Source organism: Phragmites australis, chromosome 6 (assembly GCF_958298935.1).
Source record: "Phragmites australis chromosome 6, lpPhrAust1.1, whole genome shotgun sequence".
NCBI classification, from domain to species: Eukaryota; Viridiplantae; Streptophyta; class Magnoliopsida; order Poales; family Poaceae; genus Phragmites; species Phragmites australis.
This window is the reverse complement of record NC_084926.1, coordinates 36,226,624-36,298,198: the sequence shown is the minus strand read 5'-3', so window position 1 is coordinate 36,298,198 and position 71,575 is coordinate 36,226,624. Positions and strand designations below refer to the sequence as shown.

Here is a 71,575-nt window from a genome sequence, read left to right as displayed (position 1 = left end):
AGGCACAAGGAACAGAGGTAGCCACGATGGAGATGGTGATCACCGCTCCACTACGATCGCATCTATCCCTCGGGAGCAGTTTCAGGAGAGCAAAATGAGACGGGGAGTTTATGGGAGATGAGTTTCTTTTTATAGAAGAATTTTCACTGTCGGTTTGGATTATAAACCAGCAGTGGTAACTGTTGATTCATCTTCATCAATTATTCTAGGCACATCTTTTTATACACATCTTTTTAAAAACCGACAATGATAAATATTATCACTGTGGTTATTAAAGGCACGCCTTTTAAAGAACTGGCTATGATAAATATTATCACTGCTGGATTGAAATGAGAACCGTTAGAGATAAAAATTATCATTGTCGGTTATTAAAGGCACATATTTTTATGCTCGTCTTTTAAAGAATCAGTAGTGGTAACAGTATTATCACTACCGGTTTGTAATAAGAACCGGCGGTGATAACTACTGCCACTGTCGGTTATTGTCGGTTTGGCTTTTGGTGCGTGTCTGGAGCTTAAGAACCAGCAGTGATACATTATTACTGCCGGTTATTACTAAACGACAATGAAAGGGTGGCAAGGATAACCCTTTCTATGGTAGTGTGTGTCCAGGTTGGGGGTAGGGGTAGATATACACCCACGGGAGTCCGCGGGTGCCCAAAAAATCACCCCAACCTAGCTCACCTAACCCTAACCCTAGCTGCCTCCCCTCTCGCCATCCACACCCAGTCCACACCGCCGCAGCTCCCACCGCCTGCGCTACTCCCACCCACAGGCCCCCGTCGGATTTTAGGTCCCCTCTGGGTTCAGGGCCGCATGTGATTTTTCACCTGTTAGGTGTTGCAGGGCGGGTCGCTTTTGATTCGGATTTCGGTTCAGGTATGTTCTTACTGCACCCGGCCCCATCCCACCCGTTGTCACTAGAGGAGATGGTGCAAAAACTTCAGGAGCATCTGCAATGGAATCGATCGCAACCTGCTGAAACAATGCGAAATCAAGGACTGGGAAGATCTCATATTTTAGAGATAAACTATTTGCGAGCCAGCAGTTCATTAAATTGGACAAAGATAAACATATACAGAGATACATAAACCTGTGTTGTTGGCACGTTCAGAGCTCTGCAACTTGGCCAGAAAATGTTGCAAGCACACGAGAGCACGGCACTGCTACATTGCAAGAATGAAGATAAGGGGATACCAAGACCTGGGCTCCACGGTTGCAACAAAACGAGGCATTCTTTTTGCAGATAAATGACACAAAAATGATGCGGTGCATGCGTCTGGGGACCGTGCCTGCCTTGCTTCATTCCCTTCCATCCATCTGCATCGGTCCCTTATCCCAAGATCGTCGTGTGTCGACAAGAACGGCAGTTCGGGCATCACAATCACAACGATGTCAGAGCGAAACTGCAGGATTGCAGTGCGTTAGGAATGGTTGGGATGCACAGGTACAGCAAAGGGTTCCTGTCGGACACTGAACTTACTTCAGAGTGGAAGGCGTCATCGACAAATTCAGTTTATATTTTGGTTTCTAGAACTTGAATGGAACTGGCCAGAGATGATGTAGTGCACTAGTGAATTCGTAAATTTACCCCAAAATAAAATGAGCACAGTGCATATGTACAAGAATGATCGAGAAGTCATAACTAACCACCTCTTATGAGGAATACAAAAATGACACGGTTAACAAGTTGCTGTCAACACCTCACCACTTTAATTTTCAGCATCACCACAGATGTCAGCCTATAACAGAGTGACACTCATCCTCTCCACTGTCTAAATCAGGAAATGCACCAGCAGAGTAGTTCATAGAAGGTACATTCTACAAAAGGAAACTCGAGGCTGACCTCCAAGAGTGACCAGACTTTTTTTTCCAACAGTGCTAATAGTAATATGACATAACTGAGTGAGTGCAATACATCATGCATCTTGCAGAGATCATGATACTATTGAGAAAACGGCATAGCTCGTTCCTTTCTTCTCCATCATCGAAGATACCAGATGGTCATAATTCATACTTATCAATGGTTGCAGTCATCCTGTTTTCAAGTGTTGGTCAGTCAAAATTCCTGCACAGTTCTAGTAGGCAGATTGCAAATTTGTAATAGCCACCAGACTTACATTGACTAAAGAAATGATGTGATTATTATGCGTGATGATGGGAAGATTGCATGATAACTACATGTGTAGTACAGGACGCACCATTGTGGACCAAGGATGTAGCATTTCCATGACTAGCTAATTGGAGTCCTTGCATGACAGCCACAACTTGCTTACTGAAAATATAGCATATAAAAAAGTTATGTGACACAGCATTCCCATCCATTCCACTTCAGTAACAAGCTGACAATTATTGGACTTCCTATCCTTCTCCAATGTCTAATCCTCCAAGACACCCACTGCCTGATCACACCCATTTTCCTGGTGCAGTAGTTCCAGTGCCTTTCCTAACAGTCCTGCACAACTACTCATCAGTCATTGGCTCGTTGCTCAGTGACCTCACACTTGCACTCATTATCTCAGTCCAATCCAGCTGATGCATAACCCACTATAAGCACTACTTCCATAAGGTTTTTTCAGATGAGCAATACAAAAGGTCCACCAATTGATTCTTTAGTCCCACATCATAAAAATTAGCAGCAACAGTCCTATTTTTACTAGAATTACAGGAATATTTGGAGGAGTGCAGGACAAACATAATTTTCCCTAATGTATGTAATGTAAATCGTGCACTATTTTAGCTGGATAATAATTAAAAGGTCCTAGGAACTAATAAGGAATGGGCCCTCTAGACTTAAGCAGGCACAAAGAATGTAACTTAATTGAATCCTTCATTCTAGACAGATTCAACGGTATATCTTCAGATATGACAGCTGGTTGATGAAGAATTTCTATTCCAAGTTTGAAAACGAAAGAACTATTAGGGGCATCCACATCATACATGAAGGAAAGGAGAGTTCTAGCATCCGCGGAAACTGAGGCAGTGGCTGTTTTGACAATTTTTCGCAATAGCACTAATCCCATTGAAATAACACTAACAGATGCGACAAATGACACCAATGGTGCTCATTGTCCTAATGTAGTAGTGGGCGGAGCTCCCACTAGGGCAACCAAAGCCATTGCCTATGTTCTACCCTTAATTCTCCTGTAGCTCCCATGGGCCACCGGAATTTGATCGGCCTATATATCTTGAGCCAGGCATAGCTCCGCGCCTGTGTAGTGCCACCTTGTTGCGAAAGTACAGGATGTTAGAGTAAATCCTTGTGTAGTTAGTTTAATCTCTTGTTTTTTCTCGGTACGGTAGCAGATGTCACTTGCTGACATCATCAGTACTGTAGCATAGAAACTACACGCATCTTCGGTTACTGTAGCACCGACCTACTGTAGCAGCAGTAGGTCAGTTGGTTTGCTATAAATAGGGCAGCACCCCCTCCCCTAATAGACACCAATTCAGGAGAGCTTCCGCTCAGTAGAAGCAGTAGAGGCTGTAGCAGCTATAACCTTTGTTTTTGGTGTTTGAATAAACATCGAAAGCTGTTTTGTTTATCAGCGGAAAAGAAAAGACTCCTTCTAAGAAATTCCTATGTCCAGTGTGTGCTCGTGTGTGTTCTTACAACCCACCTCTCGCGGGATCGATTCCAACAATTGGTATCAAGAGCCAGGGTTAATCAATTCCAGCAATGTCGGCTCCTACGAGTGGTGTGACTCTGAGTCCCTGGAGGCAGTTCAACCGCTGCAACTCCCCATCGCCGCCGCCACGACGATTGCGACACCGAGACATCGGTGGTCACGATGTGGTCGTCCAGTGTGTGGTCAAGGACGTACCCGATCCTCACACGGAGCAACTACACCGATTGGAGCCTGCTCATGAAGGTCATGCTGCAGGCTCACGGCCTCTAGGACGCAGTGGAGTTAGGCGATGCAGCATCCCAGGAAGATCACATGGTGCTGGAGGCCATCTTCCATGTCGTGCCCCAGGAGATGATCGGCACGCTCGCTGTAAAAACGAGCGCCAAGCAGGCTTGGGACGCCATCACATCGATGCGCGTCAGTGACAATCGCGTCCACAAGGCCTCGGCGTAACAACTGCAGAAGGAATTCAAGGCAATTTCATTCGTGACGAGGAGACGATCGACGATTTCGCGATGCGTCTCTCCAGCCTCATCACCAACCTCGTTACACTCGGAGACACGATGGAAGAACAGAAGGTGGTAGAAAAATATCTGTGAGTAGTCCCCAGGAGATTTTCGTAGATTGCTCTATCCATCAAGACTCTTCTCAATCTCTCGTCGCTCACACTGGAGGAAGTGACTGGGAGGCAAAAGGCGGTGGATGATCGTTTCAAACCGGAAGAATCCCTTGCCATTGGCGGTAAGCTCCTCCTCACCGAGGAGCAATGGCTCACGCGCATGAAGGAGCAAAAGCATGGCCAAGGGTCCTCGGGCAGCGCCAATGCCTGTTATCATGCGCTAGCACCGTGAAAGAAAGGGGGAGGCGACAACTTCAATGGCAAGGAGGCCGCACGCAATCTCTCCCACTACAAGTGCCGCAATTATGGGCTCTATGGCCACTGGACCAAGGACTGTCGATCTCCCAAGAAGGAGCAGACTTATTTGGCCCAAGGCGAGGAAGAAGATGATTATGCGCTCCTGATGACGCAGGTGTGCGCTCTCAATGATGCACAGGAGCCACTGCCAAGCCAAGTCCACCTCGAAGAGCCACGCGTGCAAGTCCACCTTGGTGCCACCAATGATAGCGACCACCTGGAGGGCTGGTACTTCGACACTAGCGCCACTAACCACATGACGGGTCACCACGATATCTTCACAAAGCTCGATCGAGGTGTAGTGGGCTCCGTCCATTTCAGAGATGGCTCAGTGGTCGATATCCGCAGTTGTGGCACCATCCTGTTCATTGGGAAGAACGGAGAGCACAAGGCGCTCTCCGGCATCTACTTCATCCCACGGCTGAAGAACAGCATCATCAGCGTGGGCCAGCTGGACGAGGATGGCTCCAAGGTGCTGATCGAAGACAATATCTTGCGGATCTGGGACCGCCAGCACCACTTCCTCGCCAAAATTCTTCGCGGGTGCAACTGATTGTACATCCAGCGCCTCGACATTGCCCATCCCATCTGTCTCGCGGCGCGCCACAATGAGAATGCCTGGCGATGGCAATCACGCTATGGCCACATAAGCTTTGACGTACTCCGGTGGCTGGAGCGCCATGAGATGGTGCGAGGCCTGCCGCAGCTGGAGCACGTCGAGCAGCTGTGCGACACGTGCGTCACCACAAAGCACCGTCGAGCTCCGTTCCCATCACAGGCCAAGTATCGGGTGAAAGAGCGCCTCGACCTCGACCTCGTCCATGGAGATCTGTGCGATCCCATCATGCCAGAAACACCAAATGGACATTGTTTCTTCCTGCTGATGGTTGACGACGCTAGCCAGCATATGTGGCTGACGCTCCTGGTTGCGAAAAGTGATGCAGCGGTGGCGATCAAGGCGATCCAGGCGGAGGTGGAGGTGGAGAGTGGTCGGAAGCTTTGCGTCCTCCGCACCGACAATGGCGGTGAATTCACGTCCATTGAATTCACGCGCCACTGCACAGATTGTGGCGTCCAGCGACACTTCTCCGAATCGTACAACCCACAACAGAATGGCGTAGTGGAGAGGTGTAATCAGTCGATCGTCATGACGGCGCGCGCGCTCCTGAAACAGAGGGGCATGCTAGCAGAGTTTTGGGGAGAGGCGGTGAGCACCACCATCTTCCTGCTCAATCGTGCACCAACAAAGAGCCTGGATGGCATGACACCATTCGAGGCGTGGCACGACCGGAAGCTGGCGGTGAACTTCTTGCGCACCTTCGACTGTATGGCGTACGTCAAGGAGGCTCTACCGCATCTGCGGAAACTTGATGACATGAACATGCCATGTGTCTTCATCAGCTACGAGCATGGCACGAAGGCATACCGCTTCTACAACTTGAGCACCAAGCGTGTCCGCGTGTCGAGAGATGTGATCTTCGATGAGGACACCGGATGGAGCGGGAGGCGGATGCAGCTAGGAGTGTGGCTCAGTCGAGTGACTTCACTGTGGAGTTTATGGTAAGTCAAGTCCATCTCCCAGCGGTGGACGGACCCACCTCAACTGGAGGAGGAACACCAGTGGCAGAACCACCTGCACCAAGTCCAGCGGCGGCCGATGTGTTGCCCAGAACACCGAGTGGTGAATCATTCGGGGAGGCGAACTTCTTCACACCATCGTCAAATGATAGCACCAGGCTCGACGCACACCACAACGACAGCCTAATACACTACCGCATCTTCGACAAGCTGCTTGGCAACATGAGAGATCTAGCAGGATATGCTACCCGTATCCTGGACGACGCCGAGCTACACCTGGCAAGCGCGGGAGAGTCGAGCTCCTTTGTCGAGGTGGAACGTGACCCGGCATGGCGATCAGCGATGCTGGAAGAGATGAAGTCTCTCGTGGAGAACGGGACATGGTCGTTGGTAGAGCTGCCACGTGGACACAGCCCAATCAGGCTCAAATGGGTGTTCAAGCTCAAGAAAGATGAAGCTGGGGCTGTGATCAAGCACAAAGCCCACCTCATTGCCAAAAGGCTATGTGCAGTAGCCGAGCATGGACTTCAATAAGGTATTGGCACTTGTTGCCTATCTGGAGTCTGTGCGCCTGCTGCTGGCACTAGCTGCTCAAGAGGAATTGTCGATCCATCACATGGATGTGAAATCTGCATTTCTGAATGGCGAATTGGAGGAGGAAGTATATGTTGCACAACCACCGGGGTTCATCATCGCCGGAGAAGAGCACATGGTCATGCGGCTGTGGAAGGCGCTCTACGGCCTGTGACAAGCACCACGCGTATGGAACGCGAAGCTTGACAGTACCTTGAGGTCTCTCAACTTCGAGCAAAGAGTGCACAAACATGCGACGTACCAGCGCGGCCATGGCAACACGCTGCTGGTCCTTGGGGTCTATGTGGATGATCTAATCATCACGAGATCGGCAAAAGAGGAGATTGATCGATTCAAGGTGAAGATGAAGACAATTCAGGATGAGCGACCTCGGTTTGCTCTCCTTCTACCTTAGGATTGAGGTCCAGCAGAGCATCGGTGGCGGCGGTATAACGTTGTGCCAAGCGCACTATGCTGCTCAAATCCTAGAGATGGCGGGGATGAAAAATTGCAATCTCGCTCACACCCCGATGGAGGAATGGCTAAAGCTCAGCCGCGAGAGCACGACAGCAGAAGTGGACGCAACAGAGTACAGAAAACTTGTCGGAAGCCTCCGCTACCTCATCCACACACAGCCGGATCTCGCCTTCAGCGTCAGGTTCGTGAGCCACTTCATGGAGTGGCCAACTCAGGAGCATATGACGGCCGTGAAGAGGATCCTACGCTATGTTGCCAGGACGATCAACTACGGTTGCCGCTACAGGAAAGCAGAGGAGGGACAGCTGGTCGGCTACAGCAACAGTGACCTCGCCGGTGACATTGATACGCAGAAGAGCACCTATGGTGCTCTGTTCTTCTACGATGACAACTTGGTGAGTTGGCATTCCCTCAAATAGAGGGTGGTGGCCCTGTCGTCCTGTGAAGCAGAGTATGTCGTTGTCACCACTGCAACTACACAAGGTGTGTGGCTAGCTCGATTGCTCGGTGACTTCAAGGGGAAGCCTAATGACACCGTCAAGCTTAATGTTGACAACCAATCAGCTCTAGCACTGAGCAAAAACCCTGTACTCCATGAGCGCAGCAAGCACATCGATGTGCACTACCACTTCATCAGGGAGTGCTTGGACAACAGGAGTGTCAGTGCAGACTTCATTGGCACCAATGACCAGCTCGCAGACCTCTTAAAAAAGGCATTAGGGCGAGTTTGATTCCAAGAGCTTAGAGCTAGGACTGGAATGGTACAAATTAAACTTAAAGCAAACACACAAGGCTTAGGGGGGTGTTGTTAGAGTAAATTCTTGTGTAGTTAGTTTAATCTCTTGTTTCTTTCTCAGTACTGTAGCAAAATAACTGTAGCAGAGGTCATTGCTAACATCATCGATACTGTAGCATAGGCCACTGCTTACACCATCACTTATTGTAGCACCGACCTACTGTAGCAACAGTAGGTCAGTTGGTTTGCTATAAATAGGGGTAGCGCCCCCTCCCCTAATAGACACCAATTCAGGAGAGCTTCAGCTCAGTAGAAGCAGTAGAGGCTGTAGCAACTATAGCCTTTGTTTTGAGTGTTTGAATAAACATCGAAAGCTGTTTTGTTTATCAGCAAAAAAGAAAAGACTCCTTCTGAGAAATTCATGTGTCCAGTGTGTGCTCGTGTGTGTGCTCTTACAACCCACCTCTCGCAGGATCAATTCCAACACATGAGGCTTTCACACAGCAGTGATCACTGCCCTCTTCCAATGGTGGAAGGATAACAGGCCGCTGCACCTTATTTATTTTTTGCTTGCCATTTGGCTTCTGAGGTCACCATTCAAGCCCGGAAAGAATATATGTCGCATATGTGACCTACTGACGCTCGTCGCACATAGTTTCTTCTGAGGCAGCCACCGCCTTCCACCAGCGGATGCGTTGACGCTCCTCATGTGTCTCTCCCCCTCCCCCCACCTGCTTCTCCCTTCTGGCCAACCCATCCTCTGTCGTGTAGGAGAAACCTTCCCCTGTGCTCTCCACGTCACCGTAGTGCCAGCCTTAACACCGTTCGCACTCTGGATCGGCATTGCCCTGAGTTCAGCTCCCCGCCTAGCTACTCCTCCTTTCGGATGAGTAGTTAGGGCAGCAGTTTTCAGTTTCATCAGATTCTTCAGTTTCGCCAGGCTTTAGTTCGCATCAGGTGTGGGAAGGTATCAGGAACCGTCCAAATAGTATTCTAATTAATCATCAGGAGGATCATTTGCTTAATCACAACCTCAAAGATTAACCAAAATACATTTCAGTAGTCCCGGCACGTGTTTTGTGCCTAACATCGGAACACATGTCTTTCCAACATATAACATTACAACAAAGCTTAAGAGAGAGCGAGTAATTAACATTATATTACAAGTTATTAAGCATTCAACCATTTAAAATAATTTACACAAAAGATTAGATCAACTACGCAGCAGAAACAAAACTATAGACAGCAAAAGAAGAGTGGAGCCACATGCCCTTAAGCTTTGCCCTAAAAGCTTCGCCACTCAAGAGTAGTTGCCTACTCAGGCCCGCCACCGACATCGATGGATGTGAAGTAGCTAAACACCCTCTCTCTCACCAGCAGAACCTGAAAAGGCAGCGTGAGTACGAAGGTACTCGCAAGACTTAATCCATATAGGGCACATATAAACAGCCCGACTCCAAGGATTATGTATTGAGCTATTAGCAAGAAAATGCCACAAGGTTATGTAAATTCATATGTGTAAGCAAACTAGAGACATATGTGTGAGCACCTATACTTAACCAAACAAACATTTCCAAACCTGTAAACAACATGAACGTAAATGTAAATGAAACCATCTCATGTAATCAACAACCATCGACAACCATGCCCAACAAAACCATACCAACCATCCCACATTTGTGACTCTACGACCGATGCAAATGGACATGAGCATGCTCATGATCGAGAGCGTGATAATTCGAATTATTTTTACACCTTGCAGGGGGGGTACAACTTTGCTCATACGACACGAGGACCATACGGCTTGAGTGACCACACAGGCCCACCCAAAGGGGTACCCGTGACAACCTTTCTCATACCTGGAACCACCCACATGTAATGCCCCTATGGCACCAGGGTTACCGCGAGCATGTCCCAGACACCTCTGGCTCCCCGTCACCTTGCTTCTTCTTTTCTTTTTCTCTTACGCGTCATAGGGCCGCAATGCAAGTGTCGGCACGGCCTATGATATTTAGCTTACCTTATCATTAGATCAGCATGTGGTTAGTACGGAAAGTGCTAGAGCCAACTGCACTGACAGACGGTGCTTAAACGATGCAAGCGGTCTATGGTGCCCGGACTCCTCTCCCGAACTACCCCGAGAAACTCCTTCGGAGCATAAGACACCCCTAACACCGTCCACATCTCGCCCCAACCTCACCACTCATCCAACCATCAATATCATAAATAATATTTGTGAACAATAAGTAAGCCCTAAACTCACGAACAACAGATGAACCATTGCTAAACTTCTACTGAGGACCTATACATTGCTAAGCATTCCGAACGACTCTTAAGTTAGATATCAATAATGTTATCAAGGCTACAAGGATATGGATAATCAACAACTCAAGATAGAGGTATTGAATCAACATAGGTTCTACCCATAGACGTCTGACATTGACTCACTATACATGCAAACTTACATAAAGCATAACTTATCAATTTAGACTCCACAATTCAATCAACGGGTGCAATATGCTTAGACGCTTGCCTTGTTGCTCTGGGGTTTACCTGATACTTCCCGCACAACACTCACAAAACTCCGGGAGCTTGACATCGCCTTCACTCGCTTGGATTGTCAGTGCAACGCTCTCTAAACGAAATAAGAATGCATTGCATAAAAAATAAATGATGGAAAAGTATGCACATGATGCAAGCTTGAATAATACTAGAGTGTCGTTGTCGGTGACATGGGAACCAGGGGTCCCCGAGTCCCGAGGCCAGAACAGCAGAGTGCCATGTGGCGCCCTCCCTCGGGGGTTATCTCCCCGAGGTCCAAGAGGATCAAGTTCCGGGAGAGGGTGCTCGGGGCTATGAACAGTGGTCCCCGAGTACCCGAGTTCCCCGATGGCCCGAGAAGACCAAGTACCGGGAAGAGGGTGCTCGGGGTCATGCACAGTGGTCCCTGAGCACCCAAGTTCCCCGATAACAAGAAAAGCCAAGTTCCTGGAGAGAGTGCTCGGGGCTGCGAACAGTGGCCCCCGAGCACCCGAGTCCCCCGAGGACCCAAGGGAAGTCAGTTTTGGGAGAGAGTGCTTGGGGCCGTGAACAGTGGCCCCCGAGCACTCGGTTCCCCGAGGATCCGAACAGTCAGTTCCAGGAGAGAGTGCTCGGGGCTGTGAACAGTGGCCCCCGAGCACTCGATTCCCCTAGGGCCAAGAGAGGGCATATCCGGGAGAGAGTGCTCGGGGCTGCGAACAGTAGCCCCCGAGCACTCACAGTTCCCCCAGGGCCTGAGAAGTCCTTCGCCGGTGGTCCCCACAAAGGCTCAGCGGTGAGGTGTCAACTGGTGTGAGGCCCGATGCGGCATTTAAGAGGGCGCGTAGCCTTTCACTTCCAATCACTCTCCCCACGCCTACCGTCAGTCCCTGCCACATCCTAGCAGAGAGGCGTAGGGGCATTTAATGCACAGGTCCCATCGCGTGTCATCCGGTGTGCCTCGGGATAACATCGTAAGGCTCGAGGCACACCGCCTGCCGCCCTGCTGTGTCAGGCCTGCTCTAACCGGGCGGGCACGCGGGGCTACTCGGAGGCTGCCCGGTGGGCCCTCCCAGCAGCACTCGCCGAAAAGCTGAATGATGACGAACAAGACCGGACGGGGGCGCGTTTTCAACTCTCCCTGTCACCTTGTGCAGTAGCCCATGATGGTTGCTTTCCATTTATGGTGCCTTGGAACTCGCGCCATCCTTTCTGGGCACGTTACCACCCCAGCGGGTATATAAGCGGGGCGGGCTCCCCGGAGAAGAGGCGATCCAGACCGAAATACTGAACACACCGGGCAAGTCTCGAAGAACACAAGACACAAAAGACAGAGGCTTGGATCAACCGAAGAACAGGGAGCTCGAAGCTCTAGACTTAGACAAATATTCTTGTAATATAGCAGATCCTCAAAAAGACATCCTCAGAGCATTTATAGCATACACACAGGAGTAGGGTGTTACGCTCAGTGCGGCCCGAACCTGTCTAAAAACCCCCTGAGCATTTACTCCTTCCTGCATCCGATCATTCTACTCCACCTGCATCTCATTTACTCCCATTTATTTCACCTACGAAGCGGGTTCAGAATCATCCCCCTGGCCGAATCTCAAAGGGGGTCCCTCCGGATCCCAGCTTGAGGAGTTCACCCTCCAACAGTCGTGCTTCGAAAACATTTGCAAAAGATCTCTAAGTGATTAGGGTTTTGAAGTTTGAACCCCAGGATAAGCTAACCTAAGTCTATCTAGCTTTCAGAGGTTGGCAGTCAGACCAAAATTGAATTGGCGGTCAGACTGCCGGTGTGCAGAAGGTTTTGGTCTCTGACAGCTAGAACACAGGCATGCTGGCGGTCAGACCGGCCCTGTATAGGGTTTTTAATTCGGATTCTTCGGCCCTAACTAGTGGTCAGACCTATCAACGGTCAGACCGCTAGACCTTGCTGGTAGCGCCTTTGTGGGGTCGCAGGCGAGGACTCCGGTGAAACCTTCGACGATGAAGGGTACCAAAGTGCTCTATGGGACTAGTGGAGTGCTTCTAAAGTGATTTGGACAACATTCATCGAGCTAAACTCAAAATATCCCATGGATTGGATCTAGTCTAGGTTGAACTTGGGTCTAAACGACATGAGGGTCGAATCGAGCTCGGGAACAATAGGAAAACGGTAGGGGATGCCTCACCTTAGTGTATGGCAGCTTCCTAGCGAATCAATCCACTTCGGAGAAGCTCCGGTTTGGAGATTGGGCTCCAGGGTGGCGTGCGGGCTTAAGGTTGGATGAGCGTAACTCCGGCGAGGGAGAAGAGAGTAGGAGCTCGGGGAACTCCTCCTAAAGCTTGGGGAGGTTCCCACCGTCGATCTTCAGTCATCATGGACGTCGAGGTGGAGCTCTCCTTCTCTCTCTAAGGTGTAGTGGGGAAGAGAGTGAGAAAGTGAGTGTAAGAAAGAGAGCAAGAGGGAGTGATCAATTCACTTAAGTCGAGCCTCTGCACTCTGGTGGTCAGACCGCCAGTGCTCTCGGTCAGACCACGAAAAGTCCACGTGGCTGCACGCCTAGCAGTCAAACCGCGGGTAAGCCCGGTCAGACCACGAGGATGGATTTTGCTGAATTTTCCTAAGTGTCCCCTTATCTTCACTCTCCACCTTTTTCTTAGTATTTGGGGTTTCTCTAAAGTGCTATAAACCATCTCTAAAGTACTTGAAACACATTTCAACTCAACTCAATAAACAAATACGTATAATTACACGCAATGATGATCATGCATGCTTAATTACATAATTAGTATTTTGGGACGTGACAGAAGGTAGCTCTGAAGCAGTATCGTGGAATCTACAATGTTCATTTTAAAAATCTGATGGCTGTGAGAAGGTGCAAAACTTCAAAGGAGAAAACTCTGCTGTCGGGATTCACTGTTTTTGGAATTCAATGTTTGTAATTTCATATTCGTTCTGCGATCGTTGTAAACTTTAAAATGGAGTGGTTGGAGAAGAAGTAATCCAGACGAATATCCTCTAATTATTCTTCCAGTACCTTCTAGGTTAGTTCTTGCGCATCTCATCGCCGCCATGGCGATTTCATCCTATTGATCGTTCATACATTACTTGTTCTTGTGAGTTCCACTAAATTGTCAAGATCCTGCATATTGGATTCTTGATAAGGGTATTACATCTTAGCTCATCCTCAAAACTAGGTCTAGATCTTGTTGCTATCGCAGGTTTGAGTGATTGCTTGCGATTTGCTTGTAAAATCCCGACAACAGTGATAGATTTTCAGCCTGAGAGGCAACAGCAGAGAATCGGATTCAGACTCAAGTTGCACAGCTCGTCTACGTGTAAAATCCCACGATCGATCTCCGATTCTAGGCTGCAGAAGGGTTTAATTGAGGCATAAGATGAAGGTTAATCTTGAGCTGACCTTGGTGACTGGTGGATGGTAAGACTCGCGCCCAGAAACTACAAGTGGAGACAGGTTCCAGTGAGGAAGGAGTCATGACTCACAAGATCCAACAGATCAAGGGGGACATCGCTGAACTCAAGTCATTGAAGGGAGAGATGCACATGATTAAAGAGGAGTTGTCTAAGATAAAGCAAATCTTGCTGTCTTTGGGGTCAAACACTACAGTTCAGGCAAGCTTGAACCAATCAGAGTGAGCATGGACACCACTACTTTACTTCCAATAGGCATCGAAGCTACCACGAATGCTCAGGTAAATTCAAAAACTGCCCTAGTTTCCTCAGCAACATGTTACAACATGCAGTAGCACACCTATTGGGAACTCGAGCCTGAGAGATAGACCTATAAACCTGACTAATGGACATGACCCGATATACACATACACCAATGAACCCACTGTGCTAATTCTCCCTAAACACATAGCTAGACCTAGAGGATTGAATAGAAGTGGTCATGATCAGTATTTCAACCCATATGGAATTGATCCCAATGACATGATAGGGAGTGGGGCTCTAGTCAGGAGTACAGATGAAGGTCCTAGTAACAAAACCCCAAATCAGGTGTTCCCACAGACATTAGACAGAAGTTTCCATTTGTGTGCTAAAAGGGGTGGTCAACCATATGCATAAGCCATCATAAGAGGGCCAAAGCTAGAACTGCAATTATTTGGTGGAGAGCAGCCATTGAGCTGGTTAAGGCATTGTGAGAAGTTTTTTTAAATCACTGGTACTCCTCATATGCAATGAGTAAATTTAGCTACAACACACTTTGTGGGAAGGGCAAAACTGTGGTTTCGAAGTCTGAGAAGACCATGGTAGTATATTAACTGGACACAGTTGTGCAGAATGGTACTGGATAAGTTTTCTGAGATGGGCACTCATGAAGTTATATCCAAGTTCCAAAATCTTCAGCATATGGGAATTGTGAATCAATACATTGACAAATTCGAAGAATGTATGGCATGCCATAAAAGAGATCACCCATATCTTCAAGAATCATTCTTCCTGAGATGTTACATTGGAAGACTGAAACCTTCAATCAAATATCAAGTCACTTGCTATCAACCTAGAAGTTTGTTGGAGGCCTTTTGGTACTCAGAGCATCTGGAGCAATCCATGACTGCTAGGAGGTTTTTTCCTACCAACCAGCCAAATACTGTTGTGAAGAACCATAGCAAGCTAACTATTCCTAAAGATAGAAACAACTAATCTGTTGGCAAGGATAAGAATAAGTGTTGATTCTGTCAAGAATCATGGTCTCCACAACACAATTGCAAAGTGAGGAAGAAACGGATGGCCCTGGCTCTAGATGAAGGAAATGACAAAGCTGTCAGAGATAAATTAATGGCACTTGCACTAGAGGATGAAAAGGGGGGTGAATTGGAAAATTCTGATGGTAACTCTCCTGAAGCTGGTTATATCACTGCCCCTAGCAGTCCTCAGGGGGATCAACAAGAAGAAGACTGTGAATAGCTAATGCACATTTCTTTGAATGATGTAAATGGAACCTCAGATTTCATGACTTTTTATTTTATAATGATGTTTGGAGATAAGAAGATTGTAGCATTAGTAGATAGTGGAAGTACCAACTCATTTATGGGTTATGGGTATGCTTTGAGGAATGACTTTAAACTAAACTATATAGCAGCCAAGAAGGTAACAGTAGCAAGAGGGGGAGAGCTAGTGACTGATGCAATAGTGTCCGACTTATCTTATTTAGTACATGGTGAGAAGTTTTGCAATACATTTAGACTTCTCAAGCTTAGGAGTTATGACATAATCCTATGAGGGGATTGGATATATGAGCATAGTCCCATTAGACTTGATCTTCAAAAGAAGAAAAAAATTGCTTACCATCACCAAAAATGGACAATGCATTACCTTCCCAAATTTCATTATTCCTAGTAACAAGTGCTTTGTCAATGCAAAGAAATTACACAAGATGTGCAGAAAGGGAGTAATGGGGTATATAATTCAAGTGAAATATATTCAGGACCTAGAAGGAGAAAGTGACATGGTTATACCTAAGAAAGTAGAAGAAATGATGAAACACTACCAAGACTCATTTGAAGTATCCAAAATATTACCTCCAAAGAGAAGTTGTGACCATGCTATACACTTGAAGCCTAGGGTTGATCCACCAAACCTAATACCTTACCAAGTACCACACCAACAAAGATAGGCCATGGAAGATATTATCAAACATATGCTTTCTACTTAAGAGATCAGGCCAAGCATCAGCCCGTATTCGTCTCCTGCAGTTATGGTGAGGAAAAAATATGGATCATGGAGAATGTGCATTGATTATAGGCATTTGAATTCACTCACAGTTAAGAATATATTTTCTATGACAGTAATTGATAATATTTTAAATGAGTTGCATGGTGCCAATATATTCTCAAAGATTGATCTTAGGTCTGGGTTTAATCAAATTAGAATTGTTGAGGAAGACATACCCAAGACTGCATTTAGGAGTCATCTAGGTCACTATGAGTATATTGTCATGCCATTTGACCTCACTAATGCACTTGCAACTTTCCAATCTCTCATGAATCAAGTGTTCTCTGAGCAGATAAGCAAATGTACTAGTGTTCTTTGATGACATTCTAGTTTACAGCAAAAGCTTAAAATAGCATATCTCTCACTTGAAGACTATCCTAGATATATTAAGAGAGATTGTTTATCAAGTTAAGTAAGTGCTCTTTTGGACAGCGTCAGATTGAATACCTTGGATGCATAATTGACCAGAATGGGGTGTCCACAGATCCAAACAAAATTGGTGATGTCCTATATTGGCCTAAGACTAGAAAATGTATCTTAGCTAAGGGGCTTCCTTGGACTCACTAGATACTACAAAAGATTTGTCCAAGATTATGGTAAAATTTGTAGGCCACTATTTGATCTCTTGAAGAAGGATGCATTCAAGTGGCAAGACATCCACACTAGTACATTTGAGAACTTGAAGAAATCATGACCTACTGTCCAGTGCTTGCTTTGCCTGATTTCTCTCAACCATTTGTGCTAGAAACCGATGCAAGTGGCACAGGGTTAGGAGTTGTGCTAATGTAGGTAGGGAGACCAATTGCTTACCATAGCAAGGCACTTAGCAGTAGAGCTATGGCACAGCCAATCTATGAAAAGGAAGCTATGGCCATTATTGAAGCTTTGAAGAAATGGAGACACTATCTCTTGGGAGGCACTGTTATTATAAGGACTGGTCAAGAAAGTTTAAAATACATTTCCACCCAGAGATTGACAGAAGGTATTCGACACAAACTCTTACTTAAACTTATGGAATATGATTATAGAGTGGAGTATAGGAAGGGAAAAGAGAACACGGCTGCAGATGCCTTGTCCAGGATTTCCATAACTGAAATAGCTGGAAGCTGCTTGGCCATCACTGTCATACAACCTGAGTGAGTGCATGATGTTAAAGGCAGCTATGTGGGTGATGACCATTATCAACATATCACTGAGAAGATGAATGGAGAGAATGATCCACTAGGGAAGTATTGAGTAGTGGTTGTTTTGTTAAGATGTAAAGGAAGAGTCTATGTGAGAAACATGAATGACCTGAGGTCCAATATACTACATACTTTCCATTCCACGGCTCTTAGTGGCATTCTGGTAAAAGGGCCACATACCACAGAGTTAGAAGATTTTCTACTGACCCAAGCTAAAATCTGAAGTGAATCAGATGGTTGAAGAGTGCCCTACATGTTAGATCTTCGAGTCAGAGAATCTACATATACCTAGCTTTGTAGGGATCGGTGATGTTCTAAGAGGGGGTGAATTAGGACACTTAGAAACTAATAGCTCCAAAAACTTCACAAGATAAACCTATCTCAATTTCTATCTAAATGTGCTCTAGGTTTATCTAGTGTGTCTACTCTACCGCTCAAGAGGATTGCAACCTACTCTAGCAAGGTAAATTGCAAGTATGTAAATACAAAAAATGTAAATAAGGTAGAGAGACAAACTTGGCAGAAGAGATTTTTATCCTGTGGTTTCGGTGGCACACAAGCCACCCCTAGTCCTCGATAGAGCTCTACAAAGGTTATGCTCCCGATTGCCAACTCTCTTTCGGTCACGGCTTTTGAAGTACCAAGTCACCAAAATAAGGCCTCAAGCACGATGAGCCACCAAGACGAGGTCTCACAACTAACCTCTCTTCCGGTCACTTGTACGTTATCTTTACTTCAGAGCTTTAGTCACAAAGACAAGGGCCTCCGTGTCCCCGTACAATCTTCTTGCCGCCGCTCCACACCAAGTCGGAGGGTCAATAAATTACCGACGAGTCACCAAGACACCAAGGTGTCGACGTACTTCTCGAAACATGATTAGATCACTTCTTGATCCACTCTCGAGGTTGCAGCACCTAGCAACACTTCTCTCTAGGCCTATAGGCACTAATCACTCTCCAATTATGTGCTTAATCATCTTGGATGAACACTTTAAGCAATTTGGTGGCTTGAATGTCTTCTCAAGTGTGTATGAGCTTCCTCTGAACTCCAGCAGCTTCGAATGACTGAGTGGAGGGGTATTTATAACCTCAACCCTGCAGACTAGCCGTTGCTCCAACAGCTCAATTTTACTATGAACACTGAAAGATCCGGTGACAACAATAGTACAAGCACCGGATCATCCGGTGAGTACAGTATCAGTAACTAGCCATTGGAACCCCATTCAAATACATTCTGAACACCGGATTGTTCGGTGTATCCTTCACTTCCATCATCGGACTATCCGATGTGTTGACCTGAGCCTGACCGTGTCACTTCTTATCTATACAAAAAGCTCCGGCGTTCACAATCTTCATTATTAGACCTTCCGGTGTGTACAACACCATCTTTTGGGATTTTTCACATACTTCGTTAAATGCTCTGGTGTTCTTACTCTTCTAACACCAGACCATCCGTTGTACTGTACTTCAATTTTCTTTGAAAATCAACCCTTCTGGTAAATACTCCGGTGTGCTTTTAGCTTCCATCGCCGAACAATCCCGTGAAGTCTTCTTGTTTTTGCACAGAACACAAAATTGCTCTGTGTGTATAACCATTTCCACATCGGACTATTCGGTGAGAACTTTTTTTTTAAGACTTCTTCCAATTCAACCGAACTTTGTCCCGGCTGCAGTGGCTTCTTCATGTATTGCATCAATGAGACCTACTAACATATATTCTTGATAAACATGTTAGTCCCATTTACTATGTTGTCATTAATCATCAAAATCACAATCATGACCTAATAGGGTCATTTTTGCTACAGGCTTACTTAATCCTTTAGAGGTACCTGACATGCCTTGGACTCTCATTAGCATGAATTTTATTGAAGGATTTCCTAATGTGAAGGGGAAAGATATGATCCTTGTAGTGGTGGACATATTGACAAAATATGCACATTTGATAGCATTGTCTCACCCTTATACTGTCCAGCAAGTGGTGCAACTGTTCATGGATCATGTGTTCAAGTTACATGGATTTCCAATGGTGAGTGTGACTGATAGAAACAAGGTTTTCACCAGCAAGCTCTTCCAAGAGATCTTTAAAGCTGTAGGAGTCACTCTCAGATTTTGCACAGCATATCATCCACAAACAGATGAGCAGACAGAGAGAGTGAACCAATGCCTAGAAAATTATTTGAGGATTATGACATTTCAAGACTCCAAAGACTGGTTAAGGTGGCTGACTATGGCTGAATGGTGGTATAATACCTCATTCAACACCTCTCTCAAAACTACTCCCTTCCAGGCTTTATATGGGTACCAACCACCTCAAATTGGAGACCTGTCAATACCTTGCAATATTTTAGATGAAGCTAGAGTGACAGTGGAAGAAAAAGAGAGGATGTTACAAGAGCTGAAAATAAATTTGTCCCAAGCTCAAGAAAGAATCATACATTTTGTAGATAAGAGGAGAACCGAGAGAGAATTCAAGGAAGGGGAGATGGTCTATTTAAAAATGTAGCCATACAGACTGGATGCCTTTGGATTGAGGGGAGCTACCAAATTGAGGTCTAAATTCTATGGACCATTCAGAGTCTTAAGGAGAATTGGTCAGGTGGCATACAAATTGCTTCTACCAAAAGGTGCAGGCATTCATCCGGTCTTGCATGTCAGCCAGCTGAAAAGGCATGTGGGAGCTAAAGCTATTCCTTTATCAAACTTACCATTGGTGGTAGCTGATGAGAAAATCAAAATTGAACCATTGAAGATGCTGGAAAGGAGGATTATATCGAGAAACAATGAAGCAGTAGCACAGTGGCTAATTCAATGGGAAAATCCTGCTGAAGATGAGGCAACCTGGGAAGATGCTATATTTATCTAGGGATGGCAATGAGTCGGGTCATGCCGGGTGGTGCAAAACCATGCCCGACCCGAAACTCAAACCACAAAACCGGACCGGCACCTGAAGTGCTAATCGGGTTGAAACATTCCCCTGCACCCGAACTTGACGGGGACTCTCGGGTCTTATCAACAGAGGAGCGCGCGGAGGGGTGCGGGCACAGAGGGGCGGTGCTGAGGGGGTGAAGGCCGGGCGCGGGCGTGGAGGGGTGGAGGCCGTGTGCGGGCGTGGAGGGGCGGCGTCGGTTGATGACGTTGTGGTGGTCAGGATCGAACTCAAGGACGTCGGCCCTTCGGTCAAGCCCGGCTGGAAAAGGCACTAGCGCCTCGGGATGGCCTTGCTGGCGGAGAACCAAGCAGTGGTTGGTCCTGGGGATGACACCAGGAGCTCCAGTGTGAGGAGGGGATTCTCCTAGCTGGCTTCTTGGCTATCGGCGATATCCGAGGAGCGCGCAACGGCGGCCATGGCGGCAGCGGCTCATCGGCCACAACGGTGAGCGTGAGGAGAGGGCGGCGTCGGCGCGGAGAGGGCAAGTGGCGACGACGCGGAGTGGCGGACGGCGGTGACGCCGACACGGAGAGGGCGGACAGCGACGCACCCGCCAGGACCCGAACCCATGGGTCTGGCTGCCATGTGTGAATTTATCCAGCATGTGTTTCCAAAGTTCAATCCTTGAGGACAAGAATCATTTCAAGGAAGGGGATGTGTCAGGACAACAATTTTCAGTTTCATCAGATTCTTCAGTTTCGTCAGGCTTCAATTGGCGTTAGGCGCAGGAAGGTAGCTCTGAAGCGGTATCGTGGAATCTACGGCGTTCATTTTAAATCTGACAACTATGAGAAGGCGCAAAACTACAAAGGAGAGAACTCTGCGATCGAGATTCACCATTTTTGGATTTCGCTATTACTTTTACCTTTACTTCATGTCTGCTGTAATTTCAGATTCATTCTAAAATCATTGTAAACTTTAAAACAGAGTGGTTGGAGAAGAAGTAATCAAGACGAATATTCTCTAATTATTCTTCCAGTAGCTTCTAGGGTTAGTTCTTGTGCATCTCGTCGCCGCCATGGTGATTTCATCCTAGTTTATACATTACTTGTTCTTGTGATTTCCACTAAATTGTAGAGATCCTGCATACTGGGTTCTTGACACGAGTCCCTTTCCATCTTCCTTGTGCTTTCTCTTCCCTAATGTCGTGAGTCCCTTTTCATCTTCCTTGTGCTTTCTCTTCCCCAAGGTCGTGCCGCCGCTGTGGATAAGGAAGAAGACCAGAGGTTTCAGATCTAGACCCCTTAAAGCCCTTGCTCGCATGCAGATACTTCTCTCAGTTTGTGGTAGCTAGCAGAGAAAAGGAACTTAAGCATCACAATTTGAGAGGCACGGACCAGGCATCGTTCGTGGTCGCACCATCCTCTTCCGGACAGCAAGAACTTGGCCAATTAAAAGGATAAACCATTAGCTCGCAATCCCTTGTGGACAAATCTCACTCCTCAAGTGAAAGGACGTGAACAGGGGGCACTCGTCGGAAAAGGCTTCAATACGAGTAACACAATATAGCAGCACGTCCTCTGGTTGATCCACGCCCAAATTTCAAGCCAATCCCCATTCTTATTCACTGTTGCAACTTGCAATGACCACGACATATACTACTACACACAGCCAAAAAAAATTACGACAAATGCATCAAGTCACACGCTGCTCTGTCAGCTCGTCTTTTTCTTCTAAACCTCATTTCATTGTTCAGGACATGGATTACTAATTTATGCCTCGTAATGTGTCAATCGCAATGCAGCCCACATCTCTATGTCAATGCTTACAATATGTGATGGTACATGACTAGATATCCAATGAGGATACTGGGGGAGGGAGTGCCTCCTTGATATCCCGTGATGGTCACCACACGAGCCCTGCTCTAGGATGCAGTAAGAATTTCACTGTTTGGCGCAACAGTTAACTTCGGTGGTGGTGCCGCTGTTTCGTCTGGCTGTTCCTGAAAAATGGAGCAAAAATTCTCTCCGGATGAGTTTGCTTATTCACTGTCTGGCATAAGGAAGAAGCATAGCCAGATTTGATGCAGTAGAATGATTAAGTACAGCTGCACACATTAAAAAAATAACATTTCTGAATTCTAACAAACATGATGACCATAGAAGATCAGTCATTATATTTACAAACGTCTTGGTGCCTCCATCACAGCAGTTTTAGCAGCCCATTTTAACCCCTGCATTCCTTTATCTGGAGACCAATTACCGCTAATTGTCCATAGAAAGATGGGAACTACATAAATTCCTAAGGTACAGTCTGAGAAGGGACGAATCAATTAGTGACATTGAGGACTGTTGCTTTGATTATGTACCAATCAATTAGTGACATTGATGACTGTTGCTCTGATTATGTATCACATTATCACCGAAAAGAGAGTCAACAAGTCGACTTAGAAAGCAGGCAATGGAAGAAAGTAAATGTTGCTTTCAAATATTCGTAAACTGTGAAAACACACCAAACAAATACAAGTACACGGCACAAAGAAGAGTTATCACTTTTCCCGCTTTAAAACTTACTCTTTCAGTGGAAGCACAATACGCTTCTATCTCTCTCTTCGCAAAGGTCGGAAGAACAAATGCTGCACGATGCATCTGTTCAACAACAAATCAATCAGGGCTTAGCTATTGGATAGAACAACAAATAGTATTGCATGAGATCTCACATATGGGTTGCCTTAAATGAATTTATAGAAGAAATGAACAAAAATTAGGAACAATAGTTATACGACTGTTCCCATATTACAAATAGCACGGAATTCATCATAGCACAGAAGGGTAATTAAGAGAAATAAGAATTTCTGGATCATTAGGAACAATATGCATACTAGGACCAAAAGCAGAGAAAGTTGAATAAAAATATTGGCACAAGAAATTCTATGTGATTCTTTAAAGAGAACGAACCTCTGAATTGTAAAATCTGATCTCCCTTCCAGCTTTCGTAGCTCCTTCCAGTTTTTCAATTGGATTTATAGGAGTCCGGAAGTTGACAGGTGGACCTTCTTTGGCGCATAGCAAAAACCCAATCACCCCACTGCAAATTTGAAATTTCAAGTAAATGTTCTATAAGAAAATAAGTTCCAAACAGAGAAACAATTAACACTACAAAAGATTTATTTATCTTTTTCTAGATGGTGAAAAAACTTCTTTATCTAGAGCAGTAAAGCCTGGAACATTTATTTGTCACAATCTCCAGCATTAACTGTTAAGCAAACCATGTTAAACCAAAAGACCTCCACACTTAGGCACACTTTTTAATCAAAGGGAAATGAAGGAATTTTGTAGGATTACAATCCTACAGACAGATTCGTTATGTCAAAGAACAAAGAAATTAGTCCCTGAAATTCCTATAGAATGGCTCAATCCACACAAATTTTGAAGGAAATTTAACATGAGGTTAGACCTCATGGAAAGTTTCCTCTGCGTCTTTCTCTCACCAAATTCTGCACTTATTTTTCCAGTGCAACATCCAAACTGCCCACTTAACAATTCCTGCATTCTTGAATTCCTAAGGATTCAACTAGATGTGCAACCCAATTGCTGTCTTTTTTGTTCCTGCATTTTCTGACTACTGCATTCCGAACGGCGCTAATAAGAATTTCAGCCAGTGTAAATCACATAGTCCATGTAATTAATATTTTCCTATTTTTAAAATTTTATTTTACAAAAAATTCAAAGTATGGCTGACATCAATACTTGGTAACAGCAGTTGATTACTTCATGGTTAGATGCATAGTTCAAACTTTTCTTTACGGAAAAGTTATGACATGTCCTTCTGAACAACTTAGCGTTTATCTTCATAGTTCCAATTTCTCTTTCCAGGAAGCATAATGTCCTACTTAGCAGCATTTTCCCTTTTGCATAATAACTGTTTATCTTTTGATACACAATGTGAGGTGCAGGATCGGTGTCATATGCTTATTTTCCTTTTTTATTAAGTCTATCAACAATAACAAAGACCCAGCCAAAATAACTGCTGTAACAGAAAAACAGAAACCATTTGTAGCTTCAATAATGTGAGATATAGGTATCATTTATATTTATATTTGTTCCAATTGGGTACAATTGAGAGCCAACATATATTATCGCCTAGTTTGCATCGACCAGGTAGCATGACTCGATCAGGCAAAATATATAGACAATGTCGGGATTAATTGCTCACTACAGGCTACAACTGGTTCCTTGCATGAGTTGAGATAAGCCCGAAATATCCTATAATTGCCAAATGAATCAGCGCTGCCACCAGTTCACTGTCAACAATAGTGACACCCATGAGGTTCGCAGCACCATCCTTGAGGCAAACACAAAAAGGCAGTTGAATATCAGAGAAAGTTCACATGTGGGCAGTTGAATATCAGAGAAAGTTCACATGTGCAACCCAGGCCCTACATAAGTACGCGGAGCTCTAACCTTGCATGCCAAAAAGGAGGGAAAAGCTAAAATTTATGGCAGACACCCTAAGTTCAACCCTCAAATATGCATCCATTAAATTCGGTACATAACAAGACAGACTGTGAAGTTTGCACCACTGGGCCCATATAATCCTCATTTTTACCAGGAAAAAAGGAGCAAACAAAGAAAAAACACACACCAATAAATTCTATTTTCAGTTAATGATTTCAACAAAAGACAGCTTTATTTGTTCCATGCCATCTAATAATAAGAACTGTATGTAAAAAATACAAGCAGCTACCCATATGCATCGTGCATGTTTCTTGCATGTATAACCAAATAAAAATGCTAAACTTTCATATGAATGGTCGCTTGTTAGGTTTAAGACATGAGGCACTGAGCCCTTGCTATGAAACAGAAAGTCAATATATATTAAAAAATCAATGGACTTGTGTTGGGCCTATATTTTTGTTGAATCCAAAACAATGATAGTGAATGTCTGCGGTAGACAACAATTGAGAAAAGTCACAAGTGAAATTGGAGTTGTATTTTAAGTATACACCATTTCATTGAAAAGTGAATTGTTTTGTAGGACCAATGAGAGCCAAAAGAAAAAAATGTAGTTTGAGTACACCATACAAATACATGGGTTGCAATCAGATCACCTTTAACTCATAATATACCAAAACTAGTAGTAGATTGCAAAGTGCAACAGTAACATAAGAACCACTAATAGATGTAGAAGTAAATACAATCAAAATTTTAAAGAAGATATAGATAAGGAGGATAGCAAATAAAGAGTGTGAAAAACCTTGGGTATGTTGGGACACTAGTCCACGCATAGTGGACAGAACCCTTGAAAGTCTCATGGCAGATTGAAAGCATATCCTGGATCAAATGTGTATGCAACCACATACTCTCAGCTTGATTGCAAAGAACTCCACCGGGCCTCAAAGCTCTAGCAATTGTATCAAAAAAAGGCTTCTCCACAAGTTCCTGAGCAGGCCCTGCATTATATAATGCCAAAAGGAGTAGTTTAAGAACAATAACATTTCACTGAAAACTGATAGGTCAAAGTTTTAAAAAAAAATCAAGTAAAATATGAGCAAATTATTTATCATTAACACAGAACAGCTATGGATGTAGTACCCCAGAAACAAAGAGGCACAGAGTTCAGGAAAATATTAATAGGAAGCAACAAGAACCAAAATGTACAGAACAGACATTAAACAACAAAGACACAGCTAAACTTTCCACAGCACTGGATAGAAAGATAATGCATGGTAGCAGAAGCGTACCTATTGGGTCTGATGAATCAACTATGATAGCATCGTATGTCCCTTCAGGGGCATTTTTCAAGAACTCCACAGCTGAAAGTAGAAAAAAGCAATTCTACCATGAAACACAAATCAAGAACTGAAAGGATTTTACCTACATCTAAATGATGCAAATAAGAAATTTCAGCAGACATGCACAAGTAATGTTGTAGTTATGGCTTTGCAGGATTATCGACATACCATCACCAACATGAAGTCGAACACGAGGATCTTCAAATCCAACAGACAACTGTGGGAAGAAATATTTACAAACCTACAGAGTTAAGATATATATCAACAAAGTATAACTAAGCGGTTACACTTTTAAGTAAGGGTCAAAGCCTCAAAGGAGAACTTTACATCAATAACCAGCTGATCGATTTCACATATGTCAATAGACTCCACTGAACTGTGTCTCGAAATCTCTCGGAGTACACCTCCATCACCACCACCAATAACCAAAACCTGAAAAGTAGTTCCTAAGAACATAAGTCACTAGCATGTTACAGTTTCCATGCAATTGCAGATAAAAAGAAATGTTCCATGTGCTCCTATATATCAACAGAATATCCTCCAATTCAGTTCCAGTCATTAGACCCCATGACAAATCAATAACAATACAGTATTTTCTATAATTTCACAACATTGACGGAAAACAGAGATCAGAAGATATACTTTTTTAGGGGATGGAATTGAACAAAGTGGGAGGTGAGTAATCATTTCCTGGTACGCACATTCATCCTTATCAGTCAACTGGACAATACCATCAAGCACAAGGACTTTCCCATAGGTTGAAGACTGCACACAAAATTTCCAGCTTACAGTTTAGAAGCCAAAGATAGTTTTTACTTCTGGATGACAATAGATGATGGGAACCTCAAAAATTAAGACTTCTTGGTATGGTGATTTCCCCTGGTACAAGATCTTAACCACTTTCAAAGAATGAACCTCTCCTGCATATGAGAAATAAAATCACAAGAGATGAGAAAGAAGTAGAATTATTTCACTCCAGAGCAAATGCCAGAGAAACACAGCAAAGAAGAGCAATTGAAAATTCAGTTCAATGCCAAAAAAAGCATAGTAGCACGTCAAAAAATGGTATCCATACAAGAATAAATTAATACACTCTAGAGTATAGCCAAGACACAGATGATCCAACATTGGAACATAAATTAAAGACAATAAAGAGGTCAGGAACCAAGAGAACATAGGCTTTCTCATGGAGACAATGACATGATGCACACCACCATTGACTAAAGAAAAAAGCCACAACTATAACTCGGTTGCATATGTACACTTATGTCCTATCAGTTGACGCATCATATTTCTACCATGAGGAGCATTTACGCAGACATGAGATACCACATTGCCACTGGAAGAGTCAACAGACTACGGAGTGTGTCTTAGGCACAAAAAAAAATAAGAATACAATTTTCCAACCCCGATTAACATGTCCCTATGTATCAACTTTCTCCATCAAACTTTGCGAGAACTGTGTTGAAGAGGTGCACTGAGTAAATTCTAAATTTATGGATAACATGTTAAAAATAATTTAAAACCATTATTTGAACAAAAGTTTAGAGTTTGCGGACTCATATTTATCAAACACTAGAGTTTTCTTTCAAGAATGGGCCACGATAAACAACTTACTTATAAATTAAATCCAGTCTAAGTCATCAAATGAAAAATTCAGTTGTAATTCTACTACAAACATGGCGTGACATAAATGCAGGCATGCAGTTGTTCAGCCAATAACTACATATCTGTCAGAATATCATTGTCTGAAGACAAAAACAAGCGTTTTGACTTTGAAGTTTGGATGAAAATTCCTATGGTGGATTATGCTTACAGATATAACTCATCAAGTAAGCAATATATTCATATATTGGCAGCGGCAGGACAAGTACCTGGCCACATTGGGTTATTGTAATACTGAACTTTGCTAGCTTTACCTGCACAGGGAGCTATTAGGTTCAGATAAAACAAGTAGAGACTAGAAAATGATAATAAGTTGGATAATTTATGTTATCAAGTAAGATGATGAAGCATGAGGTGCGTAGTCTGGACATACCACAGCGTGAGGGGGGTTCAGTGAACCAGCCCGACACCACGGTAGCATGGCACTTGGCCTCAGACTCGGGCGCTGCCGCCCTTGCCTTAACGCAGCAAGGGGGAAGCGGCTTTGCGGAGCCATCATCCCCACTTCCCTTTATCTGTGCTGTCCCAGTCAAACCATTTATAGCGCCTCCATCCTCCATGGACCCTGTTCCTCTTTGAAGTTCCCAGCCTCTGAAACAAAGAAATAGCACGAAAAGGCTAAGCAACAACCAATTGGCCAGCACAAGATTAATACGCAGCTTCTGCCGCAACAGCAGAGCAGCATCATTATCCAGTCGAGACTCGAGAGCTGTATAAATAACAAATGTGCGCACAAATGGTTGGGCAACTACGGCATGGTCACCCACGCTGCCACGCGCACCCAACCTTATTATTGACTACGAGGATGTGACTAGAACAACAAATCAATCAATCAATTAATCGATTAATTAATCCAAAAGAATCCAAATTTTACCCAACAACAGAGATTTGAAAGAACCCTTTTCTAATCGCCAACGCGCGTTCGCGCTTCGCTCGCAAACACCTCCCCCACAAATCATCGCGGCAGAGAACAAAGCCTCGAGAGCTCGCCCTCCCCTATCCCAAAAATCGCAAAACCGACCGCACCAGCGATCCGCCTGGTCGAAAGCAAACGCCTACCCAGCAGAAACCACGAACGGAAATTAAAAAAAAAAATCCAACGCTAATACGCGGAAGGCTTCCTTGCGCGGGGGGTAGGACTCGGGAAGCTTGTAGAAGCTCCGGGGACGGAAGAGGAGGAAGGGAAGGTGGGGGCTGCGCACCTGGGGCGCGAGTGGCGAAGCGGGGCTGGGCGGGGCGAGGAGGGGAGGGGAGGCAGCGGAGCGAGGGCAGCAGCAATAGAGGGCCACGAACGCCGGTGGTGGTGGGCGTGGCTTCTCTGGGACTCTTTTTTTTTTTTTTTCCTCTCTCCGATATTATTTAACATATTGCTGATATGTTAGCGGTTTTGATCGGGATAGTAAAAGAAAATGGTAAATTGGCAGTGTAATATCATGCCTCGTGAAAAATAGTTTATCTATTCTATAATATACATATGATACCATGATATGTGCCTTGGATCAGCTTTATGGTCTGAAAATCAATTTTTATAAAACCAAATTGTTCTGTTTCACCATATAACTCATAAAAGAAAATTATTCTGTTTCAAAGAGCTTACTTTTTAACCATATAACATGGATTGAAAATAATTTTTCATATAAGAAGAATATTAATAAATTTTTCTATATTTTTGAGATTTTATTTGAAGCACTAACAGGTGTCAAATGTTATCAAAAATAGCATTTTTAAGAATTTTAGTTTAAATTCTACTCATTCTTTTCAGTGAATCTAATTAAAATAGGTTGCATATAGATTACGGAACGCGTACAAAAAAAATTTAAGATTTATGGAAAAACATTTGATATTTTTTTAATGAATCTATTAAAATCAGGTTTTATGTAAATTAGTTCACAATACTTGTATTTTTATGTTACTGGACACAATATTTATAGTTTTACAAGTGCCTCTTTATTCAAGATAATCTCTTTATAGCTAGATGTTCTTCTGCTTTCTTTCTATTATCTGATCTCTTGCACTTGACGCGAAGATTGATTCCTACTTTGAAGAAGCATCTTTGAAAGTACCGCGCGGATCTCAGGGATTCTCTCCATTCGCACGGGATCGAAGTGTTGTACTACTATTTTCAATGAAATTTCTCTAAATTCATGTCTCCCAAACAGGCAATATATGTCATATACTGAAATAGAATGACATCTTAGTCCTAGTTTGGATCGGGAACCAAACGAGTTTCAAAGTAAAATGCCATGTTTCTATTAAGAATTTATGTGCTTTAACTAGGCTCCAGTCACCTTTGGAAAAGGAAGTATTTTTTTTCGACCACAGCAGAGATTTTCTAGGTATTTTTTAAATTTAAGGAACTCTAACTAGCTAATAAACTCGTTAAAAACAGTTTCAAATAGGTACATAAACCGATGTGCCCCGGGTTCGAGCTCAGATGACCGTCCGCACTAACCAACTGAGTATACTCAGTTCACAGAAAAGGAAGTATTGGAAGTGTGGTCATGTGGATAGTATATCCTAAAGAGATTGTTCCTCAAACTAAGGGCACGTTTGATTTAGAGAACCTTTACAGTACACCATGATACTAGATGATGGAGAGTATCATTATTGTGATCCAATCGTTCATTTTAGTAGGTATTATTGTAATTATCTTGATACCCTTAGGGGTAATTACGTCATTGACTGACCGGACTTCGAACTTTTGCCACCCATCATCGACCGATCGACGAAGAGTGGAAACCCTAATAAATAAAATGAACAGAATAAGTGAAAGCTTATCCGAAGAATAAACTAACATTTTAATCTTTTCTAATTAAACATATAATTTACAAGTTTATCATAGGTTTTTTTTTCCAATCCTACCCTTATAATACACATGATACTCTTTAATAATACTCATGATACTGATGGACGATAGAGTATTATTGGGTCAATCTAAACCACCGGATGAAGAAAATGGACGATATACACTCATTTAGATGTACTTAAAAGTCCTCTTAATTTATAGCCCTAATCAACCTCACCAATTTTCCGGCATGCCACAGATAATTGGCTTCCGTTTAGATGGCCTCCAACTTTCTGGCACGCCCAAGCAAGCCCGAGCATTTCAATTCTGCAAGCGGGCGAAAACAATGGCCAGTAACTGCGTTTTGGCTGCCCAACCAAAGCTACTGGTAAGCATGTCAGTTATACACGGATTTTAAAACTCATATATTAATGAGTTCCAAATTGTTATACCTATTGAACAGTATATACAAATTGTGATCTGTTTACACTATTATATTCCTTACAATTAGATCTATAAATTAAGATCTAACTTAGATATGTTTCATAAAAAAATAAACAATAATATATAGGTCCCATATGTCATGCTCGTAACTTTGGTAAGAATTGACAAGGTTGAAATCTAAATAAAATTAGCTACTTACGGCAAGGCTGCAATTCAAGCAACATTTTTTTCACCCATATTTTGGCATTGCCCACGTTTTGGTGACACCAAAATTTTGGTGAAACTACTTATGTCTCAAACCAAACAAGCCCTAAGTAGGCTCCAATAGAAGGGGAATTGCAGAGAAAATAGGCAATCTCTCAAAGTTCATCGATGGAATAAAAGCACAAAGGTTGGCACCGTTTGAAGCTTAGGAGAAATTTTGTATCGGAGAGGAAGTAAACAATACCACATGCCATCAGCAATTCACATCTGACATAACCAGGATCAAGTGGCAGAAAGGCTACAACATCAGGTTAGGAGCCCTTTTTGTCGTCCAGGAACGCTAAAGCAGTGCATTTTCATCCTCTCACATGTGATTCACAAAACTCACGGTCAAATATGTTTATCGGAGAGTTGATCCATACTTGATCAGTTACATTTACAGTATCTTTCGTTTTTTAAATTCACAAGAGATATGTATGCAATGTGGAATGTGTATAATATCTATCATTGACATTGTACTTGGTCATGAGCATTTACTGTTCACACCCCTTGATCAGTTACATTTACAGTATCTTTACGTAGTCTGCCTATGTACAACATCAATCATGATTGGTACAACATGGACAACCATGTGAACAGATAAAACGTTTGGTAACACGGTACGGAAAAAGATCACCGTTCTTCGGCAAAAAAGTTGGGTTCTGCTGGCTTCTGTAACAACCATACAATCACTCTTTCCTGCAAACGGGCATTGTTTCGGGTGGCATTTCTCCGTAAGAACCGCATCATGTTGCAAGCAAAACGTGCGACATAGAGTGCTGCACCAAGACTGAGCGAACTACAGTCGTCACTGACAATAGCCGCTCGGAACACCTTCTCCTTCTCATTCAGAGTATCTTCCATCTTCTTTCTGCAGTATCTGTGCCAAGCTGCCTGTATAAAGCAGGCAGCCCAGGTTCTCCATTGCTGCGAGTAAAACCTGAAGGTATGTCGGAGCTGCTTGCTGTGGAGCCTCCTGAATTGGGTGGCCACAAACTTCAAGTCATCAGCCCTCAGAGCAAAACCTTCGACTTCCGACAACGTCTTCGCTGTCCGGGTTGAGCCAGGTAGGTTCGAAGATGAAGTGGGATCAATAGCCCATGTGAGGAGCTCTTCGCCACAGAAGTCGCCGCCTCTGAGAACATCGGAGTTGAAGAAGCCGATTTGTCCACCATTTGTTGTCATGCTCTCGAGTGTTCCTCTCATGATGAAGAGCATTTCAGTCACCGGGTCACCTTCGCGAATGATGCAGCTGCCTTCTGTGTACAGCATAGGTTTTAGACGATCACACATCGCATCCAAGAGCTGCTCGTCCATGTTTTCAAACATTTTAACCTGCAAAAACAGTGAAAAAAGATTTAAGATAATAATGCCAAGTATAAATTAATTAAGGGATAGTATGTACTCCCTCCGGTCAAAATACTTTACGTTTTGGATATCATACGGTCTTCGATGCGTAACTTTGACTACTATTTTTAACTAGAATATATTTATAAAATCTAACAAGTTTATGATATTATGATAGTATTTTTAAAAGAAATCCATACATATAATTTCATGTTATGAAACTAAATATTTTGAAGTTATAGATGGTCAAAGTTTGATTCCAAAATGTCATGTATTTATGACCGGAGGGAGTATTGAATTAAGTATAAAAAGTCTAGGTCTTCTTAGAATTCATTTAAAGACTTTCAAATATAGATGCAGCCTGTAAAGGTATATGAAACTATGAAAGATTGAAAGTACCCTCATGAGAAGTGACAGAGAAAGATGCCGCTTTATCTCTCTCCTAAGATCCTTGGGAAGATTCATAAGAAGGCTCTCTTCATCAACCCCTTGCGTTTCTTGCCACCTATATTGTTCATGACGCAGTATTTGCTCCTTGAGACACTCAGGAAGTAGTCTGTGTGCCATCCACTGCTCTGTGTCACGCCTTTTCACTCTCGCTTCTTCTATATGCACAGAGGCTGATTGTAAATAGGTCTACAATACACCAACCAAATAAAGAAATTCAAAAAAAAGGTGGTCAAGTCACACAACTTAGCTGATTATATAATTAAACTATTTTTTGCGGGGAATATAATTAAACTAATTGCTCCTACTTATACAACACAAATATCCTATGGATCCATTTTAAGGGTAAATCAGAGATGATAATACATGTAGAGAACATGGATTGTTCATAGTTCGTTCATTGAGGATTGTATTGAAAAGATCACTTGAAACCTCTTGAATTCTTCCAAATAATGATCTAAAATCAAACATAACCAAGTAGGTACCAGAATCAGTTCTGGTTAGAGGCAGAAAAAAACATGATTGTGGTGTCCACCGTAAGTCCACTGGATTCTTTCTACAGGTCTTGGACAAATATCTAGGATTTGAATATCAAAGGTTGAGGATATCCGGATTTCAAAAATATTTCACTCCATTTCATCCAGTATTTGCATGGTGTGAAGAAAATTGAAGTCCGGATGGAATTGAGTGAAAGTGGACTTATTCGACGGCAAATTGTAAAACCGGAACTTATTCGACGGCATGCAATTGATGTACCCCAAAGCAAGAGAGGTTTGGCTGCATACTTTCTAAAACGCTGTATATTTACAAATGGAGCGAGTATTGACCATTGTAGGAATTTTACAAGTGAAAAGACTCCAGTCCAAGGGCAGTTTCATTTCACATTTGTCCAATCAATTCGACTAAAATCAAGAGAATATACACCAGTAATATCTAGCATGCCTTTAGCATGGCAGAATAACAATTCTGCAGGTGCACATCCAGAGAATCCTTGGCACACTATTGAACTTTCAATATAATTACCACTTAATCCAACAGAACACACACAATAAAAATGCCATCAATGCTAAACACTGTACCTGAACATTACCAATAAGGAGTGCAAATAAAACCAAGCCCGACGTTGAGACGAAAACAGCAAACAGATTCTCCGATGTATAAGTGCTTGTTTTCAGGTTTTGACCACAAGAACTGCAATAGTAATACCAACACATAAATACAAGCTCTAGGTCATTATCCTTTGGTGGGGAGAAAATGAAAGTTCAATTTTAAACACACCATAGATTTTGTAGTCCCCACCAAAAGCAAAAGAATAACTTTTCGAAGAAACTCGTCGATTGTGAAACATTCTGGAGAGTTTGTTGATAAATTCCAAAGATTAGGTCTGGATTGTCAGTGCCATTTATTGGGCAAGCATCTTGTAAGAAAGTATTATTTTCAAATGCAGTACTGCCACAATATAAAGATGCAAGATCACAACCATCCTGGCTATTACATGCTTCTCTCCAACAAGTGTCTTGTCGTTGAATAGAAAGAATGTACCAAAGAGCTCCAAGGACCTGTAAGAAGTTAAAGAATTTGTTAGTAATATCTTGAGCATGCACAATGTTATACGTGCAAAATAATTGCATTTATCTGGAGATTAGCCTGTGGGGGTCATGAATAGACAAAAATAGATAATTCAGTAAGGGAGAGCGCAAGATTTAACACTTGCATTCTCGTATTAAGTAATTATGAGAAGAGGACTTACATGACTAGCGAGCATATAAATTAAAAGGTTAAAAGCAGCACCGGCCCATGCTGTATCCATAATTGTACCAGCTGATCTTGTGATTTGAAGGTAGAGTGGTATTATTCGAATCAGTCGAGGCACATATTGGCATATAATTATGAGCATTAATATATTTTTTGCCTTCATAACATCTGAACCTTGGAGATGGGATAGCACCAACAACACAAACACCTGATAGTCAAACATCAAGGTTAGTTACAATGTTATGACACAAGATATCCTCAAAAATGAAAAACCATTCTGAGAAACCAAGTGGAAATGTGCCTTTAGTTCGATAATTTTTGGATTGCTTGATCATGTATATGTACTGTAATGATAATCATGACTAACCAAATCAAAAACTCCCAACTCCATTTCGATGAGGCATTAAGCACGCCGGATTGTTCCAGGAGCTGGAGCTCAGAAGATCAGTACACCGGATGGTCCGGCGATATACCCTTGTAAACGCCGAACTAATTCTTGTGATCCAGCGATGTACCCTTGTGAACGCCGGACTAATTCTTGTAGAGAAGAAGTTTTCGAAGGAAATAAAGATTTGAACACCGGAAGGTCCGGCGTTCAGACAAAGTACACGCCGGAGCAATTTGGTTCTAAAGCAAAACGTGAAGGGTACGCCGGATGATCCGGCGATGGACCTGTGTGAACGCCGGAGATTTTCCTGTAGAGAGATTGAAAATTGACTCTGGTGAACATATATGCGCCGGATGGTCCTGCGATAGAAAGTGTGCATGCCGGAGAATGCACCGGAGCATTTAGTGCAGAGAGGTTGTAGAAGTTGCTGGCTTGGTTTGCACACGCCAGATGATCCGGCGCTCAGGAGGTGTGCACGCTAAACCATTCAGCGTTCACAATTTTTTTGAGATGTGTTTTAACTGAGGATTTTGATGTTGGACTAATTAGAGATATTTTTGGAGGTTTGGATAAACATGTTTACTTGTCTAATGTTGTGCAGGTGATGGGTGCAACTTGGCGGTCGACGGCGGGATGATCAAGGCCAAGCAGGGAGTTTGAAGGCTGGACAGAGTCAAGGATGATCCTATCTATGTACATGGAGGTCAAGTAAAGCATGGAAGGAAAGATGAAAATGACGTGATGACAAAGTCAAGCGAAGGGGATGCCGGTTCAAGTGACAAGGTGGTCCGAGGGATCAAGAGCGGGAGAGATTTACCGACGGTCAAGATCGCAAGATGGAGTACACGTGTCGACATCGGAATGCTTGCTTAGGGTCAAAGCAAGCAATAGAGAGTCACACTTTGAGAAGCATGTGAGGCGATTTCGCAGTTTGGCCTCAAAACTGTGGAGGGATGCAGTGTACGTGGCATCATCGCGAAGCAAACGTCGAGATGAAGTTAAGTCGTAAAGGTGTCGCAGTCGTTCGATGGACGGAACAGAAAATAGACCAAAATGCCCTGCTGATAAGTAGAAGACCATTATAATTAAGGGGTATTTTGGGAACAAAGAAACTTAGGACTAAGATACCTCCCTAGACCTATAAATAGAGAGGTAGAGTTGTAGGAAAGCCTTGAGCTAGCTATTTGAGAGTTTAATGATAGGTTTTAGAGAAAAGGATAATAGGCTTAGACTTTATAATAGGTTAAAGCTTTTGTGAGAGGAAAATACTTTACAATCTACCTAAAATATGGCTAATCTCTGTGCTTAATGAAGTTTATTTTCTCGCATGAGTTTGTCTTCATCTCCTTCTAGTCTCTTTCTTTTGTTTCTCTTACTTCTCTTGCAATTTTTCATTTTCAGTTGTGATTTTCATTTTTCTTTTTGAGCTGCAGTTTTTCTACCCTTATAAAGTTGATCTCTTTGTTGCTACGGGCATAAAATACACGTATAATAGTACAAATTTGGGACTCACATCCCCTTGCCTATAAGTCATCAACTTAGAGAGTTTCTTTACTTGGTAACCATCTTCTTGAGTTTCTTTTAAAATTGCGAGTTTTTTTGACTAGGGTCATAGAATGATCTTAAATGAAAACTTGTGTTCATATCTCATCCATATAGACACATGTTATCGGTTCTTTTCTTTATTTATCTCCATTTGCTTCCACTTAAATTTTTGAGGTGCGTTGGGTGAAACAAAGTAGAAAACCATCCGATTCGAAAGAATTTGGTGAGACGTCTATTCATCCCCTCTAGTTGTCGATCTTGGTCTTGCACATTCTTCCACTTTTATTTAATTGAAATTTAAGAATAGTAACCTTTAAGTAAGAACAGTGACTTACACATGAAAAATCTACTTTTCATGTATCCTAACAAAACCATCAGAATTATAAGAATTCATGCTGTTAGAAGCTCCATTCTGACAGGCTAACGAAGCAGGTGGCATATAAAGTACCTGTGGGAGGGGCAGAACTGCTAAGAAGTCAATCAGAAAATATGTTGATAGATACCGCGTTGCTATCGCAAATGTGTCTTCAACCAAGACACCCCGACCAAACACTCCAGAAGGAGCAATAAAGCCTGTCCTGAACTGAAATATTATACGGAGTAAATAGAAGATATCCGTGAGAGAACGCAGAATACTTGCTATTATTTCCAACTTCTCATCCAGATACAGGCAGTTGTTGTCACCATCAACCTCCGGGGTATATAAGAACAGTGAGTCCACAGAAACTGAAATAAAACATGATATCACAAATATCTTGTTCCATCTCTGCAAAAATGGCCCCTGAGGATCAAGAACTCTTGCTTTGGACTTCATCCCGTCCGAAGCTGATTTGTTCATAGTTTCAGAATGCGAAGAGTTTCCTGCGAATGAAAAGGCCCCGGCAATTCTATCGCTTGGCGAGCCAAAGACGTGATGGCTTCCATCTGAAACAATGTTATCTGATCCAATAGATTGCTCTGATCTCGAATCCTGAAACCTGCGCATTAAAATTAATTCATAAACCAACACAGGTTATACATTTTGGCATCGATTTATACTGCGATAACTTCAGAATTCAGCCGAATGCATGTGAACTTTATCAAGCTAACATCGTATGTTTCCAAGGACGTAATCTTTTCTCTGAAAAGGAGGCAAGTTTTTCTTCCTGAAAAAGTGAACCAAGTTACTACCACACTACTGATACTACATGCTAACTAAACTTGTGGAATCATAGTGCAATATTCACTGCCTCCGTTTCATGTGAACGATGTCACGCACAATGAGAGGACAGAGCGAGAAGCTCTTACCTCACGTGTTTCTCCCCTCGGACCGCCATCGGTTCTGTTGCAATGCAAGCTAAGGAAAGGGGGCTTTGCGATTCCCTTCCGCTTGGACAGGGGCACGCCCGGCCGGAACTGTGGCTCGTCGAACGGCAGGAAAGATGATAAATTTCTCGACGGAAAGCAGCAACGCCGGAATCCTGGGTCGGCCACGGGGAACACCTCGAATCAGCTCACAAGTTCAATTCACCGCCTGGAGAACCAGCTCCACCGCTAGCTACACAGCACTGAAAGGGCTCAGCGCTCCTCGCCGAGAAGGCGGAGGTGGAAATGGAGCTCGGGACAAGGGAGCAGTGGATATTTACGAGGAAGCGGAGAACGACAAGCGGAACCGCCCGGGTTGGAGAGTCCGCTTGATCGTACACGCTGGACTCCAGTAGTCCAGCTCCACTAGAGTACCAGACAGCGTAGCCACTGCCCAGTTATTTGTAAGGGTTAATATTTTATAGGTAAAATTTAAAAACTATACGCGTATGTTTTAGTTTTATAGTACGTATATCTATTTTGCTTTTAAAATTATACAAAATTGCTTACAAGTTTGAACCAATTTGCGTTTCTGAAATTTGCTTGCAGTAAAATTATTCACAAATTGTTTTCATTTTTATGTATTAAAAATATGTAGCAGGTATATTTAATATTGCATTTGAATAGTTCTAATTTATTCACAAATTTTTTTGACAATCTGAATTACATTAACTTGTTTATTGATTTGCTCACGAATCTATTTTAATTGCTTATGTTTTTTCACAAAGTTGTTGACATAACTTCATTTAATGGGAAAATAAACAAATGGATTATTTATTAAATATTTTCTCTATTTTTGCCATATATTAAAGTGAGCCACAGATAAGTTCAGATGTAAAAAGTCTAAAAATAGAATAAAATACTCATGTTTAGACTTGTTTATAAAATAAATAAATATGTAATCCATAAGTCTAAAGTATGCACGTCCAATTTTTAGATATGTCTATTTTATATGTCTCTAATCCCGAATATATCACCGTAAATTAGTATATTACTTTATTGTTATTGTCCTTAAACTTTATGGCTGTAAAAGCCATTGCTATCGTTTTTTCGGTAGTAAAAAAACCATTTTATCCACAAGTCAGCTATTATCAGCGGCGGATCCAACAGTATAGGGGTTTAGCCCTTCTACCCCTGGCACACTTGAGAGCCCCTAAGTACACATCTCTTTCCTACAATTTTTTTTTATATGGAAGAGGAAGAGAAAAAGAAGAGGGGAGAAGAAAGAAGAGGTTGAGTACTCCTCTAATTCTTAGCTCTGATATGTCATTCTGCTGCTTCTTCATCTAATCCTCTTTGCTCTTTCCTCTGTTCATGTGCCATCCCGAGTAGACAAAAGTGAGAACAGAAGGGACGCAATCTCATGCGTGGCGCGCTGACCCTCCGCGATGAGCGACCTTCGGAGCTTGCTAACAAATGCCATAAGCACCAGGATGGCCAATGTGGAGTATTACCGGGCGGTGATGGAGGCCAGCAGGTTCCAGGACGAGGAGAGTAGCACGTTGTACACGGCGAGAGCAAGAGTGTCACCCATGTTTGCTGCCGACTCATGGCCTGAAGAAAGAGGGAGGTCCACAGCGGTCATGCGGGCTTGATCACCTCCTAATCTGCCATAAGGGAACTGCGATCCGATCCTTGGAGAGGACGAGGGTATTGTTGCTATTGTCATTGTTGACCGACGGTCAAACCCAAAGTAAGCAACGGCAGTGGCACGGATGGGCTAAAATTAGAAGGGCAACATTGACGGAATAAAGAGAGTTTTCAATAGTATATTAGAGATAGGCATTTTAATGGTAAATAACGAATTTTTTATTATTAATAAAGGAACTATTTATTTATCGTAGTTTCGGATTGCACATTTATTATTAAAATAAGATCCAATCGTATAAAATCACTTCTAATCGATCATGTTTGCCATTGAATTAATAGAACCGGTTAAAACCGTTTGTTCTAGGGTTTAATTAATGCTAGTACCCTAGCTTACGATTGAATTAATAGTACCAACTAAAATCGTTTGTTTTATGGTTTAAGATAACAATACGCTCCTCGCTTATTTTAGGGTTTAAGATACCAATACCCTCGCCTGCTCATCACTTGATCTAGCCCGCCGTCCACACGCAGCTCCTGCTGCCACAGCTCGTCCCTCCCGTTTCGCAGAATTTTATTTTTAAACCTTTTTTAATTAATATAAACCTTAGTCCACTATATTTTCAAATCTGAACTTCCCTTCTTTTTTTATGTCATGCAGCTTGGCGTGACAGCCGATTTAGCCGTGGCTATGAGTGTGTCATGACTCAAAGTTAGGATTTCAAAGTTTAGTAGCGTGTGTGTATTTTTAAATATTAACTAAAATATGTTTTAAAAATACAAAATCGGCCACGCCGTCGAGGCTCCTCGTCACTGTCGTCAGATAACGTGTGGGCCCTTCTCCCACCGCCTTGGCTCTTGAACGTCGCGTTCGCTTGTCCCCACTCGTTGCAGGAAGGAAGGGTATTATTGTCTTTACAATCTCCTAAAAAATTCAATCTCTTTCCTGCACAGAAAGAATGATGTCCAACGGAGTGGCAAACGTGTGGCAGAAAGATTGGAATTAGCCAATTAGGCCATGTTTGTTTTTTTATTTTAATTATGGATTTTAGTCTTAAAAGTAAAAGTAAAAATAAACAATCATAATCTAAAAGCTGATGCTCGCAATCTATATTGTATTACAAAATCCCATAATGCATAATTTGGTGGGAAGGAGTTTCTCCGCAGAATCCGAATTATAACAAGGAAAAAGTCCATTTTTGTTTCCTCAATTATCGAGTTGGTTTAAAAATCATCTCTCATCTCAGAAATAAGAAATCTTAAGTCCTCCAAGTCGCTAACCCATTTTAAGCTCATCCCTTGCACCGTTTTGAGTGGTTTTCATAGCTGATCGGAACTTGACGTGACACTGGAGCACTGAGACAGCCATCAGAGGCATAGGAGGGCTGAGTAAGGCCAGTATTCAATCCCCTGCCGCTCTCTCTTCCTCTAGGGCGTCGCCTGCGTAATCCCGCCACAACGCTTCATTATCGGCGCCGCGCCATGCCCTAGCTCTATGGTCTTGCCACCGCCCTCCAGATCTGTAGGCACCATGGCCAAATCGATGAGCTCCAGGGGTGGTCGGTCAATGAGGAGCTCGATTGTGAGGCCGTAGCCGCCGATCCCTTACTGAGAGGGACACCTGGACTACAAGCTAGCCATGTTTTGTGCTTGTGGAAGGAAAGTTGCCTGGTGGCTGTCATGGAGCGACGACAATCCGGCAAGGAGATACATGACATGCGCTCGTCGTCGAGTAAGTTTGGATTTTTGATTCATTCCTTGAGTTTTGTCTGGTTTTTGTGTTTTTGCCTGATTTTGGATTCATGGCCATTGTCAGGTTGGGGGTTGCTAGTACTAGAAGTGGTTTGACTCGAAGAGCACACCATTTCTCAGACAAATGTTGGTTGATTTGCGTGATGTGGTTCTTGATTTGAGGAGAGAGAACAATGAGCCTAGATGTGTTATTTCAGCTGCAAATGGGGAGGTCTAGGAGCTGAAGATGAGACATGGAGAAGAGGTTGCTACACTACTGAGCTGTGTGAAGCAAGAATCTGAATCTAGCATTGAGATTGTTGATAGGATTAGCAGGCTAGAGAGACAAAGGAAAATGCTGATATATGCACTTGTATGCTATGTTGTGGTGATGTTTGTTGTGTTGATAGCTTGAATCAATGTAATTTGCTGTCAATAATGAATGTTTAGTGGATACTATCTGAGTTCAATTTGTGAATCAATAATTTTATGTTAGTTCTGGTAGGAATATATCTCACTGTCAACACTCTGGTGATAATCTTGAAACAAACAAAATTCTCACTGTCAATATTGTCAACACTTTGGTGATAAAGCCAAAATTCTCTAAACAAACTAACCAGTTCCTCCCTATCCTCTAAACTGAAACTACCATGCTCCCTCCATAGAATGTCAATCAGCACGAAAGTAAGCACTCAGTTCTGGTAGATAAGCATACAAATCCATATAATATGAATTCAATACATTACAAGCACTCAGTTATGTTAGGATGGTTAAGACAAAGTTTGGCATTTAGGTACGATAAGCCACATTAGACACATTACACATATAAAAGCAAGTGAACTAGATCATTGTATACTAGAAGATGGCAGAAGCCTTGGAGGTGGCTTGGTGCTCTTGCTTAGCCTTAGTTTCTTGTTGGGTTCCTAGGCATGGACTTGAGCAGATGCAGAACCAGAGGTGAAAGAAATGTTCACCCTTGAACTTGCTCTGGTTGGCACATTGGTTTCCAGATTAACAGAAGCAGTTTCACCTTGGTGTGTGGAGACTCTGGCCCTTGCAATAGTCATGACTGTCCTCTGGTTTGATATTTCAGGCTACACAAAAGGATGTATGGAAACTCAATAACTGGTGGATTCTTATGCTAGTACTTACATTCTAAATTGTTGCGCCAGTCCTCTCTGAGTACAAAATCCCTAATCCAGAGCACCTTCTCTTGCTCTGACCTGATGGGTTGGTGTCTCCTTGATCCCTAGAGCTCCTCTTACCTTGGTTAGAATAGCTCTACTGTGAAGTAGGGAATGGAACCCTAAAATCTGCCTTACTCAAGTTGACTTGGATTCTTACCATCATTTTTCTCCTGATCCACTCTAGCATACTAATGATAAGGAGGAACATTGACTCAACAATGGAGTGATTGAAACTCTTACATATATTATTGTCAACTGAGTCACAATTTAATCCAAGTCTGAACCATGCTCTACTCCAATGCTTTGGATCAGTTCTCATGATTGCCTCTGCCCCTGCAGGTGTGTCCTCAGCCAACTTTGCCTTATGATAGTTGAAGAGATTAACACATGAAGATTTTGCACATTTTCAGAACTTCTTCTGCAACTTCCTGTCCTTGAGCTTCTTCCTCCAATTTGCATAGATGTTTCTAGCACACATCCTATGCTCAACTTGTGGCACCCATTTCTGTACAACATTGCTTAGCACTTTCTGTTGGTCTGAGATGATAACCCATTCTTCATCATCACCTAGTTGCAGATCCCTGAATAGAATATCACAGAACCAATCCCAAGAATCATTGGTTTCCTTCTCAACAATAGCCCAAGCTATTGGGTACATTTGGTTATTCCCATCTCTACTCAAGGCACAAATCAATTCTACAGTGGTATGACCCTTGAAGAAACATCCATCTAGTTCAATTACTTTCCTGCATCCTGCAAGAAAACCTTTTTTATATGCATCAAGACAGATGTACATTCTTTGAAATACATCCTTTGTGCTATCTGGATGGAGCTTAACAATCATAGTGCTATCTGAATTGCTTCTTAACAACTCTTCTAGGTAATCAAACAACCCTGCATACTGCCCTTTCATTGAGTTCAACGACTTGTGCATGACAATGGACTTGGCTCTCTTGCACTTTGATATGCTAACATCAGCATGCATCCCCTCTTGCACTGTTTGCTTCATATGCTCAATCTTCCAAGCTGGATTGGTCATGATGGATGTCTCAAACTTTTCTGCAATCCTTCTTGCTGTCACTAATGAATTATCCCTCATTGATGAACAATTGTACTCGTCTCTAAAAGTACTAATTTGTCATCCTTCAATTCTGCTTGTATTTGATAACATGATGAACCATGGGCAATTTGCCTAGTCACATTTGGCCCTCACCATCTTTAGGTCATTATTAACAAATTTGATGGCATTCCTTTCAGCTAGATCACACTTCCTCACTGCCTTTATAAACTGCTCCTTTCCTCTAAGTCATGCACAGTTTAAAAGTAGGAATGGATGCCTTCTTGTCATACCTTGGATACTTTGGTCTGCGTCTCACCAGTTCACCATCACAATCTTATCCATCATAACTATCTTCTTCTTCACTAGATGAAAAATATGAAGTGTCACTGCACTCATGCAAGACATCCGTTTGTTTATCCAGTTGCATTTGCTCAAAAAGACCTTTTTTGTGATTGAAAGTGCATCTAGGCCCCCTAAGTGGGTTTTGGCTTATTGATGACAAAACGATTAAGGATCTAATATGTTTATCTAAGTCATGAACAGGTCTAAGTCCAAATTGAGAAGACATATGACGTTCGACGCTCTTCGAAAAGAAAGGAGAAGCAACTAGGAGTACTCAATAGAATTTAAATTCTTTTATTTTTGAAATTGAGTCTAGGATAGCCGCTCTATTAAGAGGGTTGCATTTGATTGCTTGATTAGTGCCTCAATGCTCAAGATATCCTTTAAAACCAATAAGTTGAGAGACACACTCACCCACGGACACCGGGTTGTTTAGCAAAGTTCCCTGAGTTCGGAGTCTCCGGTGTTCACCGGATACTCCGGTACTCAGTATTTAGTCCGGAGTCTCCGAGATAGACTCCGGCAGAGGGTGCTCGATTCCGCTTTATTTTTATTGAAAAAGACCGGAGTCTCCGGTGTTCACCGGATACTCCGGTAGGAGAAAATGTTTTAACCGGAGTCTCCGAGGGAGACTCCGGCAGGGGGTTAACATTTATTCTTTTTGATAAAAGGACCGAAGTCTCTGGTGTTCACCGGATACTCCGGTACCTGGAGAAGACGGAGGGTCCGGCAAGTCTCCGGACTTAGTCTAATTGATAGCCCTGTCAGGATCGGAGACTCCGATAACTTAACAGAATTGTAACGGCTAGTTCTGACACGTTTTGTGACCGTTCTGACGTCGTTTTTGGATTTGAGACCGGACACTCCGGTGTTCACCGGATACTCCGGTTAGGTCTGACAGAACAGTAACGGCTAGTTTTTGAGAGAGGGCTATATATACTTTCACACCCCTTGGCATTAAATGCTTACTGTTGCTGGTGAACTCTAGACTCCTTGAGCATTCCAAGAGCTTTCAAAATCCCTCCAACCACCTCTAGTGCTAAGTTTTGTAAAAATTTAGTGAGTTTGGGTTTAGAGTGAGGTTAAGCCATTTGAGCATTGAATTCTTCCTCGAGCATTCACTGTGATCTTTTCTCTTGAAGCTTTGTGCTTCTAGATGGCAAGGCGTCGCCCGTAGAGCACCCAATCTTTGTGGAGTGTCATAGGAAGTTTGTAATCGACTACAAATTGTGTAAGGAAATTCTAGCTTGATCTTGGTGGTCGCTAGAAGAGGATAGGGTTGGAAAAGACTCGGCTCTTTGTGAGCTCTTCAAAGGAGATGTATGCACTTCTTTGTGAGGTGGCCGAACTCCAGGATAATCCCTTGTGTTCTTATTTGTGCAATTTACTTAATCGTGTGGATTTGAGAATTTACATATAAATTGTCTTAGTGATCATCTTGCTAGTATTTATTGTTGTTCTAGCTTTGTGATATCTAGTAGACTTAGTATCACCTTTAAAATCTAGCTGCTCGCTTTAATTCATCGTTGTTCTTGATTTCCTGTATAGACCGGAGACTCCGGACTAGACTGGATACTCCGGACCAGACCGGAGTATCCGACCTTCATCAGAGTATCCGACAGTTTTAATCTGCTGTTTAGTTTTAATTTTCAGAAAAGCCTATTCACCCCCCCCCCCTCTAGGCACTCTCAGTGATTGCGTCAACACCTTGAGGATCCACATGTACCATGTATTCTCCCTCCTTGAACTTCTTCTTGAACTCCTTGTACTTTGTCAATTTTCCAAAGCTTTATCATCTTGATTAGAAGTGTCATTATCTCCCGGAAGGTGGTCACTATCACTGCTGCCATTATCAACTTCTTGAACTAAAGATGTCAGAGAGGTTTTGCAAGTGTCTGGAGACCTAACACTCTTGCCTTTGGAACAATATGGAGATGAATAGAATGATTTGAGAAATGCTATATCCCTCTGTGTTTGTTCTGGTGATATTGGTGGTTGCTCAATAATCTGTCTTCCTAAAGCCTCACTAGCCTCCATCTTATTCTCCCAATCACTGCAACTGTCTTCTTTATCAGCATCGACATCAAGTTCCACTAACTCCACAAAAATGTAACCACACCACCGTCAGTGATGTAATATGATATTGTCTGGCATGCCTTGTCATCATAAAGCACTCTTAGCCCATTTGACAATTCCTTGCCAGGGAACAACCAACTCAAAAGGATAACATCAATGTCCTTGCAGTGGTCTTCTAGATGGCCTCTTATCTCTAGCAACAATATTTTATCTCTGTCGATATATGGCATCCCCTCTGAACCTCCATAATACCACACTACCTTGCCATCATTAAAAAACTCCCCATTGTAGTGAAATCTCACTGGCAACTTGTCAAAATTATCCATCCTGTCAACCTACAAGCATATAACATTCACTTAATACTACATGGGGCAAAATAGGTGCCACTAAATAGTACAAAAATGCAAGCTCCACCACTAAAATAATCGTGCAGCAGCTTAAACAAATGAAACAAGTAGCTTAAACTAATCAAATCAGCAGCTCAACTAGGTCTATTTCATTCAGTTTGAACAGATCGATGCGAATCTCCAATGAAATATAGCTGCATCTGCACTCGCCTTTTTCCTCACTGAGCAATGTCGATCCGCGCGTAACCTTCATGAATTCTCCAACAATGTCGGGATTCCAGACCTGCGGCAGCCAGATTTGCACAGCACAACTGACAACGGCATGCGGTGGCGGGATTGCGTAGGCAGCAGTGGAAGAAAGGCGATGCCCTAGAGGAAGAGAGAGCGGGAGGGGATTGAGTGCTGGCTTGACTCAACCCTCCTATACCTCCGACGGCTAACTCAACGCACCACTGCCATGTCAAGTCCCAGTTAGCGGCGAAACCACTCAAACAGTGCGAGGAGCGAGCTCAAAATGGGTTAGTGACTTGGAGGACTTAAGACTTTTGGTTTATGAGATGAGGGACAATTTTTAAACCAACTCAATAGTTGAGGATCAAAAATAGACTTTTTTCTTATAACAACGCACAACAAAAATAAACATAGCCTTATTAGGCCTGCAATATAAGCATCGATTACATTCCCTTATTTGATGTGTTAGGTTTGGGTTAAGAAATCAATTTTATTGACTCGACACATGGCTTATCTTATGGTTCATTTGGAAAACATGCAACTCAAATACAATAATGTAACAAATATCTCCATGTATAAGGAAAAAAAAGAGGCAACTAAATAAGGAGTAAATTCCTTATTTACCTCTGGAACTTAGCCAAGGAATTTACTCCTAAAGAATAGATTAAATAAAATAAGAAAAAGATGGGGAAAGAACAGATGAGAAATCGATATGTTAATATTATCTTTTTTTTGCTATTACAAAGATGACACACATGTACACACAACAACACATGCACACCACTCATAGAACCACATGCGCACCTATCACACACCTACAAATAAATTACTAAAAGCATTCGCATGTGTATAAATCGTGAGCATCAGGCCTTAAACCCTAGTGGGTGTAGTCATACCCTCACGCTTCCACCATCGCACTAAGAGATGATTCTCAAATATGTCAGCATTATCAAATGTATCTATGCCATGTTATTTGTAAATAACTAAATATCCTATGATGAATCATGCTACGTTGTTGAATATTGCAATTCCAACTTGGGAAGATATTCAGCGGCATCCACTGTTTTGGTGTAATCGTGGAAGGCGCCCTATAAAACATTTCAAGTTTTGAAAAACATCTTTCAAAAAACCACATAAATATTATACAACCATATGAAACTTCAAGATTAAACTCGATATTTCATCTGTAAGTTATAAAATAGACAAACAACAAAGGAAAAGATAAAAAATCAGGATAAATAATTTTTATCTATGTCATCACTATTTTCTATTCTCACTGCTTGTCAAATTTTATATCTTTAGAAACCATAATTGAGTTTGACCTTTAAATTTTATATGGTTGTATAATATCATCTCTTTGTATATGTTTTTTCCTTTAAGAATTTTTCGAAACTTCTACTCCTGTTTTGTGGAACAGCTTCCATGATTCCACCGAATTGATGGGTTAATGTACCTCTTCCTTTATTTAAAGAAAAGGGAGGAGATACACAATGTTACATGCCATCAGCTATTTACATCTGGCATAACCAGGATCGAATGTGACAGAAAGGCTCCAACACCAGATCACGGGCTCTTTTTAACAACCAATAATGCACCGGATTTCATCCTCTGAAACGTTACATTTTAGTGCATCCCAGGTTAACAAACAATTGATCATTTAAATTTACAGGATCTTCTGTTTTTGGTATTCACAAGAGGTAGGAATATAATTTGGAATGCGTATAATATGTGCATCCAGTATGCATAACTAATATGACATGTGCTGAAAGAATCCAACGATAGATTGAGTTACATTATCTAAACTAGACGGCTTTAGACCACTTGGTCTATCTATATACAGCATCCAATCATAAATTGTGACAACACCAAAAAAATACAAGTAGATCCGGCAAGACATGTTAACAAATTGTGCCGGTTGGATCATCAGCGAAAAAGTTGGGTTCTGCTGGCTTCTGTAACAACCTTGCAGGCACTCTTTCCTTCAAACGAGCCTTTCGGGTGGCATTTCTCCGTAAGATCCGCATCATGTTGCCAGCAAAACGTGAAGCATAAAGCGCTGCACCAAGACTAAGCGAACTAGAGCCGTCACTCACAATTGCCGCTTGCAACCTCTTCTCCTTCTCATAGAAAGTATCCTCCAGCTTCTTTCTGCAGTATCTGCGCCAAGCTGCCTGTATAAAGCAAGCAGCCTAGGTTCTAAATTGTTGTGAGTAAAATCTGAAGGTATGCTGGAGCTGTTTGCTGTGGAGCCGCCTGAATTGGGTGGCCACAAACTTCAACTCATCAGCCCTCAAAGCAAAAGTTTCAACTTCTGACAACGTCTTTACTGTCCTGGTTGAGCCAGGAAGGTTCGAAGCTGAAGTGGGATCAAGAGCCCATGTGAGGAGCTCTTCACCACAGAAGTCTCCACCATTGAGAACATTGGAGTTGAAGAAGCCGGTTTGTCCGCCATTGGTTGTCATACTCTCGAGAGTTCCTCTCATGATGAAGAGCATTTCATTCACTGGATCACCTTCGTGAATGATACAGCTGCCTTCTGTGTACAGCATGGGCTTTAGACGATCACACATGGCATCCAAGAGCTGTTCATCCATGTTTTCAAACATTGGAACCTTCAAACAGCGGGAAAAGGTTAAAGATGGTAACGCTAATAATTAACATATTAGGGATAGCATGTATTGATCAAAGCAACAAACTAAGAGAAAGATGTTGATATATATATATATATTTTGAAAGGAAAACAGTAGGGGAGTCCCCTACTGCAAATTAAAATAAACCAAGAGAGGAACTGTACAAAAGGCTTAAGCAACAGAAAAGAGAAGCAAAAGACTAAGAAAAACTATACAAGCACCCTCAACTAAGAGAGTAACAAAGGAGAAAACTAAGAGAGAGAATTGAGCCAGCTCAGATAGTTTTGTCTCTTGTCCTCATTTAATCTATGTGATTGGAGCCTGGATTCATCTAAGAAGCCATGCTTCCAAGAAGCAAGACCAGGGTGTCTGTTTTCAAAGATAAGCCCATTCCTCTGTTTCCATATTTGCCAAGCCGCAGTGGTAAAGACTTCCATGAAGAATGGAGACTGGGAGCTGTGTTTGGCATCCTCCATCATGTTGAAAAAAGGCTGATCATGGTTCCATTGTATGTTGAGCATTTGCTAGCATCTCCTAAATTGACATCCAAAGAAGAGATGGAAAGCAGTTTTCTCATGATGCTCAACGCACATTACACAGCTGAAGTTATTATTTATCACCTTGGATTTCTTTCTTTTAAGGATGTTCCTTGTGTTTAGTCTATCCATTAGGAGAAGACGAGAACACCTTGAGCTTGTTAGCAGCTTTAGACTTCCATATCCAAAGGAAGGGTTGAGGAGGCTGTAAGTTCTTGAATGGAATGTTGTAAAACTTTTTTGACAAATAGGTCTCAGTTCCCCAAATGTAGCTCCACTTATCTTGTTCATCCTCTTGTAATGTGATTTCCTGGATCAGATTTTGCAGTGTAAGAAATTCCTCATAAGCTTGCTCAGTTAATGGAATGTGGAACTGGTCTTGGATCTCATTATTTTTTAGAAAATCTGCAACTGAGATATTCTTGTTTTTAGCAAATGAGAAAAGCTGGGCAGAGTTTCTCGCAAAATATTATTGTTCCAAACATCACTCCAAAAGAGAACTGTAGTACCATTTCCAACCTTACAATTTGCAATTCCTCTGAACATTTCACAAAGCTTTAAAATGTCTTTCCACCAGAATGATCCCTTTGCTGTGGTTGCATGTGGTATTTCTCCATTAGCATAATATGTAGTCCAAATTAGTTTAACCCAAGGTAAGTCCTTGTTGTAGAACTTATCCAAATATTTGAGGAGAGCACTGTTTTGACTTCTCAGGTTTATGACTCCCAATCCACCTTTTGCCTTTGGTCTGCTCACCTTTTTCCAGGCTACCAGAGGTTTACCTTTTGCATTTACATCATTTTCTCTCCAGAGACGGTGCTTTCTAGCTCTTTCAATATATTCTATTACTGCAACTGGGACTTGCAATGTGCACATTGTGTAAATGGGTAAAGAGGATATAACTGATATGAACTCAGTATAAAAAGTATAGATCAACTTTCAAGTCATTTAAAGACCTCAATTAGAAATTTATATGCTACATGATGTCTTTCAGAAGTTATTAACTGTCATTCAACTTCCTAGGGTCAAGTAAATAAAAGCCCATGTTGGAAATTTTCTAAAATGCATCATATAGTAATTCAGACACATTTTGAAGGGAACTGTCAATGATAGCATGCACCTTTACAGAACAAGTTGATTTTCCTATTGCTCGATTTGCTCCAGAAGAGTTAGGGACAATAAAGTGTGGCCAGTTCCTTTTTTTTTTTTTTAAAGTGTGGCTAGCTTTGCAGAAATTCAACAAAAAGAAAACATCTTAGGGGAAATAAGCTAGCAAAGGAGCTAATCTCCAGGAAATGCTTTCAGTCAAATATCCATTACCCAATAACATTATTTAATTGGGCCTTTCACTTCTCTTCCCTTCAGCAATCAGCACATAAATTTAATCAAGACCCGTCATAGTTTAACAGTGATGTTAGAGCAGAAGATAATCAAATGATAGGAAGGTACTGTCTCCACATGAGGCATGAGTGGTGTGTACAACCACCTCATCACATGCACAGTTCAAAGCACCCATTAAGGGCATCTACCATTCTGGATTACTGACGCAAATATACTTCCACCTGAAGACATCAAACTTCAGGCACTACCAGAGTAGCACTAAAGCCCAGAAGAGAACCTGCCTGGTCCAGAATAGAACCACAGCTGACATTCGCTAACACCATGCAGATTTGCAGATTCAGCATATAAAATAAGTAAAGAAACCAGGAACTTCCATTTGTGTAACTTAAAAAACCCACTATTTGAATTGCACAGGCAACAGGTTGCTGGTTGATAAAATTCAATAACTTATGGTCCTTGGGAAATAACACTAGGCATATCCACATCATCAGTACATGGCAATAAGTCAAAATATCCAGCTTGTATGGATCGCAGTAGATAAATTTTATCTCAGGGGCTAAGTACTTGAGAGTGTCAAGTACATCCATCTACATACAGCATCAGATGGGACAAGGAGAAAAAAAGATGATATAAAAAGTATACCTTCATGAGAAGTGACAGACAAAGATGCCGCTTTATCTCCCTTCTAAGATCCTTGGGAAGGTTTGCAAGAAGGCCCTCTTCATCAACCCCTCTTGTTTCTTGCCACCTATATTGTTCATGACGCAGTATTCGTTCCTTGAGATTCTCAGGAAGTAGCCTATGTGCCATCCATTGCTCTGTATCACGCCTTTTCACTCTCATTTCTTCTATGCGCACAGAGGCTGACTGTAAATAAATCTGCAATTCTCCAACCGAAAAAAGAAAATTAGGAAAATAGGATCCACACACACAACTTTAGTTGGCTAGTTAGTAACTATGTAATTAAATATTAAACTAACTGTTCCTGCTTCAAACATAAATAATGGGGCTGTTGTCTTTAAATATGACATGGTGGTATGGTACATTGCAGTATCCATTTGGTAAATCAGAGTCGACGACAAAGGAAGAGAAATGGGCTGGTTATGGCTTGTTAATTGTGGATTATTCCGAAAATAACACTTAAAATATTTTCAAATTATTCTAAATAAAGGTCTAAAAGTTTCTGTTAGCCCATTTTATTTCAAAACAACCAAGTCGCTACCAGTATCAGTTCTGATAAGAGGGACACATGATTGTGGTGTCCAATATAAGGCCCGTAAATTCTTGCAGACTTGCTACAGGGCTTGGGCGGTTGTTAGGCCTATATCTTGGACTTGAATATCAAAGGTTAAGGTTACTAGGAGTGGCATCACAGCTAATACAGACCTACAGGATAAGGATTTAGATGTCTGAGGCTAATGCTAATATTGAAGGAGTAAAAAGACAGGCTTATCTTTTGAAATAGAGATGGCTTTATGATGCTTTCTGTTTACAGGTTTTTTATCAGTGTTGGTCCTTTTCCAGGAAAGTATTTTACTGTGGAATCACTTGAGCATTTAACTTCATAGAATTATGTAAACAAAATCTATATGTATATATGCCTATTTGGTGTTAGCATGGTGTGAATTTCCAAATGAACAAGTCCAGTCCATAGGCAGTTTCATTTCACATTTGTCCAAACAATTTGACTAATGAAGTGAATATATATCAATATTGTGCAGTGAGCTTTAGCACAATAAAATAAAAATGCGGATGCACAATTTTGCATGTCAAAAAACATACTTCACATATGTTGACCTTACTAATAGTTATCACTTAATCCAACAACATACTTCACATATGTTGACCTTACTAATAGTTATCACTTAATCCAACAACATACACAACAATTAAATGCCATGAATGCTAAAATACTGTGTCTGTACCTGTACATTACCAATAAGGAGTGCAAATAAAACCAAACCCGATGTCGAGACAAAAACAGCAAACAGATTCTCTGATGTATTAGTGCTTGTTTTCATGTTCTGACCAAGAGAGCTGCAATAGATAAGCCAATACATAAATGCAAGCTCTAAGCCATCACATATTGATGGAAAAAAATGGAAGTTATTTTTTCAAGCAAACCTTAGATTTTGCAGCCCCCACCAAAAGCAATAGAATAGTTTTTCAAAGAAACTCGTTGATTGTGAAACATTATTGAGAGCTGGTTGAAAAATTCCAAAGTTCGGGTCTGGATTGGCAGTACCATTTGTTGGGCAAGCAATTTGTAAGAAAGTATTATTTCCAAATATATTACTCCCACAATATAAAGATGTAGGATCACAGCCATCATGGTTACTACATGCTTGCCTCCAACAGGTGTCCTCTCGTTGGATGGAAAGAATGTACCAAAGAGCTCCAAAGCCCTGCAAGCAGTTACAGCATCAGTTCGTAATATCTTCACCATGGACAATGAAATCGTGCAAATCAATTGCATCTTATTGGAGGTTAGTCATCTCATAACAAAATGATGACAAACAGGTTGATCTATATATTATGAGGTTCTCTAGTATTTGTATTGCTTAGTGAACCAGTACTTGCTTGTATAAGATGTTGTTGATCAATATAATCAGCATTCCAAAATCACGACAAGAAACTTCACATTCATAATATGAAAAGGCGATTGATGTATGCCAGACATCTTTAATCTGTATTCTATTAATTAAGGCATCTTTAATTGTAGAAAATTTCAGAAGGTTTCACATTATTTTCCAATTCATTACCTGGTAGGCAAATTCTGCTTCAGAATGCCACCAGAATATGCAAACATTATAAAATGTGTCTCTCCGTGACAAGATCTTTCATCGTTTGTCGTATAAATAGGTTTTATGGTTGTCTCAGACAATATGATTCACTTGAACAGTAACAGAGCACTGTAGCATGTGAGGCTCATCTTTATCTTTTAGTTAGTTATTTGGAAAGATTAGATAGCCATGGCCATGCCTAATGTGGCTGCAGCATCACCCACTCTATTCTGGCAAGTCCACTGCTCATCTCGGAGGATCAAGCGCAGGCATCGTCAATGGGACCGGGGCGGCAGCGGCGAGCTCTTTCATCAAGATGGGACCTCCTTTGACTTCAGCCATGGCCTCCACCCCAGCTCAAGGATGAGCTGTGTCGAAGGAGGGGTGGAGTTGTCACGCGCAGGTCATGGGCGGGTTACTGTTCACGTGGACAGCACCCGAGCCTTGGAGCATGTGAGGCTCATCTTTATCTTTTAGTTAGTTATTTGGAAAGATTAGATAGCATTTAGAGATAAGATTAGGTCAGGTTTATTAAGGGTTATTTTGAAGGTAAGATTAGATTTGTTATCAATTAGAGATAGGATTTGATTTGGTTTATTAGAGCCGTGACCTGCCTATGTAAAGGGGCAGCTGGCACATCCTTTGAGGCAAGCAAAAGAAGGATTAATCTAAGTTTCCCCAATCTATAGTGTAATCCCTCCCAAGCATACCTCATTGCGTGACGACTTACGACCAAGAAAGAAACAAGACAAATATACCAACGGACCCAAATCAGCAAGAATTTAGAATTATAAGTGGTTGCTTAACTAATTTTAGTGGGTGAAAGGGTAATAATAAAAAAATGCTTTCTTCTTACTAAAGTGAGTAAAGAGGACTTACATGACTAGCGAGCATATAAATTAAAAGGTTAAAAGCAGCACCAGCCCATGCTGTCTCTGTAATTATACCAGCCGATCTCGTGATTTGAAGGTAAAGCGGTATTATTCGGATCAGTCGAGGCACATATTGACATATAATTATAATCAGTAACGTATTTTTTGCCTTCATAACTTCGGAACCCTGGAGATTGGGTAGCACCACCAATACAAACACCTGACAATGAAACTAACACAGGTAATTACAACTTTATGGCACAAGATATCATCAAAAATGAAAATGGATGGCAGTGGAAATGTAAATACTCCATCTGATTTTAAATATAAGTCGTTTAGGACACCAACACGGTTTCTAATATGACACTTGACTAACATTTCTATTAAAATATATTACTTTCAATAGAAAGAATTATATTATGAATTATTTTTCATGACGAATCTAGTAACATCAATCCTATGTGACCAATCTATGTAATTCTTTATACATTGATGATCAAAGCTGAAAAGCTTTGATTAGCAAGAATCCTAAAACGACTTATCTTTGGAATCGGAGGGTGTAATTAACAAGATGAAATATTCAATATCGGGTTTTGCTTCAGTACCATGAAAAGTCCAGGAGAATCAAAGCCAATTGTCATTAGTATTTACTTCAAAATTTCCCCTACCAACTAATGACCATTTCTACTTTAAGATCTGTACAGTTTTAACTCAATGCAAACTCAAGCATGAGAAATTGTACTACCAAGCTTCAGATTCCAGCCAAAATTCAGCTTATAATAGCTGTTTCCAACTTTTTTTTCTCGAACACTATGTTTCCAACTTTTGAACAGGCTTATCCTGACGTAATAGTGACTCACAAGATGTATGCCATTAAATCATCTGTGCATCACTATACTGAGCACCTGGTGCATCAGTAAGGCCTCAACTATCAATTTTGCATTTTGTCCTACTAATGGTCTACATCTGTCTGTCTTCTGGGTCATTTGGTTCACTCAAGTTTATTTAAGTATCCTAAAATTGCTAACTACATTTTGTTGTTGCCTTTCTACATGAAGAACCTAGTACAGAAGTGCATGCATATTCTGACAGGGTTAACTAGTAGATGGAATATCAAGTACCTGAGGGAGGGGTAGAACAGCTAAGAAATCAACCACAAAATACATTGATAGATACCGCTTTGTTATTGCAAATGTGTCCTCAACCAAGACACCCTGACCAAACACTCTAGAAGAAGGGGCAATAAAGCCTGTCCTGAACTGAAATATTATATGGAGCAAATAGAAGATATCTGTGAAAAAACGCAGAATACTTGCTGTGATTTCCAACTTCTTATCCAAATACAGGCAATTATTGTCGCCATCAATTACTGGGATATATAAGAACAATGGGTCCACAGAAACTGCAATGAGACATGATACCACAAATATCTTGTTCCATCTCTGTAGAAATGGGCCTTGAGGATCAAGAATTCTTGTTTTGGATTTCCTTTCCTCTGAAGCTGATTTGTTTAGAGTTTCAGGATGTGAAGGGTTCCCTAGGAATGAAAAGGCTCCTGCAGTTCTGTCCCTTAGCAAGCCAAAGACATTATGCCCTCTTTCTGAAACTACCCTGTCTGACCCAACAGATTGCTCTGATTTCCAGTCCTGAAACCTGGGCACAAACAAAAACAACATAAAAAATAGTACTCAGAATATATGAACTTTCTGTAAACCATAGAATGAAACGGATAGGCGGCCAATACCATACAGTTCCAATGAAGTAAGGTTTTCTTTTAAAGAAGGGAAGCTTTTCTTTCTAAATAATACACCAATATATTCTTGGCACATGCTGAACTTGTGGAACTGCAACGCAACTCTAAACATCTCTGACTCATGTTAACTATGTAATGTACAACGAGAGGATAGAACAAGAGTCTGACCTCACATATCTATCCTCACGGGCCGCCATTGCTTACTTCTAAGTTCTAATGCCAGAGGAGAATAGGGCCAGCAACGCGGCAACAGCTGATCAAATCTTCAATTGAAGCATTGAAGTACCAACCTCCCTGAAAATCACTGACCATAATTGCGTAAGAGCCCTCGGAAGGCACAGAGTGAAAATCCATCATCTCGCTGTATAGATTCTCAGTAATTGTTAGTAAGTAAAATGGATAAGAATCTTCAGGCCTAGGCATGAAGGAGACAATGGTCAGCAGATAACCAAGACGATGAGTAAACTAGGCTCATTCAATGCAGCAACTGGTGTATTCAACGGGTTATATGAATAGTAAGTAGTAATAGTTCGGTTACAATTGAGACAAAGGTGACATTGCAGTTCCCTCCGCTTGGATAACTGTAAGAGTGTAGAGAGGAGAAGAGATGCAACACACAGAATTGCACTGATCTGTAGTTGTATACATATACACGAGTGAGAGGCACGTTGCTGAGGCTACCTAACTAGCTAACTGACGAATTAACAAGCTATTCAACAGGAACGTGCCGTACGACTAGGCCTCAGCCTGTTACATGATAACGTTCGCTGACACCCCCCGGCAGTCTGGACGTCGTCGCCAGAGAGGACATTCAGACTGGAACGAAAGCTAATGAATGTTGAGGTCGGCAGCCCTTTAGTCATCACGTCTGCGAATTGTTGATCTGTAGGAACATGCAACACACGGATTTGCCCAAGAGCCACTTTTTCCCGCACGAAGTGGATGTCCAATTCGATGTGCTTAGTTCGTTGATGATGCACAGGGTTGGCAGATATGTAGACAGCAGAGATATTATCGCAATAAACAACAGTGGCCTTACTAATGTCGTGATGTAGCTCGCCGAGAAGTTGTTGAACCCAGCAACATTCGGCGACCGCGTTCGCCATAGTCCTGTACTCGCCCTCTGCGCTAGACCTTGAGACGGTGGCCTGCCGCTTGGATGACCACGGCACCAGGGAATCACCGATGTAGATGCAATAACCGGACGTAGAACGTCTTGTGTTTGGGCACCTGGCCCAGTCCGCATCGGAGAAGGCACATATGTCTGCCATGGACTAAGCATGGAACTGAAGACTGTAAGTCATAGTACTGTGAATATAACGGAGGATCCGTTTGATCAGCGAGAGATGACATTCCCGGGGATCATGCATGTGCAAGCATGCTTGCTGCACTGCATACGAGATATCCGGGCGCGTCATCGTTAGATATTGATGAGCGTCGGCTAAGCTTCGATACTCAGAGGCATCTGTGACCGGTGCACCTTGATCAGCAGCAAGTTTGGGCTTGGTATCGATAGGTGTTGCAGCAAGTTTGCAGTTGCTCATGCAAGCCTTGTCCAAGATTTCATCAGCATACCGTTCTTGAGAGAGGAAGAAGCCCAAGGGCGAGCATGTGACTTAGATGCCGAGGAAGTAATGGATAGGTCCGAGATCTTTCATCGAAAACTCGATGTGCAACTTGGTGATGATGTCACGGAGAAGAGTTGTTGATGAAGCCGTGAGAATAATATCATTCACGTAAAGGAGATACGTCGTCCCGTTGCCATGGCGAAAGACGAATAGAGACGCAACTGATCGCGTCGTTGTGAACCTAAGTGAACACGCGAAGTTGGCGAAGCGGGTGAACCACAAGCGCGGCGCTTGCTTGAGCCTATACAGCGACTTCGAAAGACGGCAGACGTGATCAGGTTTGGTGGTCTCGACGAAACCGGCAGGTTGAAGGCAGAACACCGTCTCGTCAAGAACGCCGTTCAAGAACGCATTCTTGACGTCTAATTGGTGAACCGGCCATCGTTGCGATGCAGTGAGAGCAAGCACAATGCGAACTGTTGCCGGCTTGACGACCAAACTAAATGTCTGATCGAAATCCACACCTGGCCTTTGATTGAATCCACGCACCACCCACCTAGCCTTGTAGCGCTCGAGGGATCCGTCAGCTCAAGTTTTGTGACGAAACACCCATTTCCCAGTGACCACGTGAGCATTACGCGGTCGCAGCACAAGTTGCCACGTCTGGTTGGCAACGAGAGCATCAAATTCTTCGTGCATTGCCACCTTCCAATTTGGATCACGTAAGGCTAAACGAATAGAGGACAACAGAGGAGAGATTTCCGTGGAGCTGGCAATGTGTGCGTATTTGGGATTTGGTTTGTAGATGCCTGCGGCGGCCGCGTGTAAGCATATGGTGCAAGGGTGTGACGAGTGGCGGCACGGGTGGGGATGGCATGGTCTGCGGGCTGGTGGTGTGCGTGGAGCTCAACATTGGCGACTCGTGTGGCGCAGGCAGTGGTGAGGATTGAGCAGGCACAGGAGCAGTGGGCATAGGCGTCAATGCAGAGGCTGGCGTGCTCGATGATGGCATTGGTTCATGGTGCGCAGTAGGCGCGGGGCATGAGTGTGATGTCGTCGCAAATCGTAGTCGTCGACATCGCGTGTTGTGCTGAGACACCACCGTGCTACATGGCGAAGGGGAAGCAGCTCTCGTCGACGTACACATGCCTAGAGATGATGACGCGCCTGGTGGCGAGGTCGTAGCATCAGTATTCTTTGTGATCTGGTGAATAGCCGAGCAAGACGCATGGAGTCGATCGTGCAACAAGCTTGTGTGGCGTTGTAGATGCCGTGTTAGGAAAACAGTAGCAGTCGAAGACGCGCAGATGGTTGTACTCAAGGGGCTTGCCATGTAGAAGTTTGTAGGGCGTCGTGCGCTTGGTCGGCTTGCAGGGCCGCTGGTTCAGAAGGTAGGTTGAGATAGAGAGCACTTCAACCCAGAACCTATACGGCAACGAGGCTTGAAGAAGTTTTCGTATGGAGTCGTTCACCGTTCGTAATATCCGTTCGGCCTTCCCATTTTGCTGTGAAGTATAAGAGCAAGACAAACAAAAAACAATGCCTTGTGCAGAGTAAAACGAATGGAGAACACCGTTGTCGGATTGAATATAGTGTATAGAAATAGAGAATTGGGTGCAAGCAAAGGCATGAAACGACATGATGATGGAAGAAGCTTCAGATTTATGTCTCATAGGAAATGTCCACACATGATGAGTGTAATCATCTAAGATAGCCAAATAAAACTGAAAGCCTGAGATGCTTTGTACAGGTGAAATCCAAACATCACAGTGCAATATTTCAAAAGGAAAACTAGTGTGCGAAACTGAATCAGTAAAGGGAGTCGAGTGTGTTTTCCCATCCGACAAGCATGATATGTATTTGGCTTAGATTTATTACAATCAAAACTGAAAGAGCGAAGAATTTGACTAAAGGACTACTTGTCCGGGTGGCCTAAGCGGCGATGCCATGTTTCTGAAGAAACAATAAGCAACGCTCGGGCCAATGAAGAAGCAACCATCAGAGGTACAACTCTCTAGTGCTGTTACATCGGAGCATCTCCACCTTGGTGCTTAGGTCCTTGATAGAAAAGCTAGATGGGTCAAACTCGACAAATACAGAGTTATCACGGGTTAATTGTCGCACACTAAGCATATTATTTACTAGATTAGGAGCAACAAGAACATGAGATAGATGAAGAGGGCGAGAAGAAGTAGGAATGACATAGATTAGGAGCAACAAGGACATGAGATAGATGAAGAGGACGAGAAGAAGTAAGAATGACAGAGGCGCCTACATGAGTAATGGGTACAGAAGAACCATCACCAACGATGATATGCGAAGTGGAAGGAAAAGAAGACAGAACGGAGAGATTACCATTGATGGATATCATGTGTGATGAAGCACTCATGTCAAGGTACCAATCCTGGTCACTGGTGGTGGAGGGTTGCATTGCCATGTTGTTCAACGCCTAGATCAGTGAGGTCTGATCCCATGTTGGTGTTGCCAGAGATGTTTGTTGGTGCTGAGCTTGAGGCAGAGGTGCAACATGGTACGCTTGTGGTGGAGGAGCTCTAGGGCGCACGCCAAGTAGGCCTAGCTCCGGGAACAGAGCAGGAGCCCGAGCCATGGGCCAGGCCATGGCCTAGAACAAGCCAGCCCACGAATTGACATTGGGTGGCCATGCACCAAAGGGAGCCGCAGATGAAGCCGACAGTGGCACCAAGCGGCTGGAGTTGGAGTTGTTGCCACCAGAGCCCTTCTTCTTGGTCTTAATCTTGCCACCATTTTTGGAGGCAGTAGATGGTGGTGGTGTCTGAGCAGAGAGGCTGAAGTACGCCAGCGATGGCAACCCAAGCGTGGCGCCACCACTTGGCGCATGTGCCATGTGTGCAGCGAACTGCTCAAGGCGTGCCATCTGGGCCAACCGGTGTTAATCGAGAAGGAGAGCAGATCGTACCTTGAGGAAGGAGGGGAGGGGCGGATGCATGGTGAGTGTGGGGATGACAAAGTGGAGGCGAGGTTGAGGCCACGTAGGATGTTGAGCACCAGGTCTAGATCGGACACGCGGGCACCAAGATCACAAAGATTATCGGCCAAGGTCTTCATCCTCGTGCAGTATGCCATGACCGTTATGTCCCCTTGGTACATGTTGCGGAATTCCGCGGAGACGTATACGGATCGTGCCTCCTTGTTGTTGTGAAAGAGCGACTTGACGGCGTGCCACAACGAGTAGGCCGTGTCGCGATTGGTGGAGATGATTTGCAAAACCTCACTAGACATGGTGGTGTAGATCCAGGAGACAATGACAAAATCATTCTGCACCCAATCGGAATCGCCCCACTGGGTGGAGCCGTTGATGTAGTCGGAGAGGCCGAGCTTGCCGAAGACCGCGTGGAAAAAGCGTCGCCACTGACCATAGTTTCACTCTTGAAGGTGAAGAACCATTGGTACGTGGGATTTGATGTTAATCAACTGGATCTGCGAGGCAGGAGCAGGCTCAGTAGCGACTTAGGAGCTGAGCGGCGGTAGAGAGCTAAAGGCATCCGATGAGGAGGACGAATTGCTCATGGCGCAGGGAGGAGAGGATCGTAGGGAAGCTGATACCATGTAAGAGTGTAGAGAGAAGAGATGCAACACACAGAATTGCTTTGATCTGTAGCTGCATACATATACACGTGTGAGAGGCACGTTGCTAATGCTAACTGACTAGCTAACTGACCAACTAACTAGGTATTCAACAGAACGTGAGGTACGACTAGGCCTCAGGCTGTTACATGATAACGTTCGCTGACAATAACGGCACACCTGGAAGAACTAAGACTTTGCGGTTCCTAGGAAGAAAACAAGCAAGCAAGAAAGAAAGAAAGATTTCTACCGGAAAGCAATAACACCACCAGAACCCGGCGTTCCCGGAGCAACTCGAATCAACTGGCAACTTCACCTCCTGGACCACCCGCTAAATCGCGTTGGAAAAAAAGGGATCGAAATTCCCGATCCGTTCGCCGGGGGCAAGCGTAGCCCAGCCAACGCACCCACTCAGCATACCAAATCGAGCGTTCCAAGGGGGCAGCGACTCCCACTCGCCGCACCGTGAGAGAGACCCCAAGTAGCAAGGGAGCAGCAGCCCCAGAAGCGGAACGGCGCGCGAGGGCAGCAACGCCACGAGATTAAGACCACACCGTGAAGGAGCAGCCGGAGATCGATCGAAATGGACCCGAACTGAGCCGCACTGAGCCGAGAGCAGAAATGTGGATCGGGGCGGATCGAAGCGGAGCGGGAGGAGCAGGCGCGGTGAGCTTACCTGAGCGGGTGGGGCGGGGGGACTTCGATGGGCGGCGTCGCGGACCGAAGAGGTGTAGTTCGTGGGAGGAGGCGGCGGCGGCGAGGACGAACCGACGGGGAAGCCAAGCAGAGGAGGTCGTTACCGGTTTCCCCGGACCGGGTCGGAGGGACGGCTCGATCGTGGGACGCGGTCGTCGTGTGGGTGTGGAGTCCAGCTCGACCAGACCGAGTAGCAGTAGCCATGCAGGCCGTCGCCCCTATGGTCGCTGTACCGGCCGTTGTGTCACCACATGCGGGCAGATGGAGATCGGCCGAAAGCTTCCGTTGACGTGTCGTGCCCCCTGCTTTTCACGTGAAGATCGGCCTGGATCCCTTGCGTGTGACAAAGAAGCTTTGCAGCATGTTGAAGGTATTCTATGATGCAACTAAAGAAGTGTCAAGTTCCAAATATTCTACTTCTAGCTGCTATTTTCATTAGATTTGAGAGGTGAAGAGAATATTGGACAGAGAGTCCTCTAATGCAGACCAAGTCATTGCATCTATGGTTCACGAGATGAAGGAGAAATTCAAGAAATATTAGGATCTATCGTTCTTGAAGATTTGCATTCCTGTTATTTTAGATCCTAGATTTAAGTTTGGCTTTCTTGACTTCTGTTTGAAAAAAGGCTTTGAAAATAGAGCATCCTTATACCTTTCTGAAGTGCAGAAAACATTTGTAAAACTCTTTGCTGAGTATTCGTCGGACTCAATCTACAAGAATGCACAAACAGTAAATGATGATGAACTAAATGTAGATGAAAGCAACCCATGGGCAGATTGGGGGCAGCATCAAAGTGTGCAGCAAACGAGAAGAATAAGTGAGCTTGACGAGTACTTGGAAGAAGAAACAGTCTCCATAGGAGTTCCTTTCGATATCCTAGAGTTTTGGAAGATGAACTCCACCAAGTATCAAATGCATGTATGGCACGTGACTTGTTAGCAGTCCCTGCCTCAACGGTAGCATCTGAATCAGCATTTTCCACTGGAGAGAGGGTTATAAATGACTACAGAAGCAGATTGACTAGTGACACAATAGAGGCTCTTATCTGTCTGCAAGATTGGATACGAGCAAAAGGTATTTATCCTTCCCCACACTACCCACACCAAAAGTTACATCTTCTGTTATTGTGTTTAACTGCGTATTGAATTCATTTCAATTGTTTTAGACTCTACACGGGATAACATAGCTGGTAATTGGACTGGAAATGATGGCGATGATGAAATTTAACTGCAAACTTCAGGTATCTCCTTTTAAATCTTTTGTTTCTGTTCTTCATGCTAGCAGCTGTAGATTTCAGAAACTGCTTAGTTTTATTTCATAGCAGCATAGGTTGCTTCAGTTTGAGAAAAGCATAGATTTCATAAACTGCTCAGTTTCTGTTCTTCATGCTAGCAGCTGTATAAGTTTATTGCATAGCAGCATAGGTTGCTACAGCTTGAGAAAAGGGCTTCAAGAGGTGCTCACTGAGGGTTACAATAATAAGTGAGTATCTGCATTGATGCTGTTAAAGAGAGTAAGTATCTGCATAGATGCAGTTAAAGAGAGTGAGTATCTGCATAGATGCCACTACTTCCTGTGTAGATTCTACTTCCTGTGTAGATTCTAGTATTCATGCAGCTATGTTCATCTGTCAAGTGATTCCTGCACTAATAGTCTTTTGGTCATTTCTTTTGTATGCATTCAAACTATCACAGCTCATAAGATTATCTATTCTGTACAGGCAAGAGAAAAACATTCAGCAACTTAATGAGCTTATCCAGAGCCTTCAGCTGCAGCTGTTGCATTGTGGTGGCACTAACAATACTGCTCACTAATAGTCTTTCGCATCTTGTACAGGGTTGTAGTATGTTGGTTTAGGATACTTTCCTGATTAAGATTCAAATATCTGTGTGCCAGTCTTTCTTGTGATTGTTGATTTTGCTACCTTCTAAATATGTGTGCTCCAATATGTATATGGTGGGTCATTTCTTGTGATGTTAGTTTCATGCTCTGTGTTTTTATAGCCGCTTGACTTTGTTCAAGTTCTACACTCAAAATTTTCCCCAGTAATTTTTGTTCTTTGTATGGTTTGAAAAAAAAAATTGTTTTTTTTAACGCCGCTGTATTCATGCACTGAGTCTCTTTGTTAACTTGTCGTTCATATATTAAACAGTGAAGACGAGGCTACGTTTCAAATTTAACAATCAGCAACACATAATAGCACAAAACGATCAGCATCTTATCTACGACGATAAAGCACATCGTAGGATGTACGCGGGCACGGACACCGCAAAAGCCCCACCTAAAGTTAGCGGTGCTTTGCGGGCTGCCGCAAAATCCCACAAAAAGCACGCGGCTAGTGCGGACGGGATGCAGACACCCGCAGCCCGCCCCACTTGCAACCGCATGCGTGTCGCGTGCCCAGAAGAAGACACACCCCTGCTGCTCCGTATGGCTGGGGGCCCTGCCGTCCCTGTGGCCATGCCTCAATGCAAAAGCCCCGTGCATCCACCAGCAGGCCATCTCCACGTGATGTTGTGATGATCCACATGCATGTATGCAACATGCAACAAGTCATGCCTATCCACGTGCATGCAGCACACAACTAAAAAAGAAGAAGAAGGGCGTATGCAGAAATTTCGCAAATTAGACCATGTGGTTTTGGAAATTACGCAAATCTTAGAATTTTGCGTTTAAACCCATAAACTTTACAAAAAAATCCCAAAAATATTTTTCTGGCATGAAAGTATCACTAGAATTTGTTTTTTCATATTTTTTAGCCATTATGCAGTATTTATTGTTACTATTTAAATTGCCTATTATGTGTTTAAATTCAGTAAAATTCACATAATAACATAGAAAATATCGAAAATTGCAGCAATTCAATTTAGCAACATGATGCAACTTTACTAGTAGTAATGTTTGCGTTATTAAAAAAATGTAGATGGCTGGCATCACGAACAAGGAGTTCGCTGAACTAAGTGCTGATGGCCGCAACTATCTCACTTGGGCATCGGATGTTCGGATCGTACTTGGAGCAAAGAGGCTCCGCGCTGCAATTGGTCTGGGAACAAGCAGTGCAACAGTTCCCACGGAGGATGAGAATGATCAAGCACTTCATTTCCTCCGTCATCATCTCTCTCCCACTCTGAAGGATGAGTACATGGCAGTGACCAACGCTAAGGCACTATGGGACGCACTGAAGGAGCGTTTTGAGCGCCTTAAGCACACCATCAAGCCTCTAGCAGAGCAAGAATGGGTCCGGCTCCGTTTCTGTAACTTTAAGCATGTCAGAGAGTACAACTCCGCGTTGCACCGTATATGCACACTACTGTGTCTCTATGGGAAAGAGATCACAGAAGAGGAGAAAATTGAGAAGACTCTCTCCACTTTCCACTCTAATGCGGCAGAATCCGCACGCAATCATCGTCAATCAAATTACAAGAAGTATTCAGAATTGATTGATGTGTTGCAACTCAATGAAGTTCATGACGAAGTCATAAACAAGAACTTCTTATCCCAGCCGCAAGGAAGGAGTAGTGGACTAGAAGTCAATCAACTCTCTTTCAAAACGAGCAAGATCCGCAATAAGAAGCGGGAGAAGAGAGGAAAGAAAGTGGTGACAGGCAAAGTCAAACCTAGTGATAATAACGGCAAGACAAAGAAAGAAGTCAAGCCTTATGGTGAGCAAAATCAGACATGCTTTAAGTGTGGTGTTTGGGACCATTGGTCCCGCATTTGCAAAGCACCTAAGCATGTTGTGGAAGCATACCGGAAGAAGAAGAAAGATCAACCAGAAGCACACCTCACCATAGCAGTGGGGATGGAAGTGGACAAAGCACCAGTTTCTGAAGAAAAAGCATATCTCATGGAAGTTGATAACACTTCAGAACTGGTAGTGGAAGACCTCCCAATGGATAATGCAGAGGCCTCCACTTTGCCCTCTTCCACTGCTATAGTAGATGCCGAAATGAATGAAGCGGAAAACAAAGCCATTGAAGATGAAGTGGCCAGATGTTTCGCAGACTCTATCTAGAATTAGAGTAATTAGCCATTTATTTAGTTAGTTGCTGAATTTAGGAGGATTGAATAAATGTAAGCTCTAGAAGAGCGGAACTTAGCTGCAAATAATTTTTCGATAATATATATATATATAAAGTATTTAGTCTTTGTGCTGCTTTCTTGCATGTGAATGATTGAATGCTTTATTTATAGAATATGTGTGGCGTCCGTATGGAGGAAGTGTGTATTGTGGATAGTGGAACCACAAATACAATCTTAAGAGAAAAGAAATATTTCCATTCTCAGAAATAGCTCTGGAAAAGTGATGACTATCACTGGTAGTGATAAATGCATAGTTGGATCTGGAAGAGCCACAGTCACACTACCTATGGGAACAACTTTGCACATTGAAGAAGCATTGCTGTACCCTGAATCTACAAGGAATCTCTTAAGTTTTAAAGACATTCGCGCTAACGGTTTTCATGTAGAAACTGGTGAAGAAAATGATAGGGAGTACCTATACATCACTAAGCGTGATAGTGAAGAAAGAATATTAGAAAAACTTCCCTCCATGAGCAGTGACTTGTACTACACCCGTATTAGGGCACCTGAAGTGTTCACTACCTTAAAGACTGTATTCCGTAGTGCGGAATTATTCTCTCTATGGCATGATAGATTAGGTCACCCTGGTCTTAGAATGATGAGGAGTATAATTACTAACTCACAAGGTCATGGCATAAATGTAAAGAATTTTTCGAATCATGAAGATTTTGTATGCCCTGCATGTGCTACCGGGAAATTAATAGTGAGACCATCTGTCTTGAAAGTACAGGATGAAATCCCTGCATTCCTGGACATAATCCAGGGGGATATCTGTGGTCCTATTCAGTCGCTTTCTGGCCCGTTTCGGTACTTTATGATGTTAATAGACGCGTCCTCGAAGTGGTCGCATGTATGTTTATTATCTACCCGTAACCACGCCTTTGCAAAGTTGATCTCGCAGATCATACAAATCAAGAATAATTTTCCGGATCATCGAGTGAAGTCCATTAGAATGGACAACGTTGGAGAATTTACTTCGAAAGCATTCGATGATTATTGCACTGGCATGTGGATTAAAGTTGAACATTCTGTACCGCATGTCCACACCCAGAATGGACTAGCCGAAGCACTGATCAAGAGAATAAAGTTCATTGCTAGACCGTTGTTGCAGCACTGTAATTTGCCTGCTATATGTTGAGGACATGCAATCTTGCATGCAGCTGCCCTCATTAATTACAGACCCTCCTCCTACAACATCCATTCACCTATGCAACTAGTGCAAGGGATGATCCCAAAGATTTCCCATTTACGCAAATTTGGATGTATGGTTTATGTGTCGATACCGCCGCCACAGTGGACTGCTATGGGGCCTTTGCGGAAAGTTGGAATCTATGTCAGTTATGAGACTGCATCCATAATCCGATATTTAGAACCAGCAACTGGAAATCTGCATACGGCCCGCTTCGCTGACTGCATTTTTGATGAAAATAATTTTCCGTCATTAGGGGGAGGAAATAAACTCTTAGATGAGAAATACCGGGAAATTATATGGCAGGCTGAAGGAATTGCGGCACATGATCCTCGCACTAGTGAAGCAAATGATGAAGTACAGAAAATCATCAACTTACAGAAATTAGCAAACAATTTGCCTGATCATTTTTGTGATTTGAAGAGTGTGACTAAGTCGCATGTGCTTGCACGCAATGCACCGGAGAGGGTGGAAGTACCAAAAGAAGGTACCCCTCATCTTGTCCTAGGAGCTCCGAAAAATAATTAAAGGACAAGAAATCCGGTTACTCAAGTCCCAAATAGCCAGAGACGTCCGGCGAAAGTGGGAAATGAGAGCTTACCACAGCCGATCACAAAAGTGCCCCAAAGGAAAAAAGAAGAGGAGCCAGTTGAGACCTGGCGATGGTATGGAACCTCAGAAAGTAGGCATACCAGATTTGAATCTTCCCACGTAGGAAGAAACCAGCGAAAATGCGCGCGCTGAAATCGACGCTGGTAAACTAAAGGCCCTTGCCCCAAATCATGAAGAGCAAGATGAAGAAGCACCTGAAAGTGCAGCCCATGATGAAATAGCAATAAACTATGTGAATTCAGGGGAATCCTGGAATAGAGCAACCACGATAGTCGACACATACTTCGCAAATAAAATTACCACAGTCATAAATCATGACCCTGATCCTACATCGCTCGCTGAATGTAGAATGTGGTCAGATTGGGAAGACTGACAGAAGGCAATAACAGCTGAACTGTTGTCCTTGAACAAAAAAGAGGTCTTTGGGCCAGTATGCCGCACACCTCCCCACATCAAACCAGTGGGATACAAGTGGGTTTTTGTTCGTAAGAGGAATGAAAGGAATGAAATTGTGAGGTACAAAGCACGACTGGTGGCACAAGGTTTCACTCAACGACCAGGCGTTGATTATGAAGAAACTTATTCCCCGGTGATGGGCGGAATTACCTTTAGATATTTAATCTCGATGGCAATCAACCTAGAATTGAAAATGAAGTTGATGGATGTTGTGACCGCATATCTTTATGGGAGCCTAGATTCGGACATTTATATGAAGGTACCTGAAGGAATACCACTGCCGAATCAGGATAGAGGAAATAGACACCTTTATAGCGTACAATTGAAGAAGTCGTTGTATGGGTTGAAACAGTCAGGTAGAATGTGGTACAATCGTTTGAGTGAATTTCTTGAAAAGCGAGGCTACACAAATAGCACAGATTGTCCCTGTGTATTCATAAGAAGGTCCCAGAATGGATTTTGTATAATATCTGTATATGTAGATGATCTGAATATCATCGGTACAGAAGAAGATATTGAAGAAGCAAGTTCATACCTGAAGTCTGAATTCGAAATGAAAGATTTGGGTAAAACCAAATTCTGCTTGGGCCTACAGCTAGAGCATATGGAAGATGAGATCTTTGTACATCAGTCAAACTACACTCAGAAAGTGTTAGAGCGATTTGGTTTTGAAAAATCATTTCCTGCTAAAACCCCAAAGGTCGGAAGGTCATTACAAGCAGATCAAGATCCCTATAGACCTAGAGAAGAGGGGGAGGAAGTATTGGGACTGGAATTCCCATACTTAAGTGCAATAGGTGCACTAATGTATCTGGCTAATTGCACTAGGCCAGATATAGCATTTGCGGTAAACCTACTTGCACGGTACAGTGCAGAGCCCACTAAAAGACACTGGAAGGGCTTGGAGGATATTCTGCGCTACTTGCAAGGTAGCAAAGATCTAGGCTTGTTCTACAGAAAGAATCAGGATCTAAGTCTTGTTGGATACGCGGATGCTGGGTATCTGTCAGACCCGCATACAGCGAAATCACAGACTGGCTATGTTTTCTTATGTGGTGGAACTGCAATATCCTGGAAATCGTCGAAGCAAAGTCTTGTATCTACTTCGACAAACCACTCAAAAATAATAGCTCTATATGAAGCCGCACGAGAATGCGCATGGCTTAGAAGAGTGATCAATCACGTTCAGCAGTCATGTGGCTTGAACACTACTAACACCCCTACCATTATCTACGAAGATAATGCTGCATGTGTCGCACAAGTGCAAACGGGATATGTGAAAAGCAACTTAACGAAGCATATCAACCCCAAATTCTTTTATGCTCATGAATTGCATAAAATGAACGAAATAAAGGTAATGCATACCAAGTCATGTGAGAATCTTGCAAATCTATTCACTAAGTCTCTCCCTGCATCTAGTTTTGAAAGATGTGTTTGTGGCATTGGGATGATGAGGCTTAGAGAGTTACATAGTTCAGGGGGAGATATTTCACATAACACCGATAAGAAAAATTAAATCTTAGTCAAGAAGATTAAGTACCCAAGGTTAATCATGAAGATTACTTAAAGCATTTGGGTGAATTGTACTCTTTTTCCCTTATATGAGTTTTCCTGAAGTTTCTCATGGCAAGGTTTTTAATCAGGCAATTCGTGTGACCATGTCGCGAGCTATGTACTCTTTCTCCTAATTTTTCCCACTGGGTTTTTGGGGAGTTTTGATGAGACATATGCATTTCGCGAGAAGTGCCTAAGGGGGAGTGTTAGGAAACCTGGAATTTCACAACTGAATGTGGGCCCGTCTCGATCTCTTGAAAGATTCGATTCTATCTCTTAGGGGTTTTTGGCACTATATATACGGGGCAGCACCCTCATTGTAAAACACAGATGAATAAAGAATAGCCAGCTTTTCCCCTACGCTTGTGTCTCCTTTTACAATTATTCTCTTGAGAGATCGCTGGACTACATCCGGTAGCAGCGGTTTCCCAACAGAATCCAGCTCGACCAGACCGAGTAGCCAGTAGCTACAGACTGGTGACCTGTCCAGTGGGCTCACCACCAGAAGATTTATCCATATCATCTCTTCACGATAATAAAAATAACTCATATAATTATTATCTATAAAATTATCTATAAAATTATCTATAAAACTCACATGCATACTATATAAGCACTAATAATTATCTATACAATAGTTTAGACGATAGCAAGTTATCTACTAGATCGTCTGATAAATACTATATGTTACTTCTCTCTCCTCCACATCAGCCAAAATTTTATATGGCATCTCTTATAAACCGTTAAATACTAGATGTCATTTCTCTCTCCACCACATGAGCTAAAATCTCATGTAGCGTCTCTTATAGACAGTTAATACCACCCATTGTGCATGTTCTTAGAAGACGACGCATATACATGTACTATGCAGCACACCGCATTAGACATGATAAAAGTATGATAATATTCAACATATACATCTTGAATACTCTATTTATACATGAGATCTGAAATTAAACTTAATTCCAAGCTTCTAATTTTTGGTCATCTCGGCGGATATTTCAGTATCAACAACTAAATGATGACGATACGGCATATCATTTCAATACGTTGGGATTACATACAACCCGATATAATCGATGTTTCATTTTATATATTGGTCCAGTGTGTCTCATATATGGTTGGCTAGAAAAAAAATTGTACCTTTGTTAGGTAATATCTAGAGAATATCATGTGTACAACCTTCTTCATAGTTATGCATGTAAAATATGCTTGGTTGCATTATTATAGTACGAATGTTCTAGCATACAAAATACACTATTATTTATAGGTGCAGTTTATCTGTGGTCCTTTCAAGGGTTTGATGGTTAAAAAGTTTAATTTCATATGAAAGTTCTTTGCAAATAAATATATACGACATCCGACACACTAA

At 42.7% G+C, this 71,575-nt stretch overlaps 4 protein-coding genes across 10 annotated transcripts; 1 reads left to right on the top strand and 3 right to left on the bottom strand.

The window, feature by feature from the left end:
• The first annotated feature begins 7,225 nt into the window (after positions 1-7,225).
• Positions 7,226-7,903, top strand: LOC133923178 (secreted RxLR effector protein 161-like). The gene is made up of 2 exons (XM_062368609.1): positions 7,226-7,567; positions 7,691-7,903. Exons 1-2 carry the CDS (start codon positions 7,226-7,228, stop codon positions 7,901-7,903), a joined length of 555 nt encoding a protein of 184 aa, XP_062224593.1.
• A 13,902-nt stretch (positions 7,904-21,805) lies between these two features.
• Positions 21,806-28,998, bottom strand: LOC133922336 (spermine synthase-like). 5 transcript variants are annotated; one of them, XM_062367625.1, is made up of 12 exons: positions 28,867-28,998; positions 28,038-28,255; positions 27,874-27,930; positions 26,843-26,919; positions 26,642-26,764; positions 26,327-26,431; positions 26,168-26,240; positions 25,949-26,020; positions 25,462-25,657; positions 23,163-23,292; positions 22,779-22,853; positions 21,806-22,207 (listed from the first exon to the last, which is right to left on the bottom strand). In XM_062367625.1, the coding sequence occupies exons 2-12, from the start codon at positions 28,222-28,224 to the stop codon at positions 22,130-22,132; spliced, it is 1,173 nt and encodes a 390-aa protein (XP_062223609.1). In that variant the 5' UTR covers positions 28,225-28,255; positions 28,867-28,998; the 3' UTR covers positions 21,806-22,129. The 5 variants fall into 5 exon arrangements, 4 of the variants coding, with proteins under 4 accessions (XP_062223609.1, XP_062223611.1, XP_062223610.1 ...); XM_062367627.1 differs by having other exon boundaries at positions 26,168-26,216; XM_062367626.1 differs by having other exon boundaries at positions 27,874-27,918.
• Positions 28,999-31,769: 2,771 nt separating this feature from the next.
• On the bottom strand, positions 31,770-38,185 carry LOC133922335 (cyclic nucleotide-gated ion channel 1-like). Its single transcript, XM_062367624.1, has 7 exons — positions 37,906-38,185; positions 37,067-37,595; positions 34,681-34,893; positions 34,209-34,489; positions 34,010-34,121; positions 32,883-33,119; positions 31,770-32,471 (listed from the first exon to the last, which is right to left on the bottom strand). Exons 1-7 carry the CDS (start codon positions 37,932-37,934, stop codon positions 31,770-31,772), a joined length of 2,103 nt encoding a protein of 700 aa, XP_062223608.1. The 5' UTR covers positions 37,935-38,185.
• Positions 38,186-48,161: 9,976 nt separating this feature from the next.
• LOC133922334 (cyclic nucleotide-gated ion channel 1-like) lies at positions 48,162-62,524 on the bottom strand. 3 transcript variants are annotated; one of them, XM_062367623.1, is made up of 8 exons: positions 62,289-62,524; positions 55,807-56,338; positions 54,693-54,917; positions 53,155-53,435; positions 52,956-53,067; positions 51,673-51,909; positions 49,774-49,999; positions 49,152-49,687 (listed from the first exon to the last, which is right to left on the bottom strand). In XM_062367623.1, the coding sequence occupies exons 1-7, from the start codon at positions 62,510-62,512 to the stop codon at positions 49,814-49,816; spliced, it is 1,797 nt and encodes a 598-aa protein (XP_062223607.1). In that variant the 5' UTR covers positions 62,513-62,524; the 3' UTR covers positions 49,152-49,687; positions 49,774-49,813. The 3 variants fall into 3 exon arrangements, with proteins under 3 accessions (XP_062223605.1, XP_062223607.1, XP_062223606.1); XM_062367621.1 differs by lacking the exons at positions 49,152-49,687; positions 49,774-49,999 and adding an exon at positions 48,162-49,135 and having other exon boundaries at positions 54,693-54,905; XM_062367622.1 differs by having other exon boundaries at positions 49,152-49,999.
• Between the last annotated feature and the right edge of the window lie 9,051 nt (positions 62,525-71,575).

Excerpts from the sequence above, each read along its gene's own strand:
- LOC133922335 (XM_062367624.1), bottom strand. The coding sequence starts at position 37,934 with ATGGCGGTCCGAGGGGAGAAACACGTGAG. Across the intron at positions 34,894-37,066 it reads CAGTTCTGCCCCTCCCACAG|GTGTTTGTGTTGTTGGTGCT; the intron begins GTACTTTATATG and ends TTTGACTATCAG. Across the intron at positions 33,120-34,009 it reads TCCTTATTGGTAATGTTCAG|ACCTATTTACAATCAGCCTC; the intron begins GTACAGTGTTTA and ends GGTGTATTGTAG.
- LOC133922334 (XM_062367621.1), bottom strand. The coding sequence starts at position 62,512 with ATGGCTACTGCTACTCGGTCTGGTCGAGCTGGACTCCACACCCACACG. Across the intron at positions 56,339-62,288 it reads CCCCCGCCCCACCCGCTCAG|GTTTCAGGACTGGAAATCAG; the intron begins GTAAGCTCACCG and ends GTTTGTGCCCAG. Across the intron at positions 49,136-51,672 it reads GTCTGTCACTTCTCATGAAG|GTTCCAATGTTTGAAAACAT; the intron begins GTATACTTTTTA and ends CGCTGTTTGAAG.
- LOC133923178 (XM_062368609.1), top strand. The coding sequence starts at position 7,226 with ATGGAGGAATGGCTAAAGCTCAGCCGCGAGAGCACGACAGCAGAAGTG. Across the intron at positions 7,568-7,690 it reads TCTTCTACGATGACAACTTG|GGGAAGCCTAATGACACCGT; the intron begins GTGAGTTGGCAT and ends GGTGACTTCAAG.
- LOC133922336 (XM_062367625.1), bottom strand. The coding sequence starts at position 28,224 with ATGGAGGATGGAGGCGCTATAAATGGTTTGACTGGGACAGCACAGATA. Across the intron at positions 26,920-27,873 it reads CAATAACCCAATGTGGCCAG|GAGAGGTTCATTCTTTGAAA; the intron begins GTACTTGTCCTG and ends TCTCATATGCAG. Across the intron at positions 22,208-22,778 it reads ATTGTGCTTCCACTGAAAGA|GAACAGCCAGACGAAACAGC; the intron begins GTAAGTTTTAAA and ends TCCATTTTTCAG.